The sequence below is a fragment of the Triticum urartu genome, chromosome 3A, assembly GCF_056163025.1.
Source record: "Triticum urartu cultivar PI428250 chromosome 3A, HENAU_Tu73, whole genome shotgun sequence".
Lineage (NCBI taxonomy): Eukaryota > Viridiplantae > Streptophyta > Magnoliopsida > Poales > Poaceae > Triticum > Triticum urartu.
In genome coordinates, this window is record NC_141875.1 from 264581188 (window position 1) to 264653276 (window position 72089).

Genomic DNA, 72089 nt, shown 5'->3' on the forward strand with positions numbered 1-72089 from the left:
GTATTTCTCAAATGAATTTGATTCCTTTTGTGCAGAACATGGTATAATCCATGAGAGGACGCCTCCCTATTCTCCTCAGTCAAATGGGGTAGCCGAAAGAAAGAACCGTACTCTAACTGATTTGGTTAACGCCATGTTAGACACATCGGGTCTCTCCAAGGCATGGTGGGGGAGGCAATATTGACTACATGTCATGTCCTAAACCGAGTCCCACAGAGAACAAAGAGATAACTCCATTTGAGGAATGGGAGAAGAAAAGGTTAAAGCTCTCTTATCTACAAACCTGGGGTTGTTTGGCGAAAGTCAATGTGCCAATTCCAAAGAAGCGCAAGCTGGGACCGAAAACTGTGGATTGTGTTTTCCTGGGATATGCTTTTCATAGCATTGGTTATAGATTCTTGGTTGTAAAATCTAAGGTATCTGACATGCATGTCGGTACAATCATGGAGTCTAATGATGCGACTTTCTCTGAAGATATCTTTTCCATGAAGGATATGGCTACCTCATCAAATCAAGAGATGTCTAGTTCATCGAATGAGGAATTAGTTACAATTACTGAACCTACCATTTCGATGGAACACTTTAATTCCGTGGAGGAGAACAATGAAGTTCCTACTAGGAGCAAGAGACAGAGGATTGTAAAGTCCTTTGGTGATGATTTTCTTGTGTATCTCATATATGACACTCCCAGTTCTATTTCAGAGGCCTATGCATCTGAGAATGCTGACTACTGGAAGGAAACGGTCCGTAGTGAGATGAGTTCCATCTTGGCAAATGAAACTTGGGAGATAACTGATTGTCCTTATGGGTGCAAAAACCTATAGGGTGCAAATGGGTATTCAAGAAGAAGCTTAGGCCTGATGGTACTATTGAGAAGTTGCTGAAGTCTTTGTATGGACTCAAGCAAGTACCCAAACAGTGGCATGAGAAGTTTGAAAGAACTTTAACTGATGCAGGCTTTGTTGTAAACGAAGCTGATAAATGTGTGTACTATCGCCATGGTGGGGGCGAGGGATTTATCCTTTGCTTGTATGTTGATGACATACTGATTTTTGGAACAAATCTGAATGGTATTAAGGAGGTCAAGGATTTCCTATCTCATTGTTTTGAGATGAAGGATTTAAAAGTGGCTGATGTCATTCTGAACATCAAGTTGTCGAGAGACGATGATGGTGGGATTACATTGCTTCAATCTCACTATGTGGAAAAGATCTTGAGTCGCTTTGGCTACAACGGCTGCAAGCCCTCTCCAACACCATACGACGCTAGCCTGTTGCTTCGAAAGAACTAAAGAATTGCTAGAGATCAATTGAAATATTCTCAGATTATTGGCTCGCTTATGTATTTAGCCAGTGCTACAAGACCCGACTTCTCTTTTTTTGTTAGCAAACTGAGCCGGTTTGTCTCAAAACCAGGAGATGTGCATTGGAAAGCTCTAGAAAGAGTTGTGCATTACTTAAAAGGCACTGCGAGTTATGGAATTCACTACACCGGGTACCCAAAGGTACTAGAAGGGTATAGTGACTCAATCTGGATCTCAGATGCTGATGAGATAAAGGCCATGAGCGGATATGTATTCACTCATGAAGGTGGCACTGTTTCTTGGAAGTCGTGCAAGCAAACCATCTTAACGAGGTCAACAATGGAAGCATAACTCATAGCACTAGATACAACTATGGTCAAAGCAGATTGGCTTTGTCGGCTCTTGAATGACTTGCCGGTAGTTGAGAAACCTGTACCGGGTATCCTTATGAACTGCAACAACCAAACTGTTATTGCAAAAGTGAGCAGCTCAAAGGATAACATGAAGTCATCAAGACATGTTTAGAGAAGGTTAAAGTCTGTCAGGAAAATGAGAAACTCCGGAGTTATTGCGTTGGATTATATCTAAACGTCTAAAAATCCGGCAGATCCTTTTACTAAGGGTCTATCACGTAATGTGATAGATAATGCATCGAAGGAGATGGGTATGAGACCCACAATGTGAGTTGTTCATAGTGGTAACCTAGTCTATGTGATCGGAGATCCTGTGAATTAGATGTGGAAGATAAGCTATTGGTCAACTGAGAGGAGAGTATCCTTACCATTAACAATACCACTCCATGAAGATGCAATACTCTCCTAATCTGCAAGGCAGGTTGATGTATATCTTAATGTGTTCTAAGTGGCTCATTGAAGCAGAGATGTTGTCCTGCAGAACATCTTTTGAAGAACACACCTATATGAGTCTAATTGTTAAACGTCGCAATCTACGAGAGTAGGGTGCTCTCTAGTAAACTCATGAAAGGTCTCGGAGTATGACGCATAAGCTCCACCCGCGGGGAAGACCCACAGTAGCCTAGTATCGGTCAATGCTTTGTGTGAAGCTAGATTCGCAGAAAACTTGCAGTTCAAGGCTCAGTCCACTATTCAAGTTGCTTACTAGTGTAGCATAGAGCTCTAGGTGGAAGTTCAACTTAACAGCCTCCATTGCAGTACCAGTATATAAAACAGTGTTTTGGAACCAAAGGCAATTTTTGTGTGCCTCTGGGATCTGGTGGGGGATTGCTGGAATTTTGTCTATTTTGGGCTAGCCCAATAGTAGTTTCAGAAATTCCTAATAAATCCTAGAGGCCCACACAGCCCATTCGTGCAAGGCAAGAGGTGGAACTAAAGTTTAGTCCCACATTGCTAGTTTGGTGGGAGTTGGACCTCCTTATAAGGGAGGATGTTTCCCCACATGTATGAGCATGAGAACAAGAGGGACATTCACGCGCGCCCCTCCTCTGCCGCCCGCCTCGCCATGCCACGACGTGCCGCGGGTTGCGGGAATGAGCCGATGTCTAAATTTTTGCCACGCACGATTGATATATGAAAGGTCACTCGGAAGTTAAATGTTTTTGCTGTAGTGGATACTGAATACGAACGCTGCACCCTTCGGTTGCTGCCTGTTCATTTCGTCTCCCTCTTTCTCTTCAACTCCCGACGCAGCCTATTCGCCCCCTTCTCTTGTGCCTATAAAATAGAGGTCGCTCCTCTCTAGAGAGACACATCAGAACATCATCTTCCTCTCGCCACCGTTCTTGAGCACTGAGCTACTGCTACGATCTTCCCCATCCCGGCTTGTGGCGTGCAACGCAGGTCGGGACAGTAGGCCTCCGAAACCCTACCGCTTTGAGTCCTGTACAGGAGAAGGGTGATAAGGTTTTTAGGGAGCGCTCCGTGCGGCTACTGACTTCTTCATTACAGACGCCCCAGACTCCGACGACTACTTCCCCGACGACAACTTCTTCCCGACAACCTCTTCAATGACATGGCTGGCGAGGACACCGACCCTAAGACCAGTGCTTCTGCCACCGTTCCGTATGTCTTCATGTTCTCTCTGTTTAATATCTCGCCTTAGTTTCTTGCTCTACCATTTCTGGTTGTAGCCTCTATTCTACATATGTTCTCTTCTAGTTCATATATGCACATGCCATTTGCTGTCTCATCTTTAGATTACATGACTTGTTTCATCTCAACTATTATAGTCATGTTTTATCTATTATTTCTGTTAATAAAATCATATGGTGGAATGTTCATATTTCCAACATGGGGTCGCTGCTCGGGGGAGTTGGAGGTGCTCAGGGTGGCCCCCGTGTGATTCCTTCTGAGCCAAAATCATCGAATTTTGGGGTGACGTCCTGCCCAAACTGGTCTAGGGAATCATGCTCGGGGAGTCCCGAGAACGGTCCTTGGTGCTTTTTCTTCTTAGCCCAAATCTTTGGTCTTGATGTTGTCAATGATGTGACTTGACAAAGATGTACCTTTAGATCTCGTGGTGCCAGTTTGACCCATTATTGCTAGGGATGGCACCCGCAGAGTTTGGGTACGGGTGGAGCCACCCCATACCCTTACTCGTCATCCAAAAACCTTACACATCACCCGTACCCATACCCGTTGGTGGGTACAATTTTTTCCCATACCCGTTGATAGAGGCAAAGGTGTCCCGATGTTTCGATGAGATGGTGGCTATCGTTTCTGTGGGAGTCGACCTTGACGATCCGACAACGAACGTGCGAGACGTTGCACCTTAGCAATCGCTAAACCAACTTCCGAGGGGTTATTGACCACGCCGGAGCACGATCAACCTGACCACGAGGGTCTGTTTCCTGCGAGCAAACGAAGAACAAGCAAGAAACTGATATTGCAATCTGGATATTGCGAATATAAGATGAAAGCTTTATTGATCAAGGTGGGGTTCTATGACGTCTTGGTCTGGTCGTTGGACACAAACGAAGTACGCGAAGTTGCAGCTATGGCGAACTTTTAATCTAAACAAAACCCAAAGTCAAAACGATGCCCTAAGGTCTGTATATATGGAGGAGAGAGGGGGAATTTCGTGGCCCTTTGGTGGAGGGGTCCGAAACCAACCCTAACTCTTGTTTCCCCACACATACGGACTCTAAAAACAACCTATACTTAAGTACTTCAAAAATACATGGGCCTGGCCCAATAATAAGGTGACGCAGCACCTAAAATAGCCTCTGGATGAAATTTATGAAGCGGCATCTTGTATATTTTGTCCAAGGCTTCATTCACTCATTATGGTGGCTTCAAAGTCCTGGAATCATCACTTGTAACTCCATTCTTGTTCCCCTTGCGCATGCCATCATCTCGATGCTTGAACTTGATCCAAGGTTCATCTTTCTTGTCCAAGCTAGGCCCTTCATTTGTAAGCAAAACAAATGTATCCAATTTTGGCAGCATCATATTCTTATGAACATTAGAATCGTTACCAAGAAACGAAAGTACCTGTTAATTCAATTGGCGTGCGCGAGCTCTAGTAATTGGCCCAGTATGTATAACAACAGGGGCTATGGGTGTAAGAATGGTATTGATGTCCTCATCATCCTCCCCTTCTTGAAATGAAGTCGTCCTCGATGAAAGCTCATCTTCCTCACCCAAATAAGGCTTCAAATCTGCAATGTTAAAAGTTGGACTAACCCCAAAATCTGCAGGCAGCTCAAGTTTATATGCATTATCATTCATTTTCTCTAACACCTTAAAAGGACCATCAGCATATGGCATTAGCTTTGATTTGCACAAATTAGGAAATCTATCCTTACGCAAATGTAACCAAACAAGATCTCCAGGTGCAAACACAACATGTTTTCTACCCTTATCTCCAGCAAGTTTATATTTAGCTCATACGCTCAATGTTTTCCTTAGTTAACTCATGCATTTTTAAAATCAATTCAGCACATTCTTTAGCATCAAAATTAACTTTCTCCGAAGATGGAAGAGGCAACAAATCAATGGGTGCACGAGGTAGGAAACCACACACAATTTCAAAAGGGCACATCTTAGTAGTAGAATTCAATGAACGATTATAAGCAAATTCAATATGAGGCAAGCATTCTTCCCACATTTTCTTATTGTTCTTCAAAACAGCCCTAAGCATAGTAGATAATGTTCTATTGACTACTTCAGTTTGTCCATCAGTTTGGGGGTGACAAGTAGTACTAAAAAGCAGTTTAGTCCCCAACTTAGCCCATAAACATCTCCAAAAGTGGCTAAGAAATTTAGTATCATGATCTGAAACAATAGTATTTGGCACACCATGCAAGCGGATAATTTCATGAAAGAACAAATCAGCAACATTAACAGCATCATCGCTTTTATGACATGGTATAAAGTGTGCCATTTTCGAGAACCTATCCACGACAACAAATATGCTATCCCTCCCCTTCTTTGTTCGAGGTAAACCTAAAACAAAGTCCATAGATATATCCTCCCAAGGAACACTAGGTACAGGCAAAGGCATATATAAACCATGAGGATTGAGTCGTGACTTAGCTTTTTGACATGTAGTACAGCGAGCAACAAAACATTCAACATCCCGTCTCATCTTTGGCCAAAAGAAATGTGTAGCCAGTATATCCTCCGTCTTCTTGACGCCAAAGTGTCCCATTAATCCTCCTCCATGCGCCTCCTGCAACAACAAAAGACGAACGGAGCTAGCTGGAATGCATAGCTTGTTAGCACGAAACACAAATCCATCGTTAAGAACGAACTTGTTCCAAGTTCTCCCTTCCTTACAATTCTGCAATACATCTTTAAATTCAGCATCATGAACATATTGATCTTTGGTGGTCTCCAAACCAAATATTTTAAAGTCAAGTTGTGAAAGCATAGTATAACGACGAGACAATGCATCAACAATAACATTTTCTTTACCCTTCTTGTGTTTAATGGCATAAGGGAAAGTCTCAATGAATTCAACCCATTTAGCATGTCTACGGTTCAGTTTTGCTTGACTTTTAATGTGTTTCAAAGATTCATGATCAGAATGTATAACAAATTCCTTGGGCCATAAATAATGTTGCCATGTTTCTAAGGTTCGAACAAGAGCATATAATTCTTTATCATAAGTAGAATAGTTCAGACTAGGCCCACTCAATTTTTCAGAAAAGTATGCAACAGGTTTGCCATCTTGTAATAACACACCTCCTAATCCAATTCCACTAGCATCACATTCAAGCTCAAAAATCTTATTAAAATCAAGAAGTTGGAGTAAAGGAGCATGTGTCAACTTATCTTTCAATACCATGAAGGCTTCTTTCTGTGCGGTACCCCAAACGAAAGGCACATCCTTCTTTGTAAGCTCATTGAGAGGTGCAGCAATGGTGATGAAATCTCTCACAAAACGCCTATAGAAACCAGTGAGGCCAAGGAAACTCCTCACTTGTGTGACCGTTTTGGGCTGCGGCCAACTCTCAATAGCTTCAATCTTGGTTTTATCAACTTCAATTCCCTGTGGAGTAACAACATAGCCAAGAAAAGATACTCGGTCGGTGCAAAAGGTGCACTTTCCAAGGTTACCAGACAAACGTGCATCACGTAGAGCAATAAAAACAGCACGTAAATGTACCAAATGTTCCTCCAAAGATTTGCTATAAATCAATATGTCATCAAAATATACTACCACAAATTGTCCAATGAAAGCACGTAAAACTTCGTTCATTAATCTCATGAAAGTACTAGGTGCATTAGTTAACCCAAAAGGCATAACAAACCACTCATATAACCCAAACTTAGTTTTAAATGTTGTTTTCCATTCATCTCCTAATTTCATACGAATTTGATGGTATCCACTACGCAAATCAACTTTGGAGAATATTGTAGAGCCACTCAATTCATCAAGCATATCATCTAGCCTAGGAATAGGATGACGATAACGAATAGTAATATTATTAATGCCTCTACAATCAACGCACATACGCGACGTACCATCCTTTTTCGGCACTAACATGATAGGAATAGCACAAGGACTAAGGGATTCGCGTATATAACCTTTGTTGAGCAGTTCTTGTACTTGACGCATAATCTCCTTCGTCTCCTTTGGATTGGTACGGTATGGCGCACGGTTGGGTAATGATGCACCGGAATTAAGTCAATTTGATGCTCAATCCCTCGAACCGGTGGTAATCCCGGTGGCACGTCTTGTGGAAAGACGTCAGCGAACTCCTGCAAAATGTTAGTGACAGCAGGAGGCAAAGAGGAAGGCACGTCCTCGAATGAAAATAATGCCTCTTTGCACACAAAAGCATAGCAAACAGATTTGCTAAAATCTAGATCATCAATATCAGATTTGGTGGCAAGTAAACATGCACTTCTCAATTTAATTTCAGAAGCAACACTAGATGGTTTATTATTAGGCTTCATTTTTTGCTCAAATTCTTTTGCCACAATCTGATTTTCACTCTTATTGTTCTCCTGTTTTGCTTTATTAGCTCTATTAATACCATCTTTCAAAATAGAATCAGGAGTCATAGGAAGCAAAGTAATATTTTTATCCTTATGAACAAGAGTATACTGATTGTTTCTACCATGGTGTACAGAATTTTTATCAAATTGCCATGGTCTACCTAGTAATAAGGAACATGCTTGCATATGTACCACATCACAATCAACATAATCAGCATATGTAGAGATACTAAAATGCACACGAACAGTACGTGTTACCTTAACCTTGCCGCTGTTGTTGAACCATTGGATGTAGTAAGGATGTGGATGTGGTCTTGTGGTGAGAGATAGCTTCTCCACCATCTCCATGCTAGCCAAGTTGTTGCAGCTCCCTCCATCTATGATGACGCGAACAGAACGTTCCTTCACAACTCCCTTTGTATGGAACAAATTATGCCTCTGATTTTGCTCAGCTTGTGTGACCTGCACACTCAAAACACATTGAGCAACTAAACATTCATACCTGTCAGCATCTTCAGGAGCCATGTATTGCGTCTCATGATCAAAATCATCTCTACCGTGTTCTTCACGTGTAATAAGAGCCAAAGTCTCCTCATCATAGTCACTAGCGGACTCATACCCACCATCCTCAGTAGCAATCATCACACGCTGAGATTGGCATTCTCTCGCAAAATGTCCTCTTCCCTTACAACGACGACAAATAATATCACGTGTGTGCCCTGTTGATGCCATGGAAGAAGAAGAGCTCTGCGCAGGCCCGGCAGGTGTGCTCTTGGCAGATAGTGGTGGTTGTGCCTGCTTTCTTGTATCACGACTGGAGGTGGCACCTGATGGAGGTGCTGGTGGAGTGGAAGTAGATGATGCAAGTGGTGTCCATGATGAAGATCGACCTGCAGAAAAGTTAGTTCGCGCCAATGCCTGTCGATCCTGCACTTCACGTTCAGCTTTACAAGCAAGATGGAATAAACGAGTGATATTAGTATACTCCTTATACTCTAGAATGGTTTGAATCTCTCTATTTAATCCACCCATAAAACGTGCAAGCATAGCTTCATTCTCCTCAACAATACCACATCTAATCATGCCAGTTTGTAATTCCTGATAATATTCTTCTACAGAATTTTTTCCTTGTCTTAAACACTGTAATTTTTGAAGTAATTCACGCTGATAATATGGGGGAACCCAACAAGTACGCATAGCAGTTTTCAAAGCAGCCCAAGTAGCTGGAATAGGATATAATCTACAATGTTCAGACCACCAAACACATGCAAATCTAGTGAAAGCACAAACAGCAGCAGGAACACGTCTCTCCTCAGGATATTGTAAACATGTAAATCGTTGTTCAGTTTCTAACTCCCAAGTAAGATATATATCAGGAACATATCTACCCTCAAATGGTGAAATATTCAATTTTAGTTTACGAAGATGGTCATGTACCTCAGGTGGTGGTGCAGCCCTACCGTTGCGATGATATGCATGAGGACGACCTGGTGGTGGTGGTGCTGGTGGTTACACGTAGTTCTGATTTTGGTCAACCTCATCCTCGTAATGGTCCTCCACCTCTGCAGTAGCAGCAGGAGCGGCAGAAGCATCAACAGCGGCACCAAAATTTTGCCTAGGGTCAATGGGAATGTGTTGTGCTTGTCCCACTTGATTTGAAAAGCGACGTTGTTGTTGTTGTTGTTGTTGTTGTAGAGGTGTGTTAGGGGCAGCCGGTGGTGGTAGTGGAAGACGCACGAGCAATTCATTAAACATGTTATCGAGTTTTGTTTCGAATGTCTTCTCCATGCCATCTATCTTCTCCATGGCCTCTTCAAATCTGTTTAGCACATCTTGCACCTGTCCACTCATCATTTGCTGAAATTTATCATGCAACTCCTTATTTGTCAGGTTCTCCCAGTCAGTCTCGTCGGCTTGTGATCCTGCCATGGTTAGCAGCAATAGAAACACACAAGAATATGATCCTACGGACTGCTAACAAGAGGTGGTGGTGGATGTCACAAATCCGTCAAGCAAATCTCAAATTCTTACTAGTTCTTACCCAGCAGCAGGCGGTGATCGGCAACCGTCGTAGTCAAAACTCTCAAAACTTTGATAGAGCGATTACCAGGGAGAGTCAAACGCACGAGTAGATGTATGTGGAGCTGGGAAGACTTATAATATGGTAGCAAAAAGGGTCAGCAATAATCAATTCAGAGATGCAAAGTTGAATAAACGCTCAACGACGGGACTGTGCTGGTCCTAGGCTAGACCGTGCTAGAGACGCGAGCCTAGAACACTAACAAAATCACGGCGCTGCACGTTAACAAGGGAAAATCACACTCTGGAACTTTTTTTTCGCTCTTTTTTTGCGCTCCTCTTTTTTTGCAAAAATCACTATAATGGCGAGTGTCTCAAAACTCTTCCCTCGTCAAACTGACAGGATGGGCACGAAAAAAAATTGACTTTTTTTTTGGAAATCAAGGCAGCGACGACGAAAAAGTGCGACAAAAAATCACTATGATGGCACGTGGCTCAAAAGACTCAGAAAAGCCTAAAAAAGGATAGGAAAAAATATTTTTGCCTGCGAAAATTTTGGCCTAAAAACTGCCCGGGGTCTCCAGACTTTTTTTCCCGAGACCTACTCAGGCAAGGAGACACGAATCGGAAATTAGACGGACCTCGAAAACAAACCTAATATGAAAGGAACTCGAATTGGTAGTGGATATATGATGGTAGGATATGGCAGCGGTGGTGGTATATGGATATAGATTGATGATGATATATGGAGACAGATTGGTGGTGGTATATGGATACGGATCGATGATGATGGTGCAGCGGTGGCGTGACAACTTATGACCAGAACTCGAAACTCTAAAAGACTAGACTCTAAGACCAGCAACTAGACACGACGATGCAACCGCAAATTCAACAAAGCAAAATACTGAAAAGACTATGCAAAGGCTCAGATTGGTTCGGATATGATGAACTAACCCTAATTTTTTTTGGCTTTTTTCGTGGATTATAGGTATGAAGAATAGACTCGATCTAAACTACGAAAAACTGTAAAATCTCACCGATCAACCTGGAAATCTGATACCACTTGATAGAGGCAAAGGTGTCCCGATGTTTCGATGAGATGGTGGCTATCGTTTCTGTGAGAGTCGACCTTGACGATCCGACTACGAACGGGCGAGACGTCGCGCCTTAGCAATCGCTAAACCAACTTCTGAGGGGTCATTGACCACGTCGGAGCACGATCAACCTGACCATAAGGGTCTGTTTCCTGCGAGCAAATAAAGAACAAGCAAGAAACTGAGATTGCAATCTGGATATTGCGAATATAAAATGAAAGCTTTATTGATCAAGGTGGGGTTCTGTGGCGTCTTGGTCTGGTCGTTGGACACAAACGAAGTACGCGAAGTTGCAGCTATGGCGAACTTTTAATCTAAACAAAACCCAAAGTCAAAACGATGCCCTAAGGTCTGTATATATGGAGGAGAGAGGGGGAATTTCGTGGCCCTTTGGTGGAGGGGTCCGAAACCAACCCTAACTCTTGTTTCCCCACACATACGGACTCTAAAAACAACCTATACTTAAGTACTTCAAAAATACATGGGCCTGGCCCAATAATAAGGTGACGCAGCACCTAAAATAGCCTCTGGATGAAATTTATGAAGCGGCATCTTGTATATTTTGTCCAAGGCTTCATTCACTCATTATGGTGGCTTCAAAGTCCTGGAATCATCACTTGTAACTCCGTTCTTGTTCCCCTTGCGCATGCCATCATCTCCATGCTTGAACTTGCTTCAAGGTTCATCTTTCTTGTCCAAGCTAGGCCCTTCATTTGTAAGCAAAACAAATGTATCTAATTTAGACAGCATCATATTCTTATGAACATTAGAATCGTTACCAAGAAATGAAAGTACCTGATAATTCAATTGGCGTACGCGAACTCTAGTAATTGGTCCAGTATGTATACCAACAGGGGCTGTGGGTGTAACAATGGTATTGATGTCCTCATCACCCATCACCCATCAAGATAAATGGGTACCCGCGGGTAAAATTGCCCAGATTTACAAGACATCAATTTGAACATTACATAGTCATAAACAACAACTTATAATAATAATAATAATTTATAAACAACAACACATCATGACAGCAATGCATACTCGTTCGTGGGCTAACTATTGTGGTGAGGTGGCCTAACATGAATGCATGATCGGGGCTTTTTAGGGCTGCGGGATTTATGTACATATAATATATTTAATATGTAAATAAATAATATGTAAGGTCTATTTGTCAGAATATATGCGGGTACATTGATACATGAGTATGGGTTATACTAAACCATACCCGTACCCACTATACCCAATAGGTGTGAAATTTTCCTATTTACGTATTCATGGGTATTTTTTTTATCCATACCCTTGCCCTAATAGGGTTTTTACCCGCAGAGTACACGCGTAATAGGTACCCATTGCCATCCCTAGTTATTGCAGGCTCGGGGCACGCTATTCATGTGATACTACATGTTTGAGACAATTACTGTTAAAGAAAACAATATTTTATGCTCTGTTGCAACACATGGATAATTTTCTAGTCATTTTTTGCGGGATAATTTTCTAGTCATTATAAATGTTATTATGTTTATTATTGTTTTATCTCATTGCACGGGAACTTTTTTTAAGACTGCAATTTTTCTAACAGCAACATTGCACGGGCATACCATCTTACATTTACGAAGCCACCGTAAACTTCTCGTTGTCAATGAAAACGTCTCTCGAAGATGCTCACACGGGTAGTACATGTGTGTGCCTCCACAGGGAATATGCGTATACGCATATATACTAGCAGTTGGGGCGCCACCCCGTGGCGCCTCCTCAGAGGGAGCTTGTGCGGCGCCAGGTTGTAGGCACCCTTTTCATTGCTTTTGGATATGATTCGTAGCACATGTGTCCTGATGCCACTCATGTCTTAGTAGAGATGACCAATTATAGTCAATGTGTGTCTAACTACCTTAGATCCACTAATTAATGCAGAAACAAACAAAAAGTGGCGATTACAAGTAGGGGAACATGTATTTAGAGCACAACTACAAACTGCTAGCATAGTATTCAAAGCTTTGTTTAATGATGCTGAAAGAAAGCCAGTTCTGGGGCACACCAGAAGGCTCAACAACTTCAATTGGAAGAACACTACTCAGACCCTTCACTTTTCCCTCAGTACCAAATGCTCTGATCACTGCCATGTTTTTTTCTTGGATGTTCAGAAAAACCAACAAGACTTTAGGGATAGGCTCCAAGCCAACATTTTTAACCTAAAATAATAGGTCTATATAAGTAACAGCAGCAATTCGACATAACAAATACGCATGTACAAAGCATATCCAATATAGGATACCACTTGCAGGAAACATGTGCACTTCACAACAGAATGGTTAGGATTTTAGAACTATAGAGACCCTATTACAGATAGTCTGATACAGTGACACCTATTTTACATATTTGCAGAAACTGGCACAATTTTGCAAGGCGCGGGACTATACATCCTGACAAAAAGATTTTGGATACAGGTGATCATTGAAGCAGTGACCACTAGCATGAACTAACGAAGTTCTCAGATAATCTTCTAAAAAAACAAAGTTCCCAGATTCATGAAATGCTAACCGCATGAACACATCACAGCATGTCAATTAAGCAAAACATATAACATACAAAAGCATTACGGCTTGTGCAGGTTAACAGGTGGGACAGTAAGCGGCACGATTTAAACATAATTTCCACTACAGGAGGAAAGAGCAAAAAAAACATACCTTGAGCGAGGTGAGGACGCAGACGCTGTGCGGAGTCAAATCAACCTGCCACGCGAGAGAAAGAGAAGCCTCAATGACAGACCCAGGTGCTGCCCAGACCCCCAACTCTCATCCGATTTTCTCACATCTGACCTCGAGAAACCACTCGATTTGGGCCTAATTTAATATATGAAACTGACCAGACCGACAGATGGTCCTATCCGAATAAGAGAGGCATTGATCGGCAGTGGATGGTGTGGTGCACCTGTTCAAAAAACGCCAAACCCCAGATGGAGCAACCAGACACCACAACCACGAGCTGGTCGCTCCCCTCAGCAGTGTAAAATTTATTGGCCACGCATGGGACAATGGCCATGGTCGATGGGTCATCTGATGTTGGAGTGAGGAAGGACAGGTGCACGGACGGTGGTGTGCTCGCAGCCACTTCCACTTTGTACCGTTGATTATAGGAATTAAAACATTCTCCTTCAGTTGTTGATCTTCTAAGAGAACCTGCTCATCAAATAGAAGCCAAACTTTTGATTTTAGTAACTCGTGAGATCATGAAATTATAACTCTGCAATTCATCAAGTTCTATATGAACCATACGTTAGTAACTATGCAGCGATGTGTACTTCAAAACCATAAGCATTAGACTGTAGATGCAAATTGAAATGGTAAGTACGTTTCATTCTAATACCAACACATCAAAAGTGAGTCTACTAATGCCGAAAACACATTTTAGAAAATCAACAATTGTTTAAATATTATGGCAGCAAGCAAGTAGCGACCCTTGCAAGAAATTTGACAAACACTTCATCTCCATGGCTCCATCACACCAGTCCAGTCAAGGGACGAGCACCTATGCCAGTAGACCGAACGTCCATCCCATACGACACCAATGATCCTCCACCAGAGACCTTTATCACTCTGAATCCATACTCAACTCGATGTCATCTCTTTGGAACTTTGTTTCAGCAAACACATCTATCCTTTATAGAAATAGATATATCATCTCATAGTAAACATGGAGAAAAGAGAAGATCTACTGACGCTACAACGAAAGGCATGGATACTGAAACAGTAGGAAAAATTTCTTTGTCAAATCAACAAAATGTCGTATTCCCAATAAAATTGCAATGTCTACAGTAAGCGTGATAATTTCATAGAAGTCAGGAACATCCACATAAAAAGAAAAGCAAAATGGATGAAGATCAGGGAGGAATCTCCCACAATCCAGAAACTACTAATAATATTTGGTAAGAATTAATCCTACGCTAGCATTGTTTGGAGCATGGAGGTAAGGTGGTTTTGTTCAATGTATCCTAGTAAGAAATCAATGATCAGGATATATGTTCCACTTTTAATGACTAAACTGTTTTCCTAATAATAATAAATGTTCAAATTGTTCATTTTCTATGACACTATTTGAGTATTATCCCAGGAGATGATTAGCTGGGAGCACACTACCTGCAGCATGCATGTTCTAGTCTCCTATATGTGAACCAGCAGTACAAACTCATTATCTGCGCATGGAAGCTGACTTTCAAGTACATTAATTTCCCTGGAGGATTGTTATTCATACCAAAACATATTCTTAGTGATGAGCGGATGTCATATAATAGTTTTTTAGCTATTACTGCAGGATTGATGAATGCTCATTATCTGGTAAGTTAATAGTGACCTACATATTCAATATATGTTCTCCTTGCTGAATAATTCTTATCTTCAAAAATTCTTCAATTGCAGGATATAGCTTCACCATATCTTCGATAAGAAAAACATGCAGCTCTGCACCAAATTCAACCCCAGTGGGTCCACCACCAATAATCACAAAGTGAAGGATCTTCCTTTTCTCCTCTTCGCTTATGTTAGGAAGTGATGCTTTTTCAAAGCAGTCATCACACCCTTTTGAATCTTTTGGGCATCCTTCACTTACTTGCATAAGTTGCATTACCTGCCTCGTTTTGGAGCTAGAAGAAGTTTGTAGCTCTTGATTATAAGAATTGAAATAGTCACCTTCAGCTGTCGATTTTCTAAGACAACCTGCTCGTCAAATAGAGGCCAAACTTTTGAATTAAGTATGTTATGAAATCATGAAACTATAACTCTGCAATTCATCAAGTTTTGTATGAGTCATATGTTAATAACTGTGCAGTGATACGTACTTCAAGACCAAAAGCATTAGATGTACTTCAAAACCATAAGCATCAGAGTGTAGATGCAAACTGAAATTGCAAGTCTGTTTCATTCTAATACCAAATCATCAAAGTGGTAGGTTCCCTTGTCAAAAACACATTAAAAATAACCACTTCATAGCTGAAAGGAATACCAAATAACATTCTAGAACATCATCAGTAGTTTAAATATTATGACAATAAGCAAATATAATCCTATAAAATCCTAATCACCCTTGCATTCAATTTGATGAACAGTTGAACTTCATGAATCGATCACCTGTAAATTCAATTTTAGATGTAAAGGAAGAGAGGTGTTCTCCAGGTTCTTCTTCCGCAGAGCCTCCAATCTATAAAATTGGAAGTTTGAAAGACATCAGAAAATCACCACATGAGTTGAAAACAAAAGAGAGCACATGCATAGCTTGAACGAAGGTGACCGGACAGACTATTCGTTCATCAGACGCCTCATCGCCGCATTGGGTAGACCAAATCTTCCTCGCGTTCTCCATGGTCCACATTGCCAACAGCAGGATATGGGAGATGACAGTGGGGTTCTGCCGACAGCTGGCCGCTCATCATCCCCATTCCCCAAGGCCTCCTCCAACCTCCAGGGGTCTGGTCGGCCAGCTCCAGCGCCATTCACAAGCAATCAGTAGCAAGCATTTAGAACAGAACATGGCCCAAACAAATATTAATTAATGAGAAAAGAAAAGAGGGTTAACAAAAGGAGGATTAAACAAAAGGAGGGCTATACCTGCAGATCCGTAGCTATTGTAGGAAGGCGACGACGAGCACAAATTGGACGCGGGCATGTATGGGATTTCAAGGAACAGAGACAGCAACAATCCTGCGATAAAGTCCCACACAAATCAATGGGAACATGAAAACCTAGCACTAAAGGAGAACAATATAGGGAGGGGAATGGATCACCTGGCCGTCGTCGGAGTGGTTGCGCGAAGGAGTACGAGCGTCACCGCCGGCCTGTCTCCCTGGGCCTCCTCGCCGCCGAAGGACACTCCGACAGCAGTGGCCGTTTCGTCGCGTGCGCGTAGCAGGGGCTGGCGCGCGCGGGATCGGGAACTGGCGACGGGCCCCATGTCTACCTGGGCCTCCTTGCTACCGAGGGCCGCTCCGGCAGCGGCGACTGTTTCGCCCCGTGCACGAAGTAGGGCTGGACGCACGGGATAGGAGCCGGCGGCGGCGCGAGAACTCCAACCGTCGCGGGTCTGCAAGCGCCGCGTTGCCTGCTCGATCTGGGGCCTAGGTGAGGGGAGGATGATGGTGGTGTGCAGCGGCGGTGGGGGTCTCTCTCCGTGTAGCCGCTCTGTGCGATAGGGGAAGGACGAGAGAAGGGCGCCTCGGGAAAGGGATTTGCTGGCTTCTATGCGAAGGCAACTTTTTCTCACCCAATCGCTAGGTTAGGACGTGGCATCAGCGAGAGGGTTCCCAGGGGTCGCGGCGGCTGCGGGGAGGTCGCAGGCGGTGGCGGCGGTCGTGGCGGCTGCGGGGAGGTCGCAGGTGGTGGCGGCGGTGGTAGGAAGGAAAGGGAGAGGGAGAGGAATCGGTGGATGTGGAACGAATCTGGGGCTGGTGGGGGCGTGGGGTTGGCGCTCTTTCCCCTTTTTTTTCTCTCTCGACGGCTCAACGCTGATAGCGCGAGACCTCCGCTCCTTCCGTTGGCTGCGCCGCACAGTACGCCCCCGCTCACGTGGCACACGCGAACAACCCTCCTTCCTTAATGCACATCTTATTGTTTTGAATGAGGGCCTGTATTGTGTCAAAGAAACATTGCACATGCATCTTACAACGAACTACTCCCTCCGTCTCATTATATGAGACGTTTTTGCAAACATCTTATGGGACCGAGGGGGCAGTAGACTGAAGCTTGCCCATTTTATCGTTTCAAACTTGCCTCACCAGCACCAACAACGTCACAACTCAGAACGTCTCTCTCGACGAAAACTATTTGAGAACCAGCTTCAAACTCCTCCTGCAATCCACCCCCAAAATCCCCTCCCCTCCCCTGCAATCCCAGTATCCCACAACAAATTCGATCAGCATCGATCCCGATTCGTCCCAAACCCTGCCTGCCCCCCACCCCGCGCCAATCCCACCCACATTGCTCGTCTCACCCCCAGATCTGGGCTCCAGTTGCAGAAGCTCCAGATCCCACGCTGCTCTCTCGTAGCCGCCCCGCGATTTGCGCGACGCCAAGCTGGCTCCGCAGAAGCGGCCACAGCGCGTCGGCGGGGGCGGTGGCGCGGCCGCCGCCACAGCTGCCGCGGCGTCGTCCGCCGCGACTGACTCGGGGGACGCGGTGATGGCCCGGTGGCTGCAGTCCGCGGGGCTGCAGCACCTCGCGGTGTCCTCCTCCGCTCCTGGGCCCGGGCTGGCGATGGGGATGGCCGGAGACCTCCGCGGCAGCGGTATCCTCCCGAACCTTCTCATGCAGGTTCGTGCGTCTCTTCTGATCGCCTCCAGCTATTCGTCGTTTCCAGTAGGCGTGGTCCTTCCGCACGTTTTGATACCACGCTGTATATGTTCGGGTTGTCACCTGCAATTGCACGATCGCTAGCTTAGCCACGCGGATCTTGTGCGTGTCCATACCAGCGCGCGTGTATTTCGTTCAAGTCACTCCTATTTCTGTGGGTCGGTGAAGAAATGGACGGAAGCCAGTGAGTTTATTCGTCGCCCACATTCAGGGATCGATGCAAGTTGAGTGAGAGTTGCCGGTTGTATTGTACAACGACGAATTGCTGGCTTGACTCTTTTTTTTGGTCTGGTGGCTCTGAATCGGCGGCTCCCACGCTCCATCGCTCCATCGCTCCCACGCCGGCGGGGCCACCGCTAGCCATGGCCTCCCCCCCCTCGGACGTTGGTCGCTCGCGCGAGGTCCGCCGGATGGAGTCGAGCCTGTCGTCGGCTGGCTCTCCGCCGACCTCCTACCGGCAGGCGCTCTGCTGGACGGCCGCCCAGGCGCCGCCCGCCTCCCCCCGGGCCCCCAGCCCGCCACTCTCTCCGTCGCCCGCCCGCCCTTCCATCCGGTCCGAAATCTGCCGACCTGCGGAGGACGCGTCGGCGCCGCGGGACGACTGGCAGATGGCGCGGGGCCGGAAGCGGCCGCGCCAGCCCCCCCGCCGCCCGCGTTGTGGCCCTGGTGAGCTCCCGCGCCAGCGCCCCGACGAGTGCCCTCGCTGCTTCAGCACCACGCACCCCCGCTCCGAGTGCCGGTGCGACATTTGCTGCGCGCGCTGCCGGTTCTTTGGCCACAAGGCCAAAGACTGCACCGCCCAACTCTCCTACGCCTCGTCCTCGTCGGGCGGCTCCGTCCCTCCTCCGCAGCGCCGCCGTCTGCAGTCGCACGCCGCCGGCTCAGACCATGCCCTGCCCTCACCCCCCGCTGGTCGCCCCGCGTTCTTCGGGTCGGCGGCGACCACGCGCTCCCCCTCTGGCCTGCCAATGCCCGCGTCCTCCAGGCCGGCAGCCACGATGCCGCTGGCTTCTTCCTTCGACCAGGCGGCCACCACGCGCTCCAGCTCCGACTTGCCTACTCCCGCGTCCTCCGGGCCGGCAGCGCCCCTTCGCTCAAGCTCGACCCTCCCGTCGTCCGTGCCCTCCAGGCCCGTTTCGCCGGCGAGCTCCTCCTCCAGGAACACTCCTCTCTCCGGGCATCTCGCCCGCAGACCGGCGGCGGCCATCTGCTACCTTCCCTGCTCTGGGAAGATGATCGCCGTCGAGCATGCTCTCGGGCGCGCGCTCGTCACAACGGTGGCTGGATGCCGCTCGGGCATCTCCCCAAAAGAGGTCGCCGACACCCTGCGCGCCCAGTTCGGGCTTGCCGATGGTGACTTCTCGGTGCACCGCCATGCCCCGAAAGATTTCCTCATCCGCTTCCGCTCCCTCACCATTCATGGCCGCGTCGCCGCCACTCCCGTCCGCACCCCTCGGTTTCGTCTGCTTCTCCATCCTTGGGCAGGACTACGGGCTCGGAGCCGGTGCGCGCCCTATTCCTCCTCTCCCTGGAGCTATACGGGATCCCTGACCACGCCTGGCATCGCTCCTCCGCCGAGTTCGTCCTCTCCCCGTTTTGCAAGGTCGAGAATCTTGCGCTTGACACTAGGAGCATGTCGGACATGTTGACCTTCAGGCTCACGGCCTGGACGATGAACCCTGACGACATCCCGCGCACCGCCAAGCTCCTCATCCCGGACGACGATGCCGTGGCCCTCGACGCCGATCCTGACCGTGCGGAGCGCCTCGCGTTAGGGCTTGCGCGCTTCCCCGTCCGGATCCACATTGCGGCGTGCACCGACTACCGCCGTCCCTGCCACCTTCGTCCGGTGATGCGGCGAGCCAAGACCAAGACTCCCCTCCCCTACCTTCACGGTGGCCGGTGCGCGACTTCCCGCCTGCGGGTCCTAGCTCGCAGCAACCATCCCGGCGCCGCGGTGGTCGCCGGCGCCACCGCCGCCGCGCCCATGCACCGCCCCCTGCCGTTCATGGAAAGGCATTCTTGGCCCCCACCCTGATGCGGTCGCTGACGTCAATCGGGTCCCTGCCTTGCTGGGATTGGGTGCCCCTTCCCCTTTCGACAGTGCGGGCCCTGACGCTGCTGTCATCCCTCCTGCCGCTGACCGTCAGGCGGAGCCCACGCTGCTGCTTCGGGCTGAAGGTAAACGCGAAGACCTGTCCATTTCAAATTCCGACGACGTGGCCTCCCCCCGTCCACAACCCAGCCCCAGCCCTGTCGACGCGTGCCCCGACCCGCGCGACACTTCTTTGGTCCCACCTTCTGAGGAGACCAACCAGGATTGCTCGGGCTCCCCCGCCCAACGGGCAGATGACAGCCCCTCCCCAGCGGCTTCGGATGACCTCACGTCGCAGCAGACAGCCTCGGATCCCGAAGCCTCGAATCCCCCGCCCTCCCTGCAATCTGCTGTCGGCGCTAGCTGCCAAGCACCTGGCCCCGCTCTGCTGGCCACCAACCTGCGCGCTGACATCCGGAATGTCGACATCCACGACCGGGCCATGCAGTCCCCGCTCGGCGCCCGCGGTGGTGGGTCCAGCCCTGCCGGGGACATGCAGGCTGCCCCATTGGCCCCTGCTCAGGACGCCCACCTGGCTGTGGACTGCGACGTCGGCATGCAGCCCAACCAGCGCACATTGGACCATGCAGCCCCTCTGGCTTCGTTTTTGGACGTGATTTCCGTCTACCCCCAGCATGTGCTCCCCACCCCGCCTCCACGCCGACGCAGGAACGTGGTTCTGCCAAATTTCACTCCTAGGCGCAGCTTCAGGATTGCAAAGGCCGACCGCGGGCTGGACTCGGAAATGAAGGCTAAACGAGTGCTACTCAGACGCCTCGGACTCATTGAGAGTGACGCCGCCCCCATCTCCAGCGACATGCTGAGCAGATATGCCCGCATCTTCGAGCGACCACTCGCTTAGGACATGATAGAAGCCTTTGCAGATTTATATGGATGGCAAGTACCGAGCTTCTCCAACGTTGATGCCTGCCCCGAGCGGGCTTAGCCGCGCCTGGTCGAGGCGTAGACACTCGCTGCCTTGTCTGCAACGCCCCCCACCCTTCCCATGGATTGTAACCTCAAGATAGTTTTTTGGAACGTGCAGGGTTTAAACTCCAGTGCTAAACGCTCGGCTGTGCGCAGTGTGATCTCCACTGCATCCCCTTCCATTGTCTGTCTCGAAGAGACGAAATTGGCTCATATCTCGGTCTCCATCGTACTCGACACTCTTGGCCCACAGTTCGAGGACTACTACTTCCTGCCGGCAACCGGCACCCGCGGCGGCATTCTCCTTGCCTGGCGGCGATCGGAGACCTCCCTTTCCAACCCGTTGATAGGCGAGCATCACATTACGGCGTTGGTCACCCCCCCCCCCCGAACAGCACCAACCACTGGTGGTTAACCGGTGTGTATGGCCCATAGGACGACCAAGCAAAGCTCGACCTTCTCGTCGATCTACAGGACGTGCGCGCTTCCCGCATCGGTCCTTGGCTCATCGGAGGAGACTTCAACATGATCACCTCCGTGGCGGATAAAAATAACTCGAACCTTAACCATCGTGTCATGAGCAGGTTCAGGCGGTTCATCGTTGATGAGGAGCTACTCCATGGCCGCCGCTACACGTGGTCGAGCGAGCGCGACTCTCCTACCCTTGTGCACAATGACCGTGTTCTTTGCACCTCCGGTTGGGAAATTGAGCACCCAAGCTGTCTGCTGCACTGCCTCACTTCTGCCGCATCCGATCACCGCCCCTTGGTCATTGACTGCGCTGTGCGCCCGCTCGGGGTTAGGCGGTTCCACTTCGAACGCTTCTGGCTGAAAATGGAGGGTTTCCATGGTGCCGTCCAAGAGGGATGGAATGCTGTGCCATCAGAACCCGACCCCTTCCGGCGCCTCGCCTCCCGCCTCAAGAGCACCGCTAGGCACCTCCAACGCTGGAGCGCCCGTACCATTGGAAACGTGTCCCTCCAGCTCATGGTGGCACGTGAGATCATTGCGCGTCTTGACGCAACCCAGGACCTACGACCTCTGTTCGCCGGCGAAACCTGGCTAAGGCGCAGGCTCAAGGCTTCCTACCTCGGACTTGCCTCCCTCGAACGAACGATTGCGCGACAGCGCTTGGCTTGGCTTTGTAGCGACGACGCTTCCATGCCCGCGCTTAAGGTGCATGCCTCGCACCGCAAGCAGCGCAACTACATAGCCTTCGTGCGCGTGGGCGACCAGGTGGTTTCGGACCATGAGGGCATGGCTGAAGCAGCCTACAATCACTTCACCAACATCCTTGGCACCGACGCTCGGCGCGACTTCACCCTGGATCTGACCAACCTGCAGGTCAATTCCTTTGACCTCGTGGATTTGGAGGCCCCATTCTCCGATGACGAAATATGGCGATCCCAACACACTTCCTCATCGCCATTGCATTCAACAAATCGATCCTCAAGCGGGTCAATCTGATCATCCGGAGCTTCCTTTGGGCCGGAAGCAAAGACGCAAGCGGCGGAAATGCCTCGTCAACTGGCAGAAGGTTTCCAGACCCATCTCCCTCGGTGGGCTGGGCATCCGCGATCTATACCGCGCCGGAATCGCTCTGCGTACGAGATGGCTTTGGCTGCAACGCACGGACCCCTCGAGATCTTGGAGCCACCTTCACATCCCGCACGACACCGACGTCACCGCCATCTTCAGGGCGTCCACCACCTGGCACCTAGGCAACGGAGCCAGCTGCAAATTCTGGAGCGACCACTAGATAGCCGAGAGATCTGTGGCTGAGATCGCCCCCCTCGTGCACTCGCTAGTACCTCGACGCCAACGAAAATCTCGCACCGTCAGCGAGGCCATGCACCTCAGGTCCTGGGTACAAGACATCAGGGGAGCACTGGGCCCCGCGGCCTTGCTTCAGTACGTCGACCTTTGGCGACAAGTCAGGCATGTTGAGCTCTCGGCCACCCCCGACACCCTTAACTGGAGATGGACGGCCTCTGGCCTCTACTCTGCCAGCTCTTGCTATCAGGCCCTTTTCTACGGATCCTGCGGTGAAGGCCACTGGAAACTCACGTGGAAGCCATGGGCACCTCTTCACATCAAGTTCTTCATGTGGCTTGCGATGCAAGAGCGCTGCTGGACGACGGAACGCCTAGCCTGACACGGCCTCTCCGACGACAACATGTGTGCCATATGCGACCAAGAGCCCGAATCCATGCAGCACCTCCTTGCGGGCTGCTCCTTCTCCAGGCAGATATGGCATGAGGTTCTCGGCTGGGTGAGAGCTCCTACTAGCCTTCCTGATGGCAACACCCCCTTCCAGACTTGGTGGGCAACCTCAACAGAACAAGCGTCGACCTCCACTCGCAAAGGACTCGCTTCCATCATCATCCTCACTGCTTGGTGGATTTGGAAACACCGCAATGGGTGTGTCTTCGATCACGATAGGCCATCCTTCTCCCGTCTCACCACAGCCATCAAAGATGAGGCGCGCCTATGGGCCAAGGCCGGCGCCACAGGGATTAGCAACATCATACCCGAGAGTTAGCCTTTTGCGTGTTTGGGGGATGAGCAGCCCCTTGTTCTGTCTGCTCCACCGCCCGCGATCATGCCTCTAGTGTACATGACTTGCGCGTGGTTGTAATCCCTTGCTGTAACTCTTCTCCTATCAATGCAAAGATACGCAGCTTGCGTATTCGCGAAAAAAAAAGAATTGCTGGCTTTGAAGCCCACATTGCTGCATGACTGATGTATAAATATTCGAGTCATATGTGGGAAATTTGCTGTTTCTGAGCCTGGCAAGTTGGGGTTGTGTTCCTGAAGGATCAATCTGTCAAAACTATGCTCATGATTATCACGCCTTGTGAAATTACATGGCTGGCACGCCTGTCTCTAGTCCTGTTAGGAAGGTTGGCACAGCCAGACTTAATGGTTAGGTTGATAGTTCTGCTAGTTAGCTGGAAGGTAGTGTCTTACCGCATACTGTTTTGAAACCACTGCCTGCATTACATGAAGTTCAGTTTAGAACTGCACACTGTTAACTGCCTGCATTACATGAAAGTTTAGTTTATAACTGCACACTGTTAACCTGGATGGTGGAATATCTCTTCAGTTTGAAGAAGTAAGCTGGATGGATTGAATGGACACAAAATAGCACCCACTCTTTTAGGAGATTACTCTATTCGTTTTAAATAGATTCGCGATGTGATTTTTTTATAATCTTGAGCTGGTGCACACATAAATCTGTTGTATCTTGGATGCAAATTAGAGGATGCATTTTTTGCCATATTAAATGGTATTCACATCAGTTTGCTTTGAATGCCAAGTATATTAAGCTGAAACCTCAGCAATTTGATCTATTATGATGCAAACAATTAAATATTACTTAGTGAGAAAATCAGAAAAATATTGTGTCTGCTGTTTTTTTTGTTGCATCAAATGCCCTTTTGAACTGTCAAATTTCTCGTCTTGAATTTCAAGGAACACCTACTGTACTACATAGGCATGTATGTGGCATTGTCGATATGATTATATCAACTTTTGATTATGGCATCTAGTGCAAAGGTCTGACCTTACTCCTGTGCTTGGGTGACCCATGTACAGTATATGCGTGAGGTCCTCATGTTGAGGCCTTGTTTGTTATTTGTGGTTCGGTTCATATTTCGCACTTAGGGCACTTTGTCTAATATTGCTAATCTGTTAAAGCCTTGTAGGACTTCTGACTTGTTCAACGATAAGCGCTTTATCAATACATGCATGCTGTTGCCAAGTGATTATATACAGTTTTACAACAGTTGTTATTTATTTGATAGGGGTATGGGCCCCAATCGATCGAAGAAAAACAGAAACTTTACATGCTATTAAGGAGCCTGAATTTTAATGGCGAATCAGCATCTGCACCTATATCTGAGCCATACACACCGACAACCCAGAGCTTCAGTGGTGGCCCCCCCATAAATGGATTCTACTCACCCGAACTTAGAGGTGAATACGGAGCTGGCCTTTTGGATCTTCATGCAATGGATGACAGTGAGCTTCTTTCTGAGGTATTACTCTAGTTAGTATAAGCAAAATAACTTTCTATGCCCACATGTTATTATCGGCATCTGCTCATTGTGCATGCCTGCTCCTTTTAGAAACTAGGGTGATGTTGCATGTGACAAAGGGATTCAAACACATGTGATGTCCAAATCTTGATTTCTGCTCTTCAAAATAACTTCTTCGTGGTCTAATCCAGCTATGGTCTCTTTGTTGTCAGAATGTAGCATCAGAACCATTTGAAGCTTCACCCTTTGCGCCAAAGGAAACTGATGACGATGAGGACGATATAATATCAGGAAGCCAGCAAGGTCTATCAGAAAATTATGGTGGTACAATCACAAGCGAAAAAGATAGCAATACTAAAGAAAGTAATGTAGCAAAGATTAAAGTTGTGGTGCGTTGATCACTTCCAAGTACTTCTACTATGTCTACAGTTATGCAATGAAGTCACAATTCAGTCTTTTCTTTGTTTCTTATTGTTAGTGAAACTATTATTCAGTTAATACTAGTAACAATGTCAGGTAAGGAAGAGGCCTCTGAACAGAAAGGAAATATCTCGAAAGGAGGATGACGTAATAGATGTACATAATTCTCAATTCTTGACTGTTCATGAACCTAAATTAAAGGTACCATCTTTCATCCATTCATTGGTATTCTTCATTATGTCTGCAATAGTTCAATAGATAAAATTATTTGGTTCTTGTGTTTCATCTTTCTATGGGACTTGTAGATGTCTTGCGATGCAGTAGAGGCAAATGTAGTAAGAGAGACAGTAGAGGCAAATGTAGTAAGAGAGACAATCCATTTACTCCTTCCATGTTTTCCATCATGCCTATTGTAGTCTTGTTTGCAGTATGACATTTATTGCAATACATAAACACTATATATTATTTTAACGCCAATATGATTTAGGCCATGAATTATGATGTGCATCAACAAGTACGTTTACAGCCTATAGATAATCCAACCTATCTTTTTCATGCAACATTTATACGAAGAGTTTAAATCATTTAATGCAAAAGAATCTTTCTTCTGGGCATTTGAATTCCTTTATGTGCTTATCAGCGTCTATCTACATCCTGCAATGGTGCACTATCTTTCCTTTCACGGTTTCACCCCGTCAGTAGTATCTTAGACATAAAAGGGCGTACCCAGTGCTTAAAGCTCCCACACAAGGTGGGGTCTGGAATATTCTATGGGTTTATAAAACATTATATGTACGTAAAATTGTTGCTATGTACAACTGTATGACTGGCAAAAACTACATTCTCACCTATGGGGGTTAATTATACTCCCTCTGTTCCAGAATATAAGGTATATTAGTTTCTTCAAAAGTCACATGTTTCTATGTTTGACCAAGTTTATAGCAACATATATCAACATCTACAATGCTACATAAATAAATATGAAAATGTATTTCACGGCATATCTAATGATTTCTGTATAAACTTAGAGCCTGTTTGGCAGGCCTCCACTCGAAAAAATGGCCTACGCTCCGCTCCGCTCTGGGAGAGCATGGAGCCAACGCGTTCAGTGCCACTCTGCAGCTACTCCAGCCGCTCCAGGAGCTGAGCTGCGGAGCGGAGGCCTGTTGAACAGGTACTTAAACAAAGTTAGAGAAGTTTGACTTTTTGAAAGAAAAAAAAATACACCTTATATTTTGGAGCAGTGGAGTATTACATAACAGGATTGCTGGAGATAAACTATTCCATGTATTGCTATTTTCTTGGCAGTGTGTCCTCATTTTGCTGACAAAAAGAAGCATGTCCGTATAAGATGCAACACTCAACTGTCATGCATACTTATCAATAATAAAACTGTCAATCACAAGCCTTTTTAGCTTATCATGTGATTTGGGCTAACACGAAGTCTCCACTGGAAGGTGGATTTGACGGCTTATGTGGACAAACATGAATTCTGCTTTGATGCTGTCCTGGATGAGGCTGTAACTAATGACGAGGTACTACTTTCCTAACCATCATCAATGGCTGTCTCCTTTTCTCTTTTTCAACATGTTATTCTTAGCATATAAGTTGATGGGTTGTTTGAGCAGGTGTACCGGGAGACTGTGGAGCCCATTATACCAATAATTTTCCAAAGGACCAAAGCAACATGCTTTGCATATGGCCAAACAGGTTAGATAATGCTGGTTCCAGATATTTTAATTGATCCCTAGCATGATGGCTACGCTCCGCTCCCACCCCCTCCCCTCGCCTCCCGCGCCTCTAGCCTAGCCCCTCCACCAACCTTGCTGCCGTAGAGCCCTCGCCGGCGGCCCTCCTCCCCTGCTGTCGCCCTCCCGCGCCTCCGGCCGCCATGTCCTCCGACGGCGCCTGCTCCGAGGATTCCAGCCCCGACGGTCGCCATCGCTGGCACGGGCACGCGGGTGAGTCCTTCGGCTCACGGTCCTTCCGCGACGTCGTGAGAACCCCGCCGACCCCGCGCAGCCCTGCGCCGGCGCCGGCGCCGCCGAGCCCAGCCCCTGCTCCGACGGCCCTTGTGCCCTGCGGCTCGGCCGCGCCGGCCGCTCGCGTCCCTACTTCTGCCCGCCTCGGCCCCCGCTCGGAGGTTCACCGCGCCACTGGCGGACCAGTGCTGGACGCCGACGGATTCCAGCAGCCGCGTCGCAGGAACCGCCGCCAGGGCGCGCGGCGCCCAGCCGCCCCAACCCCTCCGCGCCGCAGACGCATCCCCTCGCCGGAAGAAGTCGCCGGGCTCTGCTTCGCTGCCTTGACCTGGGACACCAGGTGCGTGGCTGCACCAACCCTGTGCGTTGCCGTCGCTGTCTCATCTCCGGCCACGAGTCCAGTGGCTGCACGACGCTGCTGCCTGGCGACTGCCGCGCTCTGCCCCCGGCCGCCCAGGCCCCGGCACCCGCCGCCCCGCCTCGCTGCACCCCGCCTTCGTCCACGCCCCGGCCGCCCCCCGCCGCGCCGGTACGGGTCACCATCCCCCACTCCATTGAGATGGAGGAGGCGGAAGAGGTGCTGTCGCGCGGCATGGTGGCCACCGTTACCGGCACCAGGCCCTCCGTCTCCCCGGCCGAGGTGGAGACAACCCTGCACGCCTTGTTCGACCTGCAACCCGACGACTTCATCGTCCACCGCCATGCCCCGGAAGATTTCCTCATCATCTTCTCTTCGCGTCGAACCATGGACTGCATGGCCGGCGACCATATCATCAACGCCGACAACTTCTCCCTGCTCCTTCGCCCATGGTGCAAGCTTGCCCACGCCACTGCCGGCAGCTTCGCGTACTCTGTAGAGCTTGAGCTCCGCGGCATCCCTGCGCAGGCATGGCACCTGTCCACCGCCGAGCACATCCTGGGGGCTGGCTGCTGGATTGAGCGGCTTCATCCGGACACGCGCTCCCGCGCTGACCTTGCCACGTTCCGGCTTGATGGGTGCGTGCATGACCCGGCCACCATTCGCCGGGCGGCCATCCTAGAGACCGTGGAGCAAGTCCCCGCCGCCCGCCCTGGCCTGCCTCCAGTCACCCTCACCCTCGAGTACCCCATCTCGGTCCAACTCATCAGGTCTGCCCCCTCCCCTGCCTAGCTGACGGCATCGCCAACGGCGGCGGCCGCGCCAACGGCCATGCCAACGATGATGCAAGCCACGGCCCTGGGCGTGGCCACCAGCGAAGGCGTGGCTGGAAGCGCCGCCGCACGGCCAACGCACCTGACGGACGCGCGGATGGCATGGCTGTCGACTCGGCCGGCTGGACGCGCCCGAATGGTCGCTCGCGCGCCGACGGCTTGGCGGTTGCCCACGGCTGGCCTGCATCCCGCGCCGCCACCGCTTCGCTTGCGCCGCCGTCCGTACACGGGTCTGCGAGATGCATGGCTGCATGGCCCAAAGTGGCTGGGCCCCACCCCCCTCGTCGCAGAGCCAAAAGAGGAAAGCAAAAGCGTGCAAGGGTTCTGGCTGCACTCGCAAAAGCTGCGGCTGCGGTGGATCCGAGGCCGGCCGCGCCACCTGCCCAAGCGCTGGCGGATGCAAGCGGCCTTGGGGACTACAGACCCATAAGTTTGATTCATCTTGTCGCCAAGGTCCTCGCCAAGCTGCTGTCACTCCGCCTCGCGCCCAAGCTCAATAGCCTCGTCAGCGAAGTCCAGAATGCCTTCATCCCTGGCCGAAGCCTTCACGACAACTTCACCCTGGTGCGTCAATCCGCGCGGCTTCTGCACCAGCTTGGCGCCCCACGCGTGCTTCTGAAGCTTGACCTGGCGCGCGCCTTCGACTCCATCTCCTGGCCGTTCCTGTTCGATGTTCTGCGATGCCACGGCTTCGGCAATCGCTTCCTCGACTGGATCGCCCTCCTTCTGTCGTCGGCCAGCACTAAAGTCCTCCTCAACGGCCCCCCTGGACCTCCGATCTGGCATAGGTGTGGGCTGCGTCAATGCGACCCCGTGTCCCCACAGCTCTTCGTCTTGGCTGTTGACACGTTGGGGAGGCTCTTCCACCACGCCATCGAGCTCCGAGTCATGCAACCACTCCATCCCCGCCGCGCCATACCGCCATCTCCCTGTACGCGGATGATGTGATCCTCTTTTGCCACCCCACGCCAGGCGACATCACGGCGGTAAAGGAGATCTTGCGCCTTTTTGGGCGTGCATCGGGGCTCCAGATCAACTATCAGAAGAGTGCCGCGGCCCTCATCCGAGGCGGCACGGATGACGCTGCCCTTGTCACCGAGCGCCTGGGTGCCCCATTGTCGACTTCCCGATCACGTACTTGGGCATCCCTCTCACGCTGCGTCGCCCCACCGCCGCCCAGCTGCAGCCCGTCGTCGACAAGGTGGCCGGGCGGCTTCCCTCCTGGAAAGCCTGGCTCATGAACAAGGCTGGCCGGCTGGCCCTTGTCAAGGCCGTCCTGAGCGCTATCCCCATCCACCAGCTCCTCGTGCTTGCGCCGCCAAAAAAGACCCTCAAGCTACTCGAGAAGATCGAGCGAGGTTTCCTTTGGGCTGGCCGCGCCGATGCCAATGGTGGCAACTGCCATGTCAACTGGCGGCGCGTATGTCGCCCTATCCAGCTCGGTGGCCTTGGCGTGCACGACCTCGAGCGCACCGGTCTCGCCCTGCGCACCCGCTGGCTTTGGCTCAACCGCGATGTCGATGAGAGGGCTTGGCACGGCCTCGACCTGCAGTTCTCGCACGAGGAGCGGGCTTTCTTCTTCGCGTCCACCACCATGACGATCGGGAACGGGCTGCGCGCCCTCTTTTGGGAGGACCGTTGGATCAATGGCCGCGCCGTTAGCGAGATCGCGCCTCTCCTCTACGCTTGCATCCCCAAACGACGCCGCAAGTCCAGAACCGTCACCGACGGCCTCCACGCAAACCAATGGGCTACCGACATACAGGGCACGGTTGGCATCCCGGAGATTGGTGAATACCTCTGCCTCTGGCGCCTGATTGCCCAAACCAATCTCCACGACGCGCCGCACCGCCTCCGCTGGAAGTGGACCGAGGATGGCGCATACTCAGCCAAGTCGGCCTACCTCGCCACCTTTCACGGTTCCGCCCACTGCCAGGCCTGGAGGCTTACCTGGAAGTGCTGGGCGCCACCACGGGTGCGCTTCTTCCACTGGCTTGCGAGCCTCGACCGCTGCTGGACTGCCGACCGCCTAGCGCACCGTAACCTGCCTCACCCACCCTGCTGTCCGCTCTGCGATCAGGCCCCAGAGACACTGCACCACCTTCTCCTGGGATGCCCCTTCGCTCGTCAGGTGTGGCATGAGATCCTCTCGTGGCTGCGCCTCCCGTGTCCGCCACCCAACAACGACGCCTCGCTTCACGACTGGTGGCGCTTGGCTAAACGGAATGCGCCCAAGCCGATGCACAAAGGCCTCGCCTCCGCCACTCTGCTCGTGCCATGGATGATCTGGAAACATTGCAATGGCTGCGTTTTCGAGGGAGACCGCCCTTTGGTCACCTCCCTGATTGCCACGATCAAGGCTGAGGCTGCCCTTTGGGCCAGAGCTGGGGCCCTTGGCCTCCGCGTCATCCTGCCCCAAACCTGGGATGTTCACTAATGCCCTTGTATTTGCCCTACAACTCGCCTCCTAGGAGGATTGTTACAAACCCCCTCTTTTCAATACAATGAAACGCAAATCTTCTGCGTTTTCTCGAAAAAAAAATGCTGGTTCCAAGCTAAAACACTTAAGTTGTAATTTATGTAGACGTTCTGGTAAATCATGTCCTCAGTGTGCTTATGATTTGTTATGTTTTGGTATTTGTTACATGGGGCAAGACCTATAGCCATAGTACCCACACCAATGTACCAAAGGAACCACCATAGGAGGCATGAGTAGCAGGGGAGACTGTTTCTGTAGCCTCGAGTTGAGTCAGAATCCAATTAGTGAAAAGCTTGCAGAGTCAGTTTAGATAAAGAGAGAAAGTGTTCAGATTGTAATCAGTTTAGTTTTGCCTTGTTGGCCAAGTTAGTTTACCTATATAAGAAGGGACTTAAACCTGATGAATAAAGGAAGCCAATTCAAAGCACTTTTTTTACCTTAGCAGCCTAGAGTACTTAGAATTTGAGTTCTTCCAATTTTGGTATCAGAAACATCTACAAGAGGTCATCGACAGCAGTGATAAGGTAAAATGACTGAGTCAAAGACAATACCAAGCTAGATAGAGAAAAAAAAGGGCAGCCCGCTGCATGTAGCTCCCGCTTGCGTAGGGTCCGGGGAAGGGTCACTACCAAGCTAGATAGAAGACTTACTAATTAGCAGTACAAGTAAACATGCCTGACAAATAGACATATAGTCTTCAGTACAATGAACAAACAGAGAACAAAGCTAAACGTTTAGCATGCAACAGAATAAGATAGTTCTCAGCACAGTGTTCACAGCAATCATAAAGAAAGGAAACATGGGAAGTTCTTCGAAACACGTAGGAATTACTGAAAGTAACACAGTGCGAAGAAATAGAGCCCGTTTGTTTGCTCGGATAAGACAATGCGATGTGTTACCCCAGTTCAAGTTGCTGGCACAACTCTACGTCTGGGATGGAGAGACTGAGCCACAACTCTGAGAACACGAAAGTCCTCGTCTTAGTCTACTTGAGCTAATTTCACTTAGAACCCGCCCAACTTGAGGTAATCGCCAGAGACTAGTTCTTCGACAGTCCACACTCTGGATGCTCTTGAACAGACACCTAAGCGTCTAGACGATGCTCAATCCTCAAGAGTAACAAGTCCAAGTTAGGCTTATTAGATCAAATTCTTCAGTCAGAATTCAGTTAGTTAAAATCTTGTAGGCAGGTTAGATTAAGAGAGAAAGAGTCCAGATTGTAATCAGTTTAGTTTTGCCTTGATGGCCAAGTTAGTTCACCTATAAGAAGGGACTTGATCCCGATGAATAAAGGAAGCCAATCAAAGTATTTTCTTTGTCTTAGCCGCCTAGAGTAATTAGAAATTCGAGCTGTTCCAGTCTTAGCCGCATAGATTCTTCCTACAATTCTGTTTATATTGCACTTAAAATTCTCTGGACGTCCCGACTCTCAAGTGTTTGGCTCTACATGGCCTATAGACACTTATCATGATTTCATACTTCATGGAAGGAAAAAAGCCGGAAAGTTTAGTATTTAAAATTGATTGTAACATGGCAGCTTGATAGTTCAATATGTGATCCTTGATCTTAGAAGCATTATTAAAAAGGTGCTTAAAATTAATACAGCCTGAACTTTCTATCTTTATGGTATCTGAAGGTGCTATATATGCTTGATGCTGTCCTTCATTCATCTTTTTGATCTGTATGCTATGTTGTAGATGGCACTGGGCTCATGAATTACGAATCATTCCTGTACACCTACTCCTAGTTTGATTTTCCAGTCTCGCTTTGCAGCATTGCTAATCCTCCATGTGCAGGTAGTGGTAAGACATATACAATGCAACCCCTACCTCTAAGGGCTGCACAGGATATGGTTCATCTTTTGCATCAACCTGTGTACCTGAGTCAAAATTTCAAGTTGTGGCTTAGCTACTTTGAGATATATGGCGGGAAGCTTTATGACCTTTTGAGCGAAAGGAGGTTGATCGCTGCACTCCATTTTTATACTATCTAATTTGGCATAGTAAACTTATTGCCTTTGTGTGTTGTCAACGTGATGTTGAAATTAGTTGTATGTATATTATCTGTGGATAGTATGCAGCTATAATGCATTTAATTTGCCCATTTTTCTGTGCATGTATATATGTGCACCCATGTTCCTGTTGTCACATTGCTAAGACTATCTTAGGAGTGCTGGAAAAACTTCTGTTCTTGCATACAAGCATGGGCATACACACATATATGTATGAACTGATGGTTACCTATTGGCCACTGGTTAACAATGATCATGCAAGTAGTTTTGGGCTTAATGGAACGAGGTTTTTGCTGATCATAGGAAATACTGCCACTTTTTATTAGGGGGAACTTAATGCAGGTGATGACTCTTACTAAATGCTACCTCCAATCCAAAACGCAAGTCTTTTTAGGAATTTACCAGTGAAATATTTTCAAGTTTGATCTTTTATATTGATATTACTAGATTTACCATGAAATATAAGTTTGTAATGTACAGGGAACAGGTTTGCACAGAAACTTGTGCCATGTCAAACTTGATATTACCATCTTGAAAATTGTGCCGTGTCCTAAAAGACTTGCATTTTGGATTGGAGGAAGTACGGTGATTAGCTATAGCTGTTTAAATTCAGCATTGAAATGAAACTTTGCTTTTGACATACACTTCAGTAACTTGCCTTTTGTGACTTGTTTTTGTATGCTTAATGGGACTTCTTCTTCTACCTTTTACTTGGTTCTGTGGTTGAATTTGAGCTGCATTTTTTCTATGTTTTTCTAGGCCACTCTGCATTAGGGAAGACGGAAAGAAACAGGTCTGCATTGTCGGCTTACAGGAATTTGAGGTTTCTGATGTCCGGATTGTCAAAGAATACATTGAGAGAGGAAATGCCTCGAGAAGCACAGGATCAACTGGGGCCAACGAAGAGTCATCACGATCTCATGCCATTCTGCAATTAGCTGTGAAGAAGCATATCCCAGTGACAGAGACCAGAAGACAGAGAGATCGTGAGGCTAATGAAGCTAAAAATACAAAGCTTGTGGGAAAATTGTCATTTATAGACCTTGCTGGAAGCGAGCGTGGTGCTGATACAACAGATAATGACAAGCAGACAAGGTACTTATTTTCATCCGATAGATACTGACTTCTGTCTTTCTGGCATGCTCCAGCTGTATCTTTTTCCATTTACTTGCAATGTTTCCATAAATACCAACATATTACAGTCCTCTGCCTTCTAACTTTCTACTTGTGCCAGAATTGAGGGTGCAGAAATAAACAAGAGCCTTTTGGCTCTCAAGGAATGCATTCGGGCACTGGATAATGATCAGATACATATTCCTTTCAGAGGAAGCAAGCTAACCGAGGTGCTTCGTGATTCGTTTGTTGGTAACTCTCGAACAGTAATGATTTCTTGCATCTCACCGGGTTCAGGTTCATGTGAACACACGCTAAATACCTTAAGATATGCTGACAGGTGATATTCCCTTTAAATGACATTAAATTTACATGTTGTGTTTGATAATTTGGATGTACATTGAGTTATCAGGTTTTAACGATATAGCTGCTCAACAAGCAGGGTTAAGAGCCTCTCGAAAAGTGGCAACTCAAAAAAAGAGCAGTTCAGTGGGCAGTTTGTGTCCTCCAGCAAGGAATCTACCCATACATCATATCCATTATCAGGTGAAGCTGAAGAAACTGTGGACCAGATTGAAGAGAACAGACATATTGATGCTTCAAGGAGTGTTGTTGAAATCTATATGAGTTCTTCAGTGGATCCTGATAGGAACTCATTTAGTATGATTCCAAGTTATCCTCATAGAGGAAGGGAAGAAACTAGTTCAACATCTAGTTTGAATGATAGGGGGAGAATTGATTTCAAATCTAACCCGACTGGTTATAGTAGTAAAGCACAGTCACTTCAGAATTCAGTTAATTCACAAGAAGAAGATAAAGTTACAAAAGGCTCACCTCCTCGGAGAAAAGCTAATAGGGAGGACAAATCTGAAAGGCAGAACAACTACGTGAAAAAGGAAAATGGGGCAGATGTAAATCGGATTGTTCACAAACAGCAACTGAAACAGCAGCAGCAAAGACCACTGTCTACTTCGGCATCACAGGTTTCATCGAGACAATCTGCAAAGGAAAGTTCGTGTGATGAGGAAATAAATGCAATACTTGAGGTAAAATAATACCTTCTTAGTCAAAATTGTTTAATTTTACGGAAGTGGAGCTGATACCAACGTTTATTTTTGTTAGGAAGAGGAGGCATTGATAGCAGCTCACAGAAAGGAAATTGAAAATACTATGGAAATAGTGCGGGAAGTAAGCTACATTTACTCAATTTACATCATAAATGTCTTTGTGTTTTCTGATATTCTTGCTATCTGATCTTGCGTGCATGATGTGTCTTCTTACCTGTTGTTGAGCGTTGCGTTGCTTGTGGTGTAAACATGCCATTATGGTGGCTTCAAAGTCCTGGAATCTCTGCTGAAGCTCCATTTCCTTCCTTGCGCACCCGCCTTCATCTCCATGCTTGATCATGCTCCAATGCTCATCACTCTTGTCCATGAATAACAAGCAATACAAACATATCTAATTTAGGCAGCATCTTATTCACCTGATAATTTAATTAGTGTGCGGGAGCTCTAGCGATTGGTCCTTGTTTCTCTAGAACCTAACATGTGTAGTGTGGTAGGGGTTGTGGGTGTAACAATGGTAAGGATGTCCTCGTCAATTTAACTGAGTTCTTGTAAAAGCAAACCTAATATTTGCAGCTTACTTCCCATCTCTTTGTTATGCAACAGTTGTGAAACCGTCCGACTATAATTGTTCCATTTGGTACACGCTGTTACACTCTTATCATACCATTACTTACTATATATCTAGTCTTATTTAACCAAACACCAACTTGTAATGCAACCACTGAAGTTACAAATTATGTACCTTCAAACATTTTTTTTTACTGATTTCAGATGACCACTGCTTAACAGTTAACACTAGTCACAGTTTTGCAGTTATTTCAGCACTACATGATTGCTTAACACCACTTGCCGTTGTGTTGCAGGAGATGAACCTATTAGCAGATGTTGACCAACCAGGTAGCCTTATTGACAATTATGTGGCACAACTGAATTTTCTCCTGTCACGGAAGGCGTCCGGCTTGGTCAGTCTCCAGGCACGCTTAGCAAGGTTTCAACAGCGCCTCAAAGAAGAGGAGATCCTTAGCCGTAAGAAACCATCAAGATAGTTTAACCGATTTTTTTTAAAACCATTTGGCTTGTCATGAATTGCAAGGAGCCGTGAGCGGGAGGTATGTTTTATTCTGATCTCCCATGTGATCACATTTCACTTAAGAGCTTGAAGAACTGAGTCTAAAAACCTGGGAAAATGAGAACCTGGGAATGAGTAACAAATGGAGTCGTGCAGGCGCTTGGTTTTGAGGTTTTCCCTGCAGTTTGCTCATTTTTTCTCTTTTCTTCAAAGGGTTGTTTCATTCTTTTTTTTTTTCCCGGTGGTGGCATGATTTGTCATTCTTGCCACATTCTTTTTGTATGAATATAGTGTAACTGGTGTTTGAAGATGAGGAAATTATACTTGTACCTTGGCAACATAGAAACTGTTGTTGTATTGTGTGTATCAAGAAAGGCAACATTGCAGTAAGATCTTCAGGAATATTTAAGTGGCAAGAATCTGGGACATGGTTCGTCATTTGGACGGTGTATTTAGCTTGAGCATTCAACTGGCTAGTATGATTTTCTAGCTGAGTAGATTTAATTACACTGCATGTAGATTCTCAAAACCGATTCAGTACTATAGATTTAAAGTTTTGTTACGGAAGAAATGTTTGTTAAGGAATTTGTCGAGTGTTACTCCCTCTGTAACTTAATGTCAGACGTTTTTGTGTTTTCCGGTAGCTGTCAAAACAGTGTGAATAGTCATTTCTAACCTCGCCCGTTTGAATTTCAAATTTGACGCGACCTGCCCCTTGTCCGGCATTTGCACCTCGGTACAACTGCACCTCGTCCTGTCCTGCACCAGTGTGTCCTCGCTCCATCTCCCATGCTGTGCCCTGCACTTAGCACGCCGCCTTGCAGCAGCGTGTTGCCCACTGCCTTGGCGTGCCCAGCACTAGCACACCCGCGCCTAGGCGCCCAGGTGGAGGCCACCGCGCCCAGGCTCTTCATTGTCGTGCCATGCTTGCCCCAGGTTCATCTCCTTGCCCTATTTGCAGGTGATGACGCGCAATTTCACATGCAGTACTGCATTTAAACTGGAATATCCATAGTTTTCTTTGAGTAATCATATGGTAGGAGTAGTAAATTTAAAACTGCAATATGGAGATACTCCTGATTTACATACGGGATAGGATATGAGTAAATTACTCCTATTGGACGCAATATGAATCCCTCCTTAGTAAATCCAACATGTAAACTACAATAGGAGTAAAACAGTATCTGCAACATGATATGCACAGTATGGAGTAATCATAATTTTTATAGTAAATTTACAATATGATTCCCTCCTTAGTAAATTTTCAATGTGGGATATTTTGATTTACATGTGGGATATGACAAATTACAATAAATTGAGTACTACTTATTTACATGTGGAATATTGTGAGTAATTCTCTAATGTCAAGTTTTCCAATGTAAAAATAGAAACTGCAATTGTCAGATTAGTGAAACATAAATTGAGTACTCCTACTGATATGCACAACATGACCAATATTCACATATGTTTGCCAACAAACAAAACAGTTTGCAGAAATCAATGTTCACATATGCAGATACGATACCGGGTCAGTGAATTGGTAGGATGTGCCATATGCAAAAGTACAAGGAAAAATGGAAAACGAAATAGGGCAAAATAAAATTCCAATACAATAAAACCAACGTGAAAAGAAATAGAAGCTTCCTAAAACTAGTTAAGTCATAAAAAATTGGGCGCCCCTATGTCTCGCTGTAAGCGAGACAGAGGGCAAGCCTCGCGGGGAAGGTCCAGATAGGTCGGCCCAGCTGCGCGGGAGGCTACAACCTCCTTTTTCTGTTTTCTGTTTTGCTTTATTTTGGTAATTTCATTTATACTTTAAACTATTCTAAATATATACTGCAAAAAGGATCTATAAATAAATTTGAAATTTTTTGACCAAGCATTTGAAAAATGTTAAATGTGTATAGAAAAATGTTTATCACGCATGCGAAAAATGTATTAAAAAATTGATCATGTATTTGAAAAATGTTAATCAAGCATTTGAAAAACACCTGAAGTATTTGAAAAATGTCAATCAAGCATTTGAAAGACACCTTAACAAATATTTGAAAAAATATTAATCAAGCATTTGAAAAATGTTAAATATGCAGAGAAAAAATGTTGACAATGTATTAAAAAATATGATGAATTTTTTTGATCATGTATATAAAAAATGATAGTATTTGAAAAATGTTAATCAAGCATTTGGGAATGTTAATTAAGCATTTTTTTGATCATGTATATAAAGAGTGTTAATCAAGCATTTGAAAAAAATGTTGAACAAGTATTTGAAAAATGTTAATCAAGCATTTGAAAAATGTTAAATGTGCATAGACAAAAATGTTGACCATGTATTAAAAACTGTTAAACTTGTATTTGAAAAATGTTAATCAAGCATTAAAAATCTTAAAATTATATATAAAGTATGTTGACCATGTATCAAAAAAATGTTAATCTTGTATCTGAAAAACATTAAAAAGTGTATAGAAAAAATGTTGACCATGTATTACAAAAGTGTTTAGTTCCTATTGGAAAAATGTTAGACGTGTATTAGAAAATTGTTGATGACGTATACACAAATGTAGAATAAAAACCAAAAGAACAAAGAGAACCAAAAAAAGAAACAAAATGAACAAAATAAAAAGGAAATAAAAATGCAAAAAAAAGAATGAAAAAGGAGAAGAAAAAATAAAAGAAACAAAAAGAAAACCAAAGAAAAACAACGAAAAAGGAAATAAAATCTATACCTACTAATAAAGGGGTTATGCTTCTGCCTGTACATCGTTATATATGTTTCTGCCCGTAACACACACACACTAAACATTACATTAACACTGCGTTTGGATGTTCCCATTGAAGCCCAAGAAATCGAATTGGTAATCATCTGACATCAATACAGATGTTTGGTTGCACACCGAATTCGTATTAGAAACGCCAGATGTCGGAGTAAACGACCACGGGTAGCCTCACCTGCTTCCCGTGGCGATTCAAGACATCGGGGCCGGCTGCGCCCCTCAAACCTCAAGGACAAAGTACCACCTTTCTTGGGCCGGCTGGTGGCATCGGCCGGCTGACCAGAGGGCGGCGCCCTTCAGAAGAAAGCCATGAGATGCACTAGTAGAAAAAGGGTCAAATGTGAAGCACATTAGTGCCGGTTTGAATTTGAGCCGGCACTAATGTGTGCATTAGTGCCGGTTCCAACGGCTAGCCGGTCGCTCTCATTAGTACCGGTTCGTGGCGAACCTTTAGCACCGGTTCGTGCCACGAACCGGTACTAAAGTGAGTGGTGGTAGGATGTTGTCAGTCCGGGGCCCCTCCAGCACCTTTAGTACCGGGTCGTATCATGAACCAGTACTAAAGGTCGTCCTACATAGACCCTTCGTTCACCCGAGCTCGCTCTGTTCTTCCCCTTTCCCCTCTTCTCTCTGTTCTTTTCCCTCTTCCTCTCAAGCTCATCACACATTTTGCCCAAAATTTGTCAAGATTTGAAGGCCCCCATCCATTCAAATGATCACAAAGGTTAGCAACTTTGTCCTTTCATCTCTCATTGCTAGATTAGCTCGTGCAATGCTTTATATAGTGATTGATTTTTGAGTTTAGTAATTTGGGAGGAATTATATATATGTGCTAGTATTTGATTTATATGCAATTTGAGGTAAAAAATAACACTTAGTTTGCATATGTAGGTGTGGTTTACTTAGTACCTTCTAAATCTCCGTCGTAACCACCGTCGATCGCTCGCAACGTCCCGTCGCCGGCACCATCTTGTGGTGAGCCTCTTGCTCATGAAGTTTTATATTAAAAATTGATGTTTGTGTGATTTGGATATATAGTTACTCGTATAATTATCTTACCCATATGTTGTTTGTTATACATAGTGCCATGGTTTTGATATCCGTCCCCGTCGGCCCTCGTCCGGGTTATGATTCGGATGTGGTATATTCTTTTTTAAAACTATTCATTGCATTTCATGTTTATGAAAAATTATGCCCATTAAGTTGACATATATATTTGTATGTAGGAGGTAGTTGAACCGGAAATTCCAACTGACCCTATTGTCGAGAGGTTAAATTTAGTTGAAAGAGAAAACGAGGATTTGAAGGAAAAATTGAAAAGAATTGAGGGGGAGAAGATGGAATTGGAGTTGCATGTTGCCGATGTCGTCGATGATCACAAGATTAAGATGGAGAAAATGCGCTTGAAGATTAAAAAGATTAGAGAATATGCCATTCATAGTGAGGCTTGGTATCATTATGCTGTTGGATCAATTGTTACCTTAGTTGCGATCTTGATCGCATTTGTTGTTGCATTTAAATTCTTTAGCTAGAGAGTTATCTGTTTGTTGCATTTAAGTGTTGTATGATATTTATGTATGAACTTTATGTATTGTATTAATTTGGTGTTTTCGGTGCTGTGTATTGAAGATGAGCCGGCAATGGATGTACGATGACCGATGCTCTCCCGAGTTCATTAATGTCGTGCGTACTTTTCTGCTTGCGGCTGAGGCAAACAAGCGGGCGGATGGTTTTATGCCTTGTCCATGTGCTGGCTGTAAGAATGGTCACAATTACTCTACGTCAAGAACCATTCACGTCCACCTGTTTGAGTCGGTTTCATGCCCCACTATAATGTTTGGACCAAGCATGGAGAAAGAGGGGTTATGATGGAAGACAATGAAGAAGAAGAGGACGACGACAGCTATCCTGGCCATGGGTTCCCTGAATACGATGATACAACAATGAGGGAAGAAGCTAAGCCGGTAATGCGGGAAGAAGCTGAGCCGGCAATGCGGGAAGAAGCTGAAGAAGAGGCATCGGATGAGCCCGTTGATGATCTAGGTCGGGCCATTGCTGATGCAAAGAGAAACTGCGCAAGTGATTTGGAGAAGAAGAAGTTGCAGCGCATGTTAGAGGATCACAAAAAATTGTTGTACTCGAATTGCGTAGGTGACAAGAAAAAGCTGGGCACCACACTGGAATTGCTACAATGGAAGGCAGAGAATGGTGTATCTGACAAGGGATTTGGAAAGTTGCTGGTAATGATAAAGAATATGCTTCCAAAGGACAATGAATTGCCCGAGAGTACATACGAAGTAAAGAAGGCTGTCTGCCCTCTAGGGTTAGAGGTGCAGAAGATACATGCATGCCCTAATGATTGCATCCTCTACCGCGGTGAGTACGAGGATTTGAACGCTTGCCTAGTATGCGGTGCATTGCGCTATAAGATTAGCCGCGATGACCCTGGTGATGTCGAGGGCGAGCGCCCCAAGAAGAAGATTCCTGCCAAGGTAATGTGGTATGCTCCTATAATACCACGGTTGAAACGTTTGTTCCAAAACAAAGAGCATGCCAAGGCGATGCGATGGCACAGAAAGACCGTAAGAAAGACGGAAAGTTGAGAGTACCCGCTGACGGGTCGCAGTGGAGAAAAATCGAAAGAAAGTACGGGAAGGAGTTTGCAGATGACGCAAGGAACGTATGGTTTGGTCTAAGCGCAGATGACATTAATCCTTTTGGGGAGCAGAGCAGCAACCATAGCACCTGGCCTGTAACTCTATGTTTGTATAACCTTCCTCCTTGGTTGTGCATGAAGCGGAAGTTCATTATGATGCTAGTGCTCATCCAAGGCCCTAAGCAACTGAGAGACGAAAGCTAGGGGAGCAAATGGGATTAGAGACCCCAGTCTTCTCTATAAGAAGAGCTGGTCTAGAGTGTGATTCGGATCAAAACAAATGGATGGCTTAAACCTGCTTATTATACTAGAAACAATGGAATACCTCAAGTTGGATATAGGTGAGGTGGGACTTAAGAATGCCCGACAACGACATTGATGTGTACTAAGGCCATTAGTTGAAGATCTCTTACAACTATGGAATGGAACAGGTGTACGTGCGTGGGATGAGCACATGTGGGAAGAATTTGACCTAAAGGCGTTGCTGTTCGTGACCATCAATGATTGGCCTGCTCTTAGTAACCTTTCAGGACAGACAAACAAGGGATACCGCGCATGCATGCACCGTTTCGACGATACCGACAGTATATATTTGGCTAATTGTAAGAAGAATGTGTACCTGGGACATCGTCGATTTCTTCCGAGCAGGCATACCGTAAGAAAGAAAGGCAAGAATTTCAAAGGTGAGGCGGATCACCGGACGAAGCCTCGCCACCGTAATGGTGCTGATGTACATGATATGGTCAAGGTTTGAAGGTGGTCTTTGGAAAGGGTCCTGGTGGACAACCTGTTCCGAATGATGCTGACGGACGCGCACCCATGTGGAAGAAGAAATCTATATTTTGGGACCTGCCCTATTGGAAAGACCTAGAGGTCCGCTCCGTAATCGACGTGATGCACGTGACGAAGAATATTTGTGTGAACCTGCTTGGCTTCTTGGGCGTGTATGGGAAGACAAAAGATACACCTGAGGCACGGGAGGACCAGCAACGTATGCACGGAAAAGACGACATACATCAGGGTCATGCAAGCTACGCTCTTACCAAAGAAGAGAAGAAAATCTTCTTTGAATGCCTGCTCAGTATTAAGGTACCGTCTGGCTTCTCGTCGAATATAAAGGGAATAATAAACATGGCAGAGAAAAAGTTCCAGAACCTAAAGTCTCATGACTGCCACGTGATTACGACGCAACTGCTTCCGGTTACATTGAGGGGGCTTCTACCAGAAAACGTTCGATTAGCCATTGTGAAGCTATGTGCATTCCTCAATGCAATCTGTCAGAAGGTAATCGATCCAGAAATCATACCATGGTTAGAGAATGATTTGGTGCAATGTCTTGTCAGTTTCGAGTTGGTGTTCCCACCGTCCTTCTTCAACATCATGACGCACGTCCTAGTTCACCTATGTGAAGAGATTAATGTTTTGGGTCCTGTATTTCTACACAATATGTTCCCCTTTGAGAGGTTCATGGGAGTCTTAAAGAAATATGTTCATAACCGTGCTAGGCCAAAAGGAAGCATCTCCAAGGGCCATGAAAATGAGGAGGTCATTGAGTTTTGTATTGACTTTATTCCTGACCTTAAGCCGATTGGTGTTCCTGAATCGCGGCATAAGGGCAGACTGGATGGAAAAGGCACGCTAGGAGGGGAACAAATAATATGTATGGATGGACATTCTCTCACTGAAGCACACTACACAGTTCTACAGAATTCTGCCTTGGTGGCTCCGTATATGGATGAACACAAGAATTTGCTACGCTCCAAACACCCGGAGTAGTCTGATCACTGGATTACACGTGAACAAACCAGGAGTTTCGCCAGCTGGTTGCAGACACGTACCATGCATGACGCCTCTATTGAATATGACATGTACTTGCTGTCCCAGTTACCATCTTCGAATATAATGACTTTCAAAGGGTACGAGATAAATGGTAATACATTTTACACGATCGCCCAAGATAAGAAGAGCACCAACCAAAACAGTGGTGTCCGCTTTGATGCAGAAACCAAGACGGGAAAGGAAACATATTATGGTTATATACATGACATATGGGAACTTGACTATCAACGTGGTTTGAAGGTCCCTTTGTTTCGGTGCAAATGGGTCAATATGACACGAGGCGGGGTAACGGAAGACCCGCAGTACGGAATGACAACAGTGGATCTCAACAACCTTGCGTATGCAGACGAACCATTCGTCCTAGCCAATGATGTGGCACAGGTTTTCTATGTGAAGGACATGTCTACCAAGCCGAGAAAAAGAAAAGATAAGGAAGCGAATGCATCGTACGATGAGCCAAAGCGACACATAGTTCTTTCTGGGAAGAGAAACATCATGGGAGTGGATGACAAGACAGACATGACAGGAGATTATGAAAAGTTTGATGAAATTGCTCCATTCACAGTGAATATTGACCCGAGCATCCAGTTAAATGATGAAGATTTTCCATGGCTACGGCGCAAAGGGACACACGCGAAGAAAACGTTTCACACCCAAAGATCTAGGATGTGATCGGCTTCACTATCATCACTTTCTTCTGTGTTTCACACCCAGGAGGGAATCTCTGTAATAGTTAGGATAGCTATTTATGTGTTTTGGCATTTGAAACGCGAATAAATTTTATGTGCAAGCAAATTCTTTCATGCATTTACTGATTTTTTCAGCTAAATGACCCTGAAATTGAAAAGCATTTCAAATGAACTCAGAAAAGGTTGAAAGTTGGCATGGTATCATAATTTCACCCACATAGCATGTGCAAAAAAGTAGAGAGGGTTGCCGCAAAAACTGGATGCACTTCGTATACAAAATGGACAATCTCTTTCGAAGTATCAGGGTTTCGGACGAAAACTCATCCGTTACAAAGGAATTTCATTTTTTAAATAACCTAAGCATTACCAAATTGAATATAATGATAAAACACACTAATATTAAACATAAAAAAAAGAATCACTAAAAAATCTATTTTCAAAGTTAAGTTATTCACAAACTAGTGATTCACACAAATTTCAAATAATTCAAAATTTAAACTATTCAAATTTGTAAACTACCGGTACTAATAGAAAGTTTGTAATTTTTTGTACCTAAAGCAAAAATATTCACAAAGAAACTCTAAATACAGCAAAAAACAACTCAAAAATAAATAAAACAAAAATAAATAAAGCAAAAAAATAAGAAAAAAGCCCACCTACTGCGCCACAGCAGCCTGCATACGACTAGAAACCCAACCTGTTGTTGGGCCAGGATGCAGGCCCGCAAAGGCCCAGTAGGCCCACAGGGCAGCACAAAACATTTAGGCCTAGTAGGCCTGCTTTGGAGAAGAGCTCGAGGGAGCTACCGCACTGGGGCTTATAAACCAGTGCGGATGCCCCTCGGCTAGCGAGGTGGGACTAAACATTTCGCACCGCACCTGCGCCAGCGCACCCCCTTTAGTACCAGGTGGTGGCTCAAACCGGTACTAAAGGGGGGGGGTCTTTAGTACCGGTTGGAGCCACCACTCGGTACTAAAGGGGTGCCGTTCCCGCCGCTTGGCCTGGCCAAAATAGACCTTTAGTACCGGTTGGTGGCTCCAACCGGTACTAAAGGTTGTTCTATATAAGAAAGAAAAAAGTCCATTTTACTACCCTGAATAAAGTGGGTGGTTCACTTTACCCCCTGATCTATTTTTTGACTCCTTCTACCCCCAAACAAACCAAAACCGTACAAAACACCCCCTGGCTGGTTTGTCTCCACTCGCTGCTGATGTGGCACTAGTTAACGGTGGTTTTGACCTCAGTGGGCCCCCCTTGTCAGGTCGGGCGTGGGCATCCCCATCGCTCCCTCGCGCTTCGTTCTGGCTCCAGCGCGACCCCGCCGACGAGCCGCGTCGCCACTTGCTCCACCCCGCGCTGGCCCGCCTCCTCCCGCAGCTACGCCGCCCCGCCGTTCGCCGTGGCGCTCTCGGTGAGCACCCCGCTCGGCCTCGCCTCGCTCCTCCGCGGCATTGGCTCCGGCGCCGTCCGCCCCATCGCCGCTCCGGCCGCGCGCCTGCGCCGCCCCGCCTCCTCGCCGAGCTTGCGCTATGGACCCCAGCCGCCCTCACGCGCTACTCGCGCCGTCGTCCCGGGCCGCCCGCCGGCTCCGACCGCCCCGCTTTGCCCTCGCGCGCGCGGCCCTGTCCGCGCCCAAGCCGGTCCAAGCCGCTCTACCCTCATGCGCGTGAACCCATCGTTGAGCTTGGCTGCGCCCAGCCTCCCCCGCTCGACGCACACCGGCTCCGACCACGCATGCTCTGCCCTCGCGCGCGCAGTCTAGTCTGCGGCCAAGCCGGTCCGTGCCGCTCTGCCCTCGTGCGCGCGAACCCATCACCGCGCCTGGCCGCGCTCGGGGCGCGCCGGCTTCGCCCGCCACAGCCGCCTGCTGGCTATGCGCGCATCGGCTGCCGCCGCTGTGGCCGGCTGCTACTGCAGTAGGGGCCACCCCTTTTTTCTTTTTTCTATTTCTTTTTTTAAAAAAACTGACGAGTGGGACCCATTGGCAGGTCAAATACCACCTTTTACTATGTCCACGTCATCATCTGGTCTGGGTAAACCACCTAGGGTGCTTTTTTGTCCGGTATGAGACTGTTTAGGGGGGTATAGGAACCGAAAAATAGATCAGGGGGTAAAGCGAACCACCCACTTTATTCAGGGTAGTAAAATGGACTTTTTTCTATAAGAAAACACTTTAAAAAATTTGTCAGTTTCTCATCTCTCCCTCCGCTTCTTTCTCCTCTGCCCTGTCGCCGCCGCCCCTCGTCGCCGACCCCGTCGCCGTCCGTCGCCGTCGCCGTCCCCGTCGTCGCGCCGCGCCGCGCCCCGTCCTCCCGTCGTCCCCGCCCGGCCTGTCGCTGCCCCGTCCCTGTCGCCGTCTCCGTCTCCGTCCCCGTCCCCTTCGCCGCCCCCCGTCGTCGCGCCTCGCCGGCGAGCTCCTGCCCCGGCCGCCATGTACCACACACACACAATCTTTCTGTTTTTTAGTTATAGAATTATTAGAAATGTTAGTTATATAGAAATGTTTTTTAGTTATAGAAATATTAGAAATGTTAGTTATATAGAAATGTTAGTTATATAGAAATATTAGAAATGTTAGTTATATAGAAATGTTAGTTATATTAGAAATGTTAGTTATATAGAAATGTTAGTTATATAGAAATGTTTTTTAGTTATAGAAATATTAGAAATGTTAGTTTTAGTTATAGAAATATTAGAAATGTTAGTTTTAGTTATAAAATTTAGAATTTGCATATATGAAATCACAATCCATCATTTAAAAAATGTTACTTTACTTTTGCGGCATATAGTATTTGTTGTCGACGATGCCCGGCCCGCATCCTCGCCGTCGACCCGTTCGCGACGACGTCCTGCTTCAGAGGACCCATATCCAGGACTGGGTTCCGCCGGGATGGCACTGGGAGGTGCTACCTTCAGGGGCGCGACGCTTGGTGAGGAACTCGGCCCCGGGTCCCGTCGTCGACCCTCATCTCCTTTGGTGGCGTTCGCGTGGGCCACTTTCAGTGCGGAGGGAGACGGCCCCGTCGGAGGTGGTACGTCGCCGTGTCAGGGAGGAGGACGAGCACGTCCATCGCTACATGGCTGCTATGGACGTCAGGTTCTCCAATACCTGGCAGGTTCTTTGGGGAGATCACCCGAGCTATGATCCAGTGATGGTTCCTTCACTTTGGTTGTCCACCGCCTAGATTACTCTCTAGTATTCGATCTTTATTAGCTAGCTAGCTAGCTAGTGATGTACTCGTTATATAATATTCGAGATGATTTATTCGAGATTATATATATTATTCGAGACGATGTATTTGAGATTATGTCTATTATTCGAGACGACGTATTCGAGATTATATTCGATGATGCTTATTATGTACTATGATTGATTCAGTTTTTCCTTATTAATTGATTGCATCCATGCATTGTAATTTGAATATATTTCTTTTGGATTAGTTAAACAAAACCTATGGCGGACAATACCGACAGAGAGGGAGAAGAGGCCCTGTTCAATATCATACGCAATCCTTGCGGGCCAGATGATGATCAGAATGAAGAAGATTATGACGGCTCCGAATATCTAAACAACACCGGGGAGGGTGATATGATATTCGATCGCGACGACCGAATTGATGAAGTCATGAACTATGAACATGACGAAGAAAATGTTGATCTTGACACAACAAAGACCGGCGAGGTATATATATTTATATAAGCAGGCATCTGGTGATCATCACATGTTTTAAATGACTTGAAGATATATTAACGAATTGATCTTTCTTCTTTCAGCCATTCGGATCAAGCAAATCTTCAGGCAACAGGAAACGAGGCCCGAACAAAAAGTTGAAGGAGGGCGTAAAGTACAATATCGAGGCCATCGAACCTAATGGCGAACCATTAGCGCCAAAGAAGATTGCAGACAAGTTCATTCATCAGTGCGGAGTTCTTGTGAAGGACCAACTCCCGATCTCCCTTCAAGAATGGAGAGAGCCAGCAAAGCCACGTCCAGTAGTTACTTTTGTCGACGACAGACAAAAGCTTCTGCTTTGGGAAACGCTCATGGAACATTTCACCTACCAGATCATTTCGCAGATGCAGATGTGGAGAAAGTCAAGGACGCTGCTCTTAGGAAGATGGCGGTGGCATTCAAGAACCACAAGAATCGTGAATGGGCCAAGTACGTCAAGGGAGGAAGGAAGACTCCAGTATTCAAGGGAACACTAGAGAAGCAAAGTGCTCATTGGGACGATTTCGTGAAATTCAAGGATTCGGAATTATCTAAGGAACAGTCGAGAATAAACAAGGCTAATGCCGCAAAAAAGGATAAGTTCCATAAGCTGGGCCAGGTGGCTATGCGGTGGGAACGCCTAAGTGGGATAAGTCTGAGAAAGAGATGGAGGATGCAGGTGTCACTCCAGAAACATTGAGATGGCCCCCCAGGTGCAGGACTTGGTTCTATGCGCATGGGGGGGAGTTGGACGCGAAGACAGGCAAAGTTTTGAAGAAGGCATGTCTGGATGGAGCCGAAGATAAGCTACTTGTTGCAATAGAAGAGGCTCGATCGGGGGTGTTCCAGCCCAACAGAGAGAACGACGAGCTTATGCGTGCCCTGGGAAATCCTGAACACCCAGGAAGAACACGAGGCATGGGCGCTATTCCGTGGTATGAGGGGTTTTCGGACTGGAACACCGACTACAGAACCCGTGCGAGAAAAAAGATTACGGAGGAGAAGAAGAGGAAGATGGAGGAGGAGCAGAGGAAGCTAGACTATGAACGCCTTCAAGGCCTAGAATCAGCGCACGCGGACTTGGCAGTCAAATTCCAGCGGCAGCAGGAGCAGATCGACTCACTTAGCCAGCAAAGGGGGTCTCAGCAGCTGCAGCAACTAGCGGATGATCCACCATTGGATAGCACCGTCCCATCCATGCCGAGAAGCAGCGTGGATTCCGCCCCGGGCGACACATTGCTGGATAGCTACCCAGTGGATGAGATCATGGAGAACACTAACTGTGAGCTACACTTCAAAATGAAGAACATATCCATGAAGGTGGCGGACGCCCTTGCTTTTACAAATCCCCCCGAGGCAACCTTCCATTGCAACCCGATTCCAGCGGGCTATGCTCGTGTCTTGGTTGATGAGGTGGTGGACCAATATTCGGGGCTAGAGCTTGACATTCCTGGAGGTGACGATGATCACACACTGGGAGAGGCCAACCATCGTATCATCCTATGGAGAAAGGATTGCATCATCTTTCGAAGGCCACCGACACCGCGTCATCCGACTCCTCGTCGAAGTCCGCCACTGAGTCAGCAGACTCCCGCTCCTCCAAGTCCACCAACGCGTCAGGCCACTCCTCCTCCAAGTCCGGCACAGCTTCAGGCCACTCCTCCTCCTCCAAGTCCAGCAAAGCGTCAGGCCACTCCTCCTCCAAGTCCGGCACAGCTCCAGGACACTCCTCCTCCTCCAACTCAGCCACGTCAGCCGTCTTCGCCGCCTCAACAATCACGGAAGAGAGCCGCCTCAGCTATGGTGCATAGCGGTACAAGTCGAGGTAGTACTGGAGGTACAGGCGGAGGCAAGCGATTTCAATATGGTCCAAGCCTTGCGCCTCTTCCGCAGAGGCCTTATGACAAGTCCGAGGAGGAAAACGTAGCCATATCGAAGGCCGAGGTGGAAGCCCATTTTGCACCGAAACCGCCACCGCCGCCAAGGGAGAAAGTGCCTGTGGAAAAGATTGACCACTTCATTCGTATGGCTAGAGCACCAGCTCCCAAGCCTGTTGACACAGACTATGAGTGCCACATCAAGAAGTTAAATCGAGCACATCTACAGAAAGAGGCGAGCTCAAGCTCGAGCAAATCAGCTGGCAAAAGGAGCGGTAAAACCGTTCCCCAGCTGGGAGAACAGGCGGCGCAATAAATCCCCCCGCTTGTTGTGCCAACAACACATGAGAGTAGGCGTGCCCAATATTATTGTGGGCAAACCTTTAACGTTCCCGGGCTGGGCGATGTGGTAATAACTGAGGAGCATATTGAGTAGGCTGAAACGCTCATGATCATTGTTGGACAACTCCTTGATATCGAGCCCATGTCTCCGATTAGAGAGGAGGAAATAAAACGGAAATATGTCCGGGGCCAACCTTTGGTCGAGCCAGACGAGGTCAAGAAGCTCCCAATGAGAATATATGAATTGCATCAATGGTACATGGACATTACCAAGATTTCCAATCGAGAGTCCCTCATGGTGAATGTCAAGAAGGATCATTACTATCATGAGAAAGCTGTGACCGTTGAGTATGCAGAACTATTTCAGCTATACAATCAAGACGCACTCGACAAATCTATCGTCAGTTGCTATTGTCTGTAAGTGATTTATTTCTGTAATTTAAGTCTCAAGCTAGCTGTAGTGATCATTTTGATCAATCATTACCTGTAATTATCCTCACTATATTCTTTTCTGTGGTATTATGCAGGATGAAGATTTATGAAATGAAAAAAGGTGGATGCTATGGCATTGGGTTCGTTGACCCAAATACCATTAATGAATACACATGGAAATTAGATCCATATTATGAAAAAAGTGTAGAGGAAAGCATGCTAGAGTTCTTCAAGCGCCTCAAATACAATGAAGATATACTACTTCCTTACAACTTCGAGTGAGTCACACTGTCTTGTACTACAAATTCTGTTTTTGCCTACTAGCTAGCTACATGTTTTTTCTTACATATGCCCGCTTAATTAAGACATGCAAACGTGTGTGCATGCAGATTTCACTGGATCTTGTTAATCATTAAAGTTGATGAAGGAACAATTGAAGTACTAGACTCACTACTTAAGAAAGCAAGTGACTACACCATCATGAAGGGGATAGTCAATAGGTAATTTCAATCATTATTAACTATATCTCGGCCTATTTAATTAGTTCGTCATTTCCTGATAACAACTATTTAATAACCCATTTATTCATTTTCTTTGTCGGCGGGCAGGTCTTGGGCAAAGTTCATCAGGGCCACTCCAGGCCCATGGAAACAAAATCTGAAATGGTATCGACCCTAGGTATGTAATTAAGTAGTACTAGCTAGCTGCCATCTCTTTAATTATCATGCTTGATTAATTCTTATCTGATCAAATTCCATTCTCGTAAAGGCCCTGAAGCAGGCGCCGCGGAATAATCTGTGTGCATACTACGTTTGCGAGAATATTCGCATGATGGCGTCCGAAAGGAGCAGATCTCAAAGACAGGAGTGGGTACGTTTGTCAGAACACTATTCACAATTTTTACACCATTATCAATATCTAGTCACACAACTAATACACATGCATATTGATCTCCTTCTTAACAGTTCAAAGAGGTGCGGGAGAAGCTCCTAACAGAGGACCGCATAGAAGCAATTCAAGAGGAAATAGCGGGATTTTTGCTCGACCAGGTCATAGATCCCAAAGGAGAATACTATTACCCGCTACCGCCCCCATGAACTGTTGGGGAACGTAGCATAAATTCAAAATTTTCCTACGTGTCACCAAGATCAATCTATGGAGTCATCTAGCAACGAGGGAGGATTGGATCTACATACCCTTGTAGATCGTGCGCGGAAGCGTTCAAGAGAACGGGGTTGATGGAGTCGTACTCGTCGTGATTCAAATCACCGATGATCCTAGCGCCGAACGGACGGCACCTCCGCGTTCAACACACGTACGGAACGGAGACGTCTCCCACGCCTTGATCCAGCAAGGAGGAGGGAGAGGTTGATGGAGATCCAGCAGCACGACGGCGTGGTGGAAGTAGGGGATTCCAACAGGGCTTCGCTAAGCGCTGCGGGAGGAGGTAGATGTGTCACAGGAGGGAGAGGGAGGCGCCAGGCCTTAGATTGGTTTGCTCCTCCTTTTCCCCCACTATATATAGGGCCAAGGGAGAGGGGGAGGTGCAGCCCTTGCCCCTTCCTCCAAGGAAGGGTGCGGCCAAGGGTGGGGAGGAGTCCATCCTCCCCAAGGCACCTCGGAGGTGCCTTCCCCCTTTAGGACTCTCCCCTTTTTTTTCTCTCTTGGCGCATGGGCCTCTTGGGGCTGGTGCCCTTGGCCCATATAGGCCAAGGCACACCCCCTACAGCCCATGTGGCCCCCCCGGGCAGGTGGCCCCACCCGGTGGACCCCCGGGACCCTTCCGGTGGTCCCGGTACAATACCGATGACCCCGAAACTTGTCCCGATGGCCGAAACAGCACTTCCTATATATAATTCTTTACCTCCGGACCATTCCGGAACTCCTCGTGACATCCGGGATCTCATCCGGGACTCCGAACAACTTTCGGGTTACCGCATACTAATATCTCTATAACCCTAGCGTCACCGAACCTTAAGTGTGTAGACCCTACGGGTTCGGGAGACATGCAGACATGACCGAGACGACTCTCCGGTCAATAACCAACAGCGGGATCTAGATACCCATGTTGGCTCCCACATGTTCCACGATGATCTCATCGGATGAACCACGATGTCAAGGACTTAATCAATCCCGTATTCAATTCCCTTTGTCTAGCGGTATTGTACTTGCCCGAGATTCGATCGTCGGTATCTTTATACCTTGTTCAATCTCGTTACCGGCAAGTCTCTTTACTCGTTCCGTAACACATCATCCCGTGATCAACTCCTTGGTCACATTGCGCATATGATGATGTCCTACCGAGTGGGCCCAGAGATACCTCTCCGCTTACACGGAGTGACAAATCCCAGTCTCGATTCGTGCCAACCCAACAGACACTTTCGAAGATACCTGTAATGCACCTTTATAGCCACCCAGTTACGTTGTGACGTTTGATACACCCAAAGCACTCCTACAGTATCCGGGAGTTGCACAATCTCATGGTCTAAGGAAATGATACTTGACATTAGAAAAGCTATAGCATATGAACTACACGATCTAGTGCTATGCTTAGGATTGGGTCTTGTCCATCACATCATTCTCCTAATGATGTGATCCCGTTATCAATGACATCCGATGTCCATGGTTAGGAAACCGTAACCATCTATTGATCAACGAGCTAGTCAACTAGAGTCTTACTAGGGACATGGTGTTGTCTATGTATCCACACATGTATCTGAGTTTCCTATCAATACAATTATAGCATGGATAATAAACGATTATCATGAACAAGGAAATATAATAATAACCAATTTATTATTGCCTCTAGGGCATATTTCCAACAGTCTCCCACTTGCACTAGAGTCAATAATCTAGTTCACATCGCCATGTGATTAACATTCACTGGTCACATCGCCATGTGACCTACACCCAAGAGTTTACTAGAGTCAGTAGTCTAGTTCACATCACTATGTGATTAACACTCAATGAGTTTTAGGTTTGATCATGTTTCTTGTGAGAGAGGTTTTAGTCAACGGGTCCGAACCTTTCAGATCCGTGTGTGCTTTACAAATCTCTATGTCATCTCCTAGATGTAGCTACCACGTTCCATTTGGAGCTAATCCAAATAACTGTTCTGCTTGGAGCTATTCTAAATTGTTGCTCCATTATACGTATCCGGTATCTCTACTTAGAGCTATCCGGATAGGTGTTAAGCTTGCATCGACGTAACCTTTTACGACGAACTCTTTTACCACCTCCATAATCGAGAAAATTCCTTAGTCCACTAGTTACTAAGGATAACTTTGACCGCTGTCCTGTGATCCATTCATGGATCACTCTTGTACCCCTTGACTGACTCATGGCAAGGCACACTTCAGGTGCGGTACATAGCATAGCATACTGTAGAGCCTATGTCTTAAGCATAGGGGACGGCCTTCGTCCTTTCTCTCTATTCTGCCGCGGTCGAGCTTTAAGTCTTAACTTCATACCTTACAACTCAGGCAAGAACTCCTTCTTTGACTGATCCATCTTGAACACCTTCAAGATCACGTCAAGGCATGTGCTCATTTGAAAGTACTATTAAGCGTTTTGATCTATCCTTATAGATCTTGATGCTCAATGTTCAAGTAGCTTAATCCAGGCTTTCCATTGAAAACACTTTCCAAATAACCCTATATGCTTTCCAGAAATTCTACATCATTTCTGATCAACAATGTGTCAACAACATATACTCATCAGAAATTCTATAGTGCTCCCACTCACTTCTTTGGAAATACAAGTTTCTCATAAACTTTGTATACACCCAAAATCTTTGATCATCTCATCAAAGCGTACATTCCAACTCCGAGATACTTACTCCAGTCCTCAGAAGGATAGCTGGAGCTTTGCATACTTATTAGCATCTTTTCAGGATTGAAAAAACCTTTCGGTTGTATCACATACAACCTTTCCTCAAGAAAATCGTCGAGGAAACAATGTTTTTGACATCCTATCTGCAAGATTTCATAAATAATGCAGTGACTGCTAATATAATTCCAACAGACTCTTAGCATCGCTACGAGTGAGAAAATCTCACCGTAGTCAACTCCTTGAACTTGTCGGAAAACATCTTAACGACAAGTCGAGCTTTCTTAATGGTGAAATTTACCATCATTGTCCGTCTTCCTTTTAAAATCCATCTGTACTCAACAGCCTTACGACCATCAAGTAGTTCTTCCAAAGTCTAAACTTTGTTTTCATGTATGGATCCTCTCTCGGATTATATGGCCTCGAGCCATTTATCGGAATCCGGGCCCACCATCGCTTCTCCACAGCTCGTAGGTTCATTGTTGTCTAGCAACATGACTTCCAAGACAGGATCACGTACCACTCTGGAGTAGTACTCATCCTTGTCATCCTACGAGGTTTGGTAGTGACTTGATCTGAAGTTTCATGATCACTATCATAAGCTTCCACTTCAATTGGTGTAGGTGCCACAGGAACAACTTCCTGTGCCCTGCCACACACTAGTTGAAGAGACGGTTCAATAACCTCATCAAGTCTCCACCATCCTCCCACTCAATTCTTTCGAGAGAAACTTTTCCTCGAGAAAGGACCCGATTCTAGAAACAATCCCTTATTGCTTTCGGATCTGCGACAGGAGGTATACCCAACTGTTTTGGGTGTCCTATGAAGATGCATTTATCCGCTTTGGGTTCAAGCTTATCAGCCTGAAACTTTTTCACATAAGCGTCGCAGCCCCAAACTTTTAAGAAATGACAGCTTAGGTTTCTCTAAACCATAGTTCATACGGTGTCATCTCATCGGAATTACATGGCGCCCCATTTAAAGTGAATGTGGTTGTCTCTAATGCCTAACCCATAAACTATCGTGGTAATTCGATAAGAAACATCATGGTATGCATCATATCCAATAGGGTGCAGTTATGATGTTCGGACACACCATCACACTATGGTGTTCCAGGCTGTATTAGTTGTGAAACAATTTCCACAATGTCTTAATTCCGTGCCAAACTCGTAATTCAGATATTCATCTCTATGATCATATCATAGATCTTTTATCCTCTTGTCACGACGATCTTTCAACTTCACTCTGAAATTACTTGAACCTTTCAATAATTCAGACTCGTTATTCATCAAGTAAATATACTCAACGTCTACTCAAGTCATCTGTGAAGTAAGAACATAACGATATCCACTACATGCCTCAGCACTCATTGGACTGCACACATCAAAAATGTATTACTTCCAACAAGTTGCTTTCTTGTTCCATTTTACTGAAACGAGGCTCTCAGTCATCTTGCCCATGTGGTATGATTTGCATGTCTCAAGTGATTCAAAATCAAGCGAGTACAAAACGGTCCATTTGCATGGAGGTTCTTCATGCATATACACCAATAGACATGGTTCGCATGTCTCAAACTTTTCAAAAATGAGTGAGTCCAAAGGTCCATCAACATGGAGCTTCTTCATGCGTTTTATACCGATATGACTTATGTGGCTGTGCCACAAGTAGGTGGTACTATCATTACTATCTTTTGGCATGAACATGTGTATCACTACGATCGAGATTCAATAAACCATTCATTTTAGGCGTAAGACCATTGAGGTATTATTCAAATAAACAGAGTAACCATTATTCTCCTTAAATGAATAACCGTATCGCGATAGACATAATCCAATCATGTCTATGCTCAACGCAAACACCAAACTCGATGGTAGAGGGAGCTTGCGATGCTTGATCATATCAACATTGGAAACACTTCCAACACATATCGTCAGCTCACCTTTAGCTAGTCTCCGTTTTATTCCGTAGCTTTTATTTCGAGTTACTAACACTTAGCAATCGAACCGGTATCTAATACCCTGGTGCTACTAGGAGTACTAGTAAAGTACACATCAACACAATGTATATCCAATATACTTCTATCGACCTTGCCAGCCTTCTAATCTACCAAGTATCTAGGGTAATTTTGCTCCAGTGGTTGTTCCCCTTATTACAGAAGCACTTAGTCTCGGGTTTGGGTTCAACCTTGGGTTTCTTCACTAGAGCAGCAGCTGAATTGCCGTTTCATGAAGTATCCCTTCTTGCCCTTTCCCTTCTTGAAACTAGTGGTTTCACCAAACATCAACAATTGATGCTCCTTCTTGATTTCTACTTTCGCGGTGTCAAACATCGCGGATATCTCAAGGATCATCATATATGTCCCTGATATATCATAGTTCATCACGAAGCTCAAGCAGCTTGGTGGTAATGACTTCGGAGAAACATCACTATCTCATCTGGAAGATTAACTCCCACTTGATTCAAGTGATTGTTGTACTCAGACAATCTGAGCACAAGCTCAACAATTGAGCTTTTCTCCCTTAGTTCGCAGGCTAAGAAAATCGTCGGAGGTCTTATACCTCTTGACGTGGGCACGAGCCTGAAATTCCAATTTCAGCCCTCAAAACATCTCATATGTTTTGTGATGTTTCAAAAATGTCTTTGGTGCCTCAACTCTAAACCGTTTAACTGAACTATCACGTAGTTATCAAAACGTGTATGTCAGATGTTCGCAACATCCACAGACAACGTTCGAGGTTCAGCACACTGAGCGGTGCATTAAGGACATAAGCCTTCTATGAAGCAATGAGGACAATCCTCAGTTTACGGACCTAGTCCACATAATTGCTACTATCAACTTTCAACTAATTTTTTTCTCTAGGAACATAACTAAACAGTAGAACTAAAGCGCGAGCTACGACATAATTTGCAAAATCCTTTTGACTATGTTCAGAATAATTAAGTTCATCTTATGAACTCCCACTTAGATTAGACATCCCTCTAGTCATCTAAGTATTACACGATCCGAGTCGACCAGGCCATGTCCGATTAACACGTGAGACGGACTAGTCAACGTCGGTGAACATCTTCATGTTGATCGTATCTTCCATACGACTCGTGTTCGACCTTTCGGTCTCTGTGTTCCGAGGCCATGTCTTCACATGCTTAGGCTCGTCAAGTTAACCCTAAGTGTTTTTGCATGTGTAAATCTTGCTTACACCCGTTGTATGTGAACGAAAGGATCTATCACACCCGATTAACACGTGATGCTTCGAAGCGACGAACTGTAGCAACGGTGCACAGTTAGGGGAGAACACTTCTTGAAATTTTAATGAGGGATCATCTTATTTACTACCGTCGTTCTAAGCAAATAAGATGTATAAACATGATAAACATCATATGCAATCAAATAATGGTGACATGATATGGCCAATATCATATAGCTCCTTTGATCTCCATCTTGGGGCTCCATGATCATCTATTACAAGAACATGATCAATCTCATACATCACATATATCATTCATCACATCCTTTTGGCCATATCACATCACATAGCATACCCTGCAAAAACAAGTTAGGCGTCCTCTAATTGTTGTTTGCATGTTTTACGTGGCTGCTATGGGTTTCTAGCAAGAACGTTTCTTACCTACGCAAAACCACAACGTGATATGCCAATTGCTATTTACCCTTCATAAGGACCCTTTTCATCGAATCCGATCCGACTAAAGTGGGAGAGACAGACACCCGCTAGCCACCTTATGCAACTAGTGCATGTCAGTCGGTGGAACCTGTCTCATGTAAGAATACGTGTAAGGTCGGTCCGGGCCGCTTCATCCCACGATGCCGCCGAATCAAGATAAGACTAGTAACGGCAAGCATATTGAACAAAATCAACGCCCACAACTACTTTGTGTTCTACTCGTGCATAGAATCTATGCATAGACCTAGCTCATGATGCCACTGTTGGGGAACGTAGCATAAATTCAAAATTTTCCTACGTGTCACCAAGATCAATCTATGGAGTCATCTAGCAACGAGGGAGGATTGGATCTACATACCCTTGTAGATCGCGCGCGGAAGCGTTCAAGAGAACGGGGTTGATGGAGTCGTACTCGTCGTGATTCAAATCACCGATGATCCTAGCGCCGAACGGACGGCACCTCCGCGTTCAACACACGTACGGAACGGAGACGTCTCCCACGCCTTGATCCAGCAAGGAGGAGGGAGAGGTTGATGGAGATCCAGCAGCACGACGGCGTGGTGGAAGTAGCGGGATTCCAACAGGGCTTCGCTAAGCGCTGCGGGAGGAGGTAGATGTGTCACGGGAGGGAGAGGGAGGCGCCAGGCCTTAGATTGGTTTGCTCCTCCTTTTTCCTCACTATATATAGGGCCAAGGGAGAGGGGGAGGCGCAGCCCTTGCCCCTTCCTCCAAGGAAGGGTGCGGCCAAGGGTGGGGAGGAGTCCATCCTCCCCAAGGCACCTCGGAGGTGCCTTCCCCCTTTAGGACTCTCCCCTTTTTTTTTTCTCTCTTGGCGCATGGGCCTCTTGGGGCTGGTGCCCTTGGCCCATATAGGCCAAGGCACACCCCCTACAGCCCATGTGGCCCCCCCGGGCAGGTGGCCCCACCCGGTGGACCCTCGGGACCCTTCCGGTGGTCCCGGTACAATACCGATGACCCCGAAACTTGTCCCGATGGCCGAAACAACACTTCCTATATATAATTCTTTACCTCCGGACCATTCCGGAACTCCTCGTGACGTCCGGGATCTCATCCGGGATTCCGAACAACTTTCGGGTTACCGCATACTAATATCTCTATAACCCTAGCGTCACCGAACCTTAAGTGTGTAGACCCTACGGGTTCGGGAGACATGCAGACATGACCGAGACGACTCTCCGGTCAATAACCAACAGCGGGATCTGGATACCCATGTTGGCTCCCACATGTTCCACGATGATCTCATCGGATGAACCACGATGTCAAGGACTTAATCAATCCCGTATTCAATTCCCTTTGTCTAGCGGTATTGTACTTGCCCGAGATTCGATCGTCGGTATCTTTATACCTTGTTCAATCTAGTTACCGGCAAGTCTCTTTACTCGTTCCGTAACACATCATCCCATGATCAACTCCTTGGTCACATTGCGCATATGATGATGTCCTACCGAGTGGGCCCAGAGATACCTCTCCGCTTACACGGAGTGACAAATCCCAGTCTCGATTCGTGCCAACCCAACAGACACTTTCGGAGATACCTGTAATGCACCTTTATAGTCACCCAGTTACGTTGTGACGTTTGATACACCCAAAGCACTCCTACGGTATCCGGGAGTTGCACAATCTCATGGTCTAAGGAAATGATACTTGACATTAGAAAAGCTATAGCATATGAACTACACGATCTAGTGCTATGCTTAGGATTGGGTCTTATCCATCACATCATTCTCCTAATGATGTGATCCCGTTATCAACGACATCCGATGTCCATGGTTAGGAAACTGTAACCATCTATTGATCAACGAGCTAGTCAACTAGAGGCTTACTAGGGACATGGTGTTGTCTATGTATCCACACATGTATCTGAGTTTCCTATCAATACAATTATAGCATGGATAATAAACGATTATCATGAACAAGGAAATATAATAATAACCAATTTATTATTGCCTCTAGGGCATATTTCCAACAGTCTCCCACTTGCACTAGAGTCAATAATCTAGTTCACATCGCCATGTGATTAACATTCACTGGTTACATCGCCATGTGACCTACACCCAAGAGTTTACTAGAGTCAGTAGTCTAGTTCACATCACTATGTGATTAACACTCAATGAGTTTTAGGTTTGATCATGTTGCTTGTGAGAGAGGTTTTAGTCAACGGGTCTGAACCTTTCAGATCCGTGTGTGCTTTACAAATCTCTATGTCATCTCCTAGATGTAGCTACCACGTTCCATTTGGAGCTAATCCAAATAACTGTTCTGCTTGGAGCTATTCTAAATTGTTGCTCCATTATACGTATCCGGTATCTCTACTCAGAGCTATCCGGATAGGTGTTAAGCTTGCATCGACGTAACCTTTTACGACGAACTCTTTTACCACCTCCATAATCGAGAAAATTCCTTAGTCCACTAGTTACTAAGGATAACTTTGACCGCTGTCCTGTGATCCATTCATGGATCACTCTTGTACCCCTTGACTGACTCATGGCAAGGCACACTTCAGGTGCGGTACACAGCATAGCATACTGTAGAGCCTATGTCTTAAGCATAGGGGACGACCCTCGTCCTTTCTCTCTATTCTGCCGCGGTCGAGCTTTAAGTCTTAACTTCATACCTTACAACTCAGGCAAGAACTCCTTCTTTGACTGATCCATCTTGAACACCTTCAAGATCACGTCAAGGCATGTGCTCATTTGAAAGTACTATTAAGCGTTTTGATCTATCCTTATAGATCTTGATGCTCAATGTTCAAGTAGCTTAATCCAGGCTTTCCATTGAAAACACTTTCCAAATAACCCTATATGCTTTCCAGAAATTCTACATCATTTCTGATCAACAATGTGTCAACAACATATACTCATCAGAAATTCTATAGTGCTCCCACTCACTTCTTTGGAAATACAAGTTTCTCATAAACTTTGTATACACCCAAAATCTTTGATCATCTCATCAAAGCGTACATTCCAACTCCGAGATGCTTACTCCAGTCCTCAGAAGGATAGCTGGAGCTTTGCATACTTATTAGCATCTTTTCAGGATTGACAAAACCTTTCGGTTGTATCACATACAACCTTTCCTCAAGAAAATCGTCGAGGAAACAATGTTTTTGACATCCTATCTGCAAGATTTCATAAATAATGCAGTGACTGCTAATATAATTCCAATAGACTCTTAGCATCGCTACGAGTGAGAAAATCTCACCGTAGTCAACTCCTTGAACTTGTCAGAAAACATCTTAACGACAAGTCGAGCTTTCTTAATGGTGAAATTTACCATCATTGTCCGTCTTCCTTTTAAAATCCATCTGTACTCAACAGCCTTACGACCATCAAGTAGTTCTTCCAAAGTCTACACTTTGTTTTCATGTATGGATCCTCTCTCGGATTATATGGCCTCGAGCCATTTATCGGAATCCGGGCCCACCATCGCTTCTCCACAGCTCGTAGGTTCATTGTTGTCTAGCAACATGACTTCCAAGACAGGATCACGTACCACTCTGGAGTAGTACTCATCCTTGTCATCCTACGAGGTTTGGTAGTGACTTGATCTGAAGTTTCATGATCACTATCATAAGCTTCCACTTCAATTGGTGTAGGTGCCACAGGAACAACTTTTACACCATTATCAATATCTAGTCACACAAGTAATACACATGCATATTGATCTCCTTCTTAACAGTTCAAAGAGGTGCGGGAGAAGCTCCTAACAGAGGACCGCATAGAAGCAATTCAAGAGGAAATAGCGGGATTTTTGCTCGACCAGGTCATAGATCCCAAAGGAGAATACTATTACCCGCTACCGCCCCCATGAACCACTTCCAATTGTTATCGTGCTCCGAAGGCACCAATTAGGCTAATGCCACTGGCTCTGAAGGCACCAATTAGGAGAAATTGTAGATAGCTAGCTAATTGTATATATATATATACACATGTGTGTATATATGTGTGAATTAATTAGTGAGACATTCGATGATATATATATATATATATATTATGATCGGTTCTACTAGAAATTCTATTTATATATATGCATAACGTGTACAATATGTAGTATCGTAAAATACCAGCAAACGAAAAAGAATTAAATGGAAAACACAAAATTAAATGAAAAAGAAATCATAAACCCAAAACCCCCCAACCTTTTAATACCGGTTGGTGTCACCAACCGGTACTAAAGGGCTCCCTGCCCCTGAAGCTGGCTCGTGCCACGTGGTTGCCCTTTAGCACCGGTTCGTGCTGAACCGGTACTAAAGGGGGGGGGCTTTAGTGCCCACAATTTAGTGCCGGTTACCGAACCGGCACTAAAGGGCCTTACGAACCGGTGCTATTGCCCAGTTCTGCACTAGTGATGGACCGACTCCTCGCAGGCGGCCCCTCATGCCCTCAAAGTTTGCACCACATTAAGGCGGCGAGACGGGTGTGGCTACAGTGCCATCTGCCACCCCCGAATCTAGGGCGGGGTGTGACCACAGTGCACCGTACAGGATGGACACCCCCGTCCGGCGCGTCACTGTTGCCACATGGCCTGCGACATCACGCCTGGCAGAGAAGACCATGTCCCCACCACGGGCTGTCGGTATGGCTGGCTGGCGGCGGGCCCTACCTGTCCGTGAGGAGCCGGAAGGCGGTGAGCATCGACCAGCCGGCGCGAGGGGATGCCGATTCCCAACAGACGGCCCTCCACCTCCCTCAGAGTTTGTGCGCTATTAATCAGAAGAGATGGGGAGTGGCTACAGTGAATGCCCGCCAGGCGGCGGCACTGTAGCCACGCCTCCCCCGACAAAGCACACATCATCAGTGGCATCGCCACAATATTAAGCTGCCGGCAGGACCTGCAAGCGGCGGGCGCAGCCTATCGGTGAAGTACGAGATAGCCGGCGGGACCCACCAGGCGGCGGGCCCCAGCGGTTGGCGGAGAAGCCAGCAACCATAGACAATGACAACCAGGACCTACACCCGGCCAAATTACCATTGTACCCCTGAGGGGTAGGCCTATATAAACCCACCAGGGCACCCATGCAAGGGGTTCAGACCTTAGACACACACACACACACTCATAGAGAGAGGAAGCTAGGGCTAGCCTTGTTCTTCTTCCCCCTCTAGAAAAACAGCTCAAGGGGCAAGCTTGTAGCCATCATTGTTGCTTGAGTGATCACGCGGAGACCCCGCAGAGCAGGACTAGGGGTGTTATCTCCTAGGAGAGCCCCGGACCTGGGTAAAGTTCGCCGACGTACGTGTCTACACCTTATCCTGTTTCCTGGCATCGGCGACGTTTTACTACCCCCACCATTATAAGACATTCTTTGGCATATGTCGCACGACACCCCCGACATTTGGCGCCCACCATGGGCCCTGGTGCACCGTCGTTCGGAGATCTGTTCTGGACGGGAACCTTGTTCCTCCCTAGTGAGCGTAGCCAGCCTGGAACGCCGGATGGCACTTGCGCCGACGCGCTGCATGGCGCAGAAGTCGCCTACGTGGCAGCCTGCCTCGCCGATCTTGTTGGCGAGATCTGCCTCTCCAATGAGCCCGCGCCCGTCGCGGGCGCACTCAGCTCCGAGAGCTGCTTCGTCGACCTCCTTGACAAGCTCCACATCGCCAACGAGCCTGCTACCGACCTAGAGTCGGTTGGCTCCACTGACCCGATGCTTGTCGACACAAATACAACCTCTTTCGACTCCTTCCCCACCAACGTGGTGGTCATCGACGACCCGCTCCCTCGCGCGGAGAGCGGCGACAACACCATCACGGAGGTACTTATCATCAGCCATGATGGGGCTTCCGGAGGAGTCGACCAGGACCCATTGCAGGCGGCAATGCGGGACCTATCCACGCCCATTGCAGCAGATGCAGACGCCGAGACGCTGGAAGCTTGCCGCGTCTCGCTTGTGGAGAACGCCAAGAAGCTGGCTACCATGAGACGCCTCTCTAAGGCCTTCCAACACGAGGTTGACTGTGTTGTTGGCGGCACGCCGACTGCTAGCGGGCCCAGCCGGATGGGCACGGTCCTGCAGCGAGGCGGCGCCGTCCCCAGCATGTTTGGAGTAGACCGCCCTGTCTACGCCACGCCCATGGAGAACATATGCACTGCCTAGGCGGAAACAGACGAGCTGGACCACCTAGAGGGCGACGAGCGTCGCTACATGACGGAGCATGCTCAGTAGCTTATCGACGCGAAGACCGCCCTGCAAGAAGCCGGCTGCCGTGCGAAAGAGCCCGGTCAGCGGGTGGAGAACCTGCCCCTTCGTCAGGAGCATGGTGTGACTTTCGGGACGCCGACAGGCGGCGTCCACGACAGACGAGACAAGGAGCCGGCTGTCAGCCGCAGCCGGACTCACATCACCATCGAGCACGACCAAGACGGCCGCCCACGAGCAGTAGAACAATGGGGCGACTATCCGCCACCTCCGCCTCCTCGAAGGGAGAGGCGCGTTTCCCCGCCGCCTGTTGACCACCCAACACTCGGCGACCGGCTAGGCCGCCGAGAGGGAGTCGAAGAGAACGACGCCTTCCTGGCATGATCCCTGGCACTGGAAGAAGAAGACGCGATGGTCCCGCCTTGCTTTGGCCCCCGCATTCGCGACAAGCCCTTCCCCAAAGGGTTCTCGCTCCCAAGAGACACGCCCAAGTATAACGGCTCCATGACGCCGGAGGATTGGCTGGTGGACTAATCCATAGCCGTCAGCATAGCAAATGGCAACAAGCGCATTGCCGTGAAGTACGTCCCGCTCATGCTCCAGGGCACAACCCGGACCTGGCTGAACAGCCTCAAGCCCTACAGCGTCAACAGCTGGGTGGATTTCACCGACGTGTTCATCCTTAACTTCACCAGCACCTACAAACGGACGCCCAAGCCCCGCCAGCTCTCGCTGTGCGTTCAAGGCCTGGATGAGTCCACTCGCGACTACCTGATGTGGTGGGCTGAACTGCGCAACTCTTGCGAAGGGGTGCACGAGATCCAGGCGATCGAGTACTTCATAGCCGGGTACCGAGAGGGCACCTTGCTCAAGCACCGACTCCTCTACGATGAGCCTTCTACACTCGACGAACTACTGATCATAGCAGACAAGTATGCCACTGCCGACTCCTACATGAAGTCAGAGCTCTGAGTGGACACTTCTGGAAAAGTGCTCCCTCCCCCCCCAGAACGCCGGCTGCTGACAACAGTCGGCGGCAGCAGCCGAACGACAACAAGCGCAAAGCCCCGCAGCCGGCTTCCACTAGCCGGCAGGTGGCGACAGTCAAAGATCAGCAGCCTGAAGGGCAACCTGGCCCCAAATGCTAGAAGGGCAGCAAGCCTGCTTGGCTACCCGCCTTCTCCTACGAGCCGACCCTTGATGCTCCCTGCAAGTTCCACAACGGCGCGAAGCCGTCCAACCACACCACCCGGAAGTGCCACTGGCTCACCCGAATCTCCAAGGGCGAAGGACTGCTGCCCCCTCTGCCTGCTGGCCCGCCTCCTCCTCCTCCTCAGCAGCCGATGACCCGAACAGCAGTCGGCGCAATTCAAGATGACTACCCCGAAGAGCATGGAGCCTACGTCGTTTTCACCAGTGTGGCAGACGATCGGCGCAGTCGGCGTTAGCAGCACTGAGAGGTGAAGCTATTGCTTCAAGTGCTCCAGAATTCATGCATTGGTCTGAGAAGCCCATCAGCTGGAGTCGGGCTGACCACCCGGAGGTGATGCCCTCTCTGGGTTCTTATGCTCTGGTGCTGGATGCCACCATGGCAATGGAGAGGCGAGCTACTCGTTTCTCCCGAATTCTGATAGATGGCGACAGCAGCATCAACATCCTATATGGCGATACCATGGAAAAGTTATGCATTAAAGAGAGGCAACTCCAGCCCAGCCAGACTGTTTCCATGGTATTGTGCCCGTCCTGTCCTGCTCACCAATCGGCAAGGTCAAGATAGATTTCATCTTCGGAGACAAAGATCACTTCCGCCGCGTGGCGATTTGGTTTGAGGTGGTGGACCCCGAGAGCCCTTATCATGTACTCCTGGGCCGGCCGGCTCTAGCCAAGTTCATGGCAGTACCACACTATGCCTACCTCAAGATGAAGATGCCAGGAACCAAGGGCATTATCACGATATCTGGAGACTATGAGAAGTCGGCCAATTGTGCCGCGACCAGCAGCCGGCTGGCCGAGTCCCTTGTGATTGTTGCTGAGAAAAAGCTCCTGGACCGGGTGGTGGCCATGACCAGCAAGCAGCCGGACATGTCCCCAGAGCCCAAAGAGTCAGAGACCCAGGGCTCCTTCCAGCCGGCCAAAGAGACGAAGAAGATTCCATTGGACACAGAGCACCCGGAAAGGCACGCTGTCATAGGGGCCAACCTTGACAGCAAATAGGAAAGCGATCTTGTCAATTTCCTCTGTGAGAATCGGACATCTTCGCATGGTCTCCCAAGGACATGCCGGGTGTTCCAACGGATTTCGTCAAGCACAACCTACATGTCAGATCAGACGCCAAGCCAGTCAAGCAACCCCTCCGCCGACTGTCGGAGGAGAAAAGAAGAATTGTTGGTGAAGAAATAGCCCGGCTTCTGGTAGCCGACTTCATCATGGAAGTATTTTTCCAGAGTGGCTCGCCAACCCAGTCCTTGTACTGAAGAAGAACAACAAGTGGCGCATGTGCATTGATTACACCAGCCTTAATAAATCTTGCCCAAAGGATCCGTTTGCTTTGCCTCAGATTGATCAAGTAATAGACTCCACAGCTGGATGCGAGCTATTGAGTTTTTTGGATGCTTATTTAGAATATCACCAGATCAAGCTGAACCCGGCAGACCGCCTGAAGACCTCTTTCATCACACCATTCAGAGCCTTCTGCTACCTGAGCATGACATTCGGCTTGAGAAATGCCGGTGCCACCTTTCAGCGTTGCATGCAAAAGTGCCTCCTCAAGCAACTCGGCAGAAATGCCCACGTCTATGTAGACGATATTGTGGTGAAGACGGAGAAGCGCGGCACCCACTTGGAAGATCTCAAGGAAACTTTTGAAAATCTGCGCCGGTTCCAGATCAAGCTCAACCCGGAGAAATGTGTCTTTGGGGTACCGGCCGACCAACTCCTTGGCTTCCTGGTCTCAGAACGCGACATTGAGAGCAACCCCGTGAAGATCAAAGCCATTGAGAGAATGGAGAAGCCCACCCGACTGCGAGACGTTCAGAAGTTCACTAGCTGCTTGGCATCCATCAGCCGCTTCATCAGTTGGCTGGGTGAGAAGGCTCTTCTCCTGTACCAACTCATGAAGAAAACCACTCACTTTGAGTGGAACGATAAGACGGACGAGGCCTTTCTCCAGTTGAAGAAGATGCTGACTACCCCGCCTGTCCTGGTGGCTCCGGCCGCCAAAGAGCCCATGTACCTCTACATCGCCGCCACCAGTCGGGTGGTCAGCACTGTCATAGTAGTAGAGCGCCCAGAGGCCGGCAGGGCACATCCGGTCCAGAGGCTTGTGTATTACTTGAGTGAGGTGCTGTCCACCTCAAAGCAGAACTACCCCCACTACCAGAAGATGTCCTATGGCATGCACTTTGCCGCCAAGAAGCCAAAGCCCTATTTTCAAGAGCACCCCATCATGGTTATCTGCACTGCTCCACTTGCCGAGATCATAGGCAGCAAAGATGCGTCTAGCCGGGTGGCCAAATGGGCCATCGAGTTGCCCCCCTACGCCATATTCTACTAGCCGCGCACCGCCATCAAGTCCCAAGCACTGGCCGACTTCCTCGTTGACTGGGTCGAGACCCAGCACCTGCCGCGTGCTCCAGACTCCACCCATTGGCGGATGCACTTTGATGGCTCAAAAATGCGCCGGCTTGGGAGCCAGCGTTGTCCTCACCTCTCCCAAAGGCGACAAGCTTAGATACACTCTGCAAATTCACTTTGCCGCCTCCAACAACGTGGCCGAGTATGAGGCGCTAGTACACGTCCTCCGGCTGGCAAAAGAGATCGGCATCCGTCAGATCCTGTGCTACGGCGAGTCTGACTTGGTGGTCCAACAGTCGTCTGGGGACTGGGACGCCAAGGATGCAAATATGGCAAGTTACCGCTTCCTCGTTCAGCAACTCAGCGGATATTTCGAGGGGTGCGAGTTCCTTCACGTGCCACGGAACGAAAACGAGCCAGCTGATGCCCTGGCACGGGTCGGCTCCACCCGTCAAGCAATACCAGCCGGCGTCTCCCTTAAGTGCCTCCACAAGCCGTCAATCAAGCCTTCTATAGAATCCGAGTCTATCTTTGTGCTGGTTGTTCCCGAAGCAGTCGGATCTGACTCAAGAGCTTCAGCAGCCGGCCTTGGGACTTCGGTAGGCGCCACGGGGACAACGGCAGTCGCACCCAGCCTGGGGACTTCACAACCCGGCCCGGGGGTTGCGGCAACCAGCCTGGGGACTTCGGTAGGCGGCACGGGGACTGCGACAGTCGCACTCGGCCCGAGGACTTCACAGCCCGGCTCGGGGGCTGCAGCAACCAGCTCGAGGACTTCACCAGATGACTCGGAAACTGCAGCAGCTCCACCCGGCCCAGGGACTTCACAGCTCGGCCCGGGGGCTGCGGCAGTCGGCCCAGAGACTTCAACAACTCAGCAAGCGGTGGCCGGCCCCAACCTGCCACCTCCCAACCCAACCACCCTAGTGCAAGTGGCCGTAGTGGCAGTAAAAGAAATTCAAGCACCATCATGGGCACAACCCATCCTCAAGTTTCTGATGACCAAAGAACTGCCGGCTAACGAGATCTTGACCCGGCAAGTGCAGCGCCAGGCAGGAGCCTACAGGATAGTAAATAGAGAGCTTGTCAGGCGCAGCGTGACCGGAGTCTTCCAACACTGCGTAGAACCAGAGAAGGGTCAAGCAATCCTCAAAGATATCCACCAAGGCGAGTGCGGCCACCACGCGGCCTCCAGATCCCTTGTCGCCAAGGGTTTCCGCCATGGCTTCTTCTGGCTGACTGCTTTGGAATACGCCAAGGAGTTGGTCAAGCATTGCAAAGGGTGCCAGAAGTTCAGCTCCCAGCAACATCTATCGGCTTATGAATTCAAGACCATCCCCTTACCTGGCCTTTTGCCGTGTGGAGGCTGGACATGGTGGGACCATTCAAGACAGCACGCGACGGCATGACCCACCTGCTTGTCGCCGTGGACAAATTCACCAAGTGGATCGAAGCAAAACCAATCAAGAAACTGAATGGTCTGACTGCTGTGACCTTCATTGCCGACATCACTGTTCAATACAGTGTACCACACGGCATCATCACCGACAATGGCACAAACTTTGCCAAGGGAGCCTTGGCCCGTTCCTGTGCGACGTAGGGCATCCGACTGGACTTAGAGTCCGTTGCCCATCCACAGTCAAACAGCCAGGTCGAGCGAGCAAACGGCCTTATCCTCTCCGGCATCAAACCCCGACTAGTTGAGCCTCTGGAGCAATCGGCCGGCTGCTGGATCGATGAGCTACCGGCCGTCCTCTGAAGCCTCCGCACCACTCCGAACAAATCAACCGGCTTCACTCCATTCTTCCTCGTCTACGGGGCCGAGGCCGTCATCCCAACCGACATCGAGTTCGACTCACCTCGCGTCGCCATGTACATAGAGGCAGAGGCAAAAGAAGCAAGAGAAGAGGGCGTTGATTTGTTGGAAGAGGGCTGACTATTAGCACTCAGCCGGTCCACCATCTACCAGCAGAGCCTGCACCGCTACCACAGTCGGAAGGTCAAGCCAAGATCATTCCAAGAGGGAGACCTTGTGCTCCGGCTGATCCAGCGAATAGCCGGCCAACACAAGCTCTCGGCCCATTGGGAAGACCCATTCATCACCAGCAAAGCTTTGGGCAACGACTCCTACTACCTCATCGATGCGCAGAAGCCCAGAGCACGCAAGAGAGATGACTCCGGCAAGGAATCGGAGCGCCCGTGGAATGCAAATCTCCTCCGAAGATTTTATAGTTGAAAGCAGTATGTACCACGCCATCTTTTGTACTAAACGCTAAGACATCGGGACCCTTGAGGGGCACTCGGGGGCTACCCTCCTTATTTATATGACGAGTTCTATGTCTATAAATGTGTTATTTGTTATTCTTCCTGGCACCGGGTTCGACCAGTCGGCCCGGGAGCTTGTCGCCTTGTGCTATGCCTATGCTACCTGCAGTCGGACAAGTAATGTGCGGGCACCTGAGCCCTCTCTTGCCATCAGCCACAGCTCGCAGAGCGACTGTTCGGCTGGCAAGAGTTAAAGGCAGGAAAGGGTGCCCACATGAAAAATGGCTAAGGACCAAAGCATTCGCATAGGCCAAGCCGGCTCCCCGCCTTGCCGACCGGTTATCGAGCAACCGACCGACCGGTTTCTACAACTTAAACTTGCTACGCTCTACAAAGGCTAAGTACTTGCCTTCCCAAAAAACGGCCAAGTACTTGACCCAACCACCGACCGCAGAGCGGCTGGCCGGTTGGCAAGACGGCAGTTAAGGGAAGGCGGCTAAGGAAAAAGTCAAAAAAGAGCAGAAGAGCAAGGCAAGTTAGAAATTGGCAAAGATAATTTATACATAGAAAAAGGCCCTTGGCTAGCATTCAACAGAGTTTGAATACACCCCGAGTGGGTGGAACTGCGTGAATCTAACAAGTCTGTTTGAAAGAAATTACAAAGCAGGAAGAAAAAAGATAACTTGGCCGCCTAGGCTAGAGGAGCAGAAGACGGATCAGAAGGGTCGGCGGAGGTCGAGGCTCCGGGTGGTGGAGCGGCCGCCTGGTCAATCTCGGCCTAGTCTACACCAGCGGCAGCCGGCTCTTCGGCGTGCCGCCCATTGGTCGAGATCTGGTCAGGATGAGGCTGGCTGTCACCTCCATCATCCGACGCATCCTCTCCGCTCTCCTCGTCCTCGTCCTCCTCTTCTTCGCCTTCATAGCTGGAGGCGATCTCCTCCACCGAGTCCTCGTTGCCTTCAGGGTTCAGCCCGAACCATTTAGGCGGCGCCTCGGCGCCCTCCCCAGTCAGCTCGGGGAGGAAGACGCTGGTGTCCGTGTACTCGGCGATCGTCGCAGCACGATGGTAGAGGTCGGGCGCCACCACCGCCAGCTCTTCGGCGGCTTCAGCACGGAGGGTGGCCAATTGATCCAGGTTCAGCCCGGGGTACCACCCCTTGACGAACTCCAGAGCCCACCGTGCGCCTGCCCGGGCTGCGGAGCCCTTCCACGGCTCGAAGCGGCCAATGGCCACCTCCAATGTGACACCCTCGATTCAATCGTACACTAATCATACACGCAAATGTGTACGATCAAGATCAAGGACTCACGGGAAGATATCACAACACAAGTCTAGGCATAAATTAAAATAATACAAGCTTTATATTACAAGCCAAGGGCCTCGAGGGCTCGAATACATAAGCTCGAATACGCAAGAGTCAGCGGAAGCAACAATATCTGAGTACAGACATAAGTTAAACAGGTTTTGCCTTAAGAAGGCTAGCACAAAAACAACATTGATCGAAAAGGCATGGCCTCCTACCTGGGAGCCTCCTAACTACTCCAGGTCGCCAGTGGTCGTCACGTAGTAGTAGGCACCCTCGGGGTAGTAGTAGTCATCAGTGGCGTCGCCTGGCTCCTGGGATCCGTCATCTGGTCGCAACAAACGGGTATGGGGGAAAAGAGGTAGCAAGGCAACCGTGAGTACTCATCCAAA

At 47.9% G+C, this 72089-nt stretch overlaps 2 protein-coding genes and 1 pseudogene across 7 annotated transcripts; 2 read left to right on the plus strand and 1 right to left on the minus strand.

The window, feature by feature from the left end:
- Window positions 1–9063: 9063 nt before the first annotated feature.
- LOC125543878 (dolichyl-diphosphooligosaccharide--protein glycosyltransferase subunit 1A) lies at window positions 9064–16030 on the minus strand. 6 transcript variants are annotated; one of them, XM_048707373.2, is made up of 5 exons: window positions 15193–16030; window positions 14975–15068; window positions 13770–14017; window positions 13526–13570; window positions 11043–13030 (listed from the first exon to the last, which is right to left on the minus strand). In XM_048707373.2, the coding sequence occupies exons 2-5, from the start codon at window positions 14985–14987 to the stop codon at window positions 12806–12808; spliced, it is 531 nt and encodes a 176-aa protein (XP_048563330.1). In that variant the 5' UTR covers window positions 14988–15068; window positions 15193–16030; the 3' UTR covers window positions 11043–12805. The 6 variants fall into 6 exon arrangements, 3 of the variants coding, with proteins under 3 accessions (XP_048563330.1, XP_087402998.1, XP_087402997.1); XM_087546872.1 differs by having other exon boundaries at window positions 14114–15068; XR_015618706.1 differs by adding an exon at window positions 9064–9290 and having other exon boundaries at window positions 9379–13030; window positions 13526–15068.
- Window positions 16031–17615: 1585 nt separating this feature from the next.
- LOC125543877 (kinesin-like protein KIN-13A) lies at window positions 17616–37131 on the plus strand. The gene is made up of 12 exons (XM_048707370.2): window positions 17616–18136; window positions 25004–25237; window positions 25450–25626; window positions 25754–25858; window positions 27115–27192; window positions 27286–27367; window positions 33106–33268; window positions 34080–34415; window positions 34555–34773; window positions 34876–35479; window positions 35556–35621; window positions 36364–37131. Exons 1-12 carry the CDS (start codon window positions 18005–18007, stop codon window positions 36544–36546), a joined length of 2379 nt encoding a protein of 792 aa, XP_048563327.2. The 5' UTR covers window positions 17616–18004; the 3' UTR covers window positions 36547–37131.
- LOC147979403 (uncharacterized) lies at window positions 18143–24996 on the plus strand (annotated as a pseudogene).
- Window positions 37132–72089: the final 34958 nt, after the last annotated feature.

Coding starts and splice junctions, on each gene's coding strand:
- LOC125543878 (XM_048707373.2), bottom strand. Junction 13,571..13,769: donor GTTTGGCGTTTTTTGAACAG/GTGCACCACACC, acceptor CTCGCGTGGCAG/GTTGATTTGACTCCGCACAG. Junction 13,031..13,525: donor GCGTCCTCACCTCGCTCAAG/GTATGTTTTTTT, acceptor CTATTATTTTAG/GTTAAAAATGTTGGCTTGGA.
- LOC125543877 (XM_048707370.2), top strand. CDS start 18,005: ATGGCCCGGTGGCTGCAGTCCGCGGGGCTGCAGCACCTCGCGGTGTCC. Junction 18,137..25,003: donor TCCCGAACCTTCTCATGCAG/GTTCGTGCGTCT, acceptor TTTATTTGATAG/GGGTATGGGCCCCAATCGAT. Junction 35,480..35,555: donor AAATAAATGCAATACTTGAG/GTAAAATAATAC, acceptor TATTTTTGTTAG/GAAGAGGAGGCATTGATAGC.